The sequence below is a fragment of the Nesoenas mayeri genome, assembly GCF_963082525.1.
Source record: "Nesoenas mayeri genome assembly, chromosome: 2".
Classification (NCBI taxonomy): Eukaryota; Metazoa; Chordata; class Aves; order Columbiformes; family Columbidae; genus Nesoenas; species Nesoenas mayeri.
In genome coordinates this window covers 41795590-41858673 of record NC_137543.1, presented here as the reverse complement: position 1 = coordinate 41858673, position 63084 = coordinate 41795590, and the positions used below count along the sequence as shown (strand labels likewise).

Here is a 63084-nt window from a genome sequence, read left to right as displayed (position 1 = left end):
CCAATGCGAGACTGCATGGGACACATTAGCTGGCTGAGTAGATGCCACAGTGTGGGACTAGCTAGTTTAGCATACAGGGGATTCACTTTGCATGTTTTAAGGCAAAAGATTTCTTCAGGGGGATTTTGATGGAAACCTGCATGAAAGAAACAAAGCAATCTCTTTTTAGGTTGAGCAAGGATATCAGACAGTTTAATTAGATTCTTAACATAAGAAAGAAACAGAGAAAACTTCTGCAAGGGGCTTTAAAAGTCCTTGTTCAGACCAGTTGTTGTCTTCTGCCTTAAAACAAGACAGAAATACCTATATTTAAAAAAAAAAAAAAGGCTGAAAAACTGAATACAGGTTCTTGGTAATAAAAGCCCCAAGTGTCTTGGTAAAATTATCCAAGCAAGATTTTTCTCCTGTATTACTGCCTGGAAGGTAGTAAGAGGCTTGGCTTAATAGTGCTAAAAATGCACCCAAGAGACATGTGTGCATGGGAAACTTCCTACCATAGCAATGGGAAACTTGGAAAGGGAGATTAGAGATGAGAAGTCCTCCTTCTCCTGAATGTTGCACAGGTATAAAATGCATTTGTCCAGTGACTTCAGAAATGAAGCTGGAAAGTAGGAAAGTAAATACTGATATGATATTTTTGCTGCGGGAGAATTTCAGAGCCCTGGTCAAGCACAGAATCGCAGATGAATTTGATGTGAAGATGGTGTTGGAAACCGACTCTCTGGCAAGGTTTTGGGCTGAGTGATGCATATTTTAAACATTTTACATTAATGTTATTCTCATGTGCTCATCTGCACTTCTTTTCACTGGGAAGGGGGGAGACAGCTCAATTTTCTGACAAGAGCCTACCTCTCTCCAGAGGATGCCATGCCAAACTGCCTGGCGGGGTAGCTTCAGCTGCCTTTGCTGCCATCTATCACACCAGGCCAGGCTTCACATCTGTTCTGAAGTTGTAAGTTTTTCCAAGATGGAAAGATTTCTCATTCACTGGAGGCTACACACAAAGCTGAGAACAAAGGGATACTCATACTTAAAGGGTCTTCCCCTCATTTATTTTTAATCGTGTTCTTGTTAAGCGCTGTGAATATAAACTGTACTCCCACGGTCTCACCCAATAAATACGTGAAGCATTTCCCGCTGCTGTGTGACTACTATGTGCTCTCATAGGACTTACATTGTTACTTTATTAACCAAATAGAATAGTTTATAGAGGGCAAGGTCACTGATAATGTCCCAAAACATGGAAGGATAATCTTAAGTACATTACCATCATAAATACTGGAACTGAGTTAATGGATTATTACTGATATTTTGGGCTCCTGCAGTTCATCTCCAAACTATCTCATAGTTTTTAGCAAGTTAATATTATATTAATTTTAAATTTTCTGTCTGTAAAGACTATAGCAGTTCATGTTTTGAATGTGATTAATTTATTAAATTCAAAAGGTCATTTAGATACTGACCTAAACTCAATTTTAAAATCTGTGACTAGTGGGGCTCTAGCAATAGCCCCTATTAGTAGTTCCTCTACATCCTCACTAGCATTGACCCTACTTTATTTCATCTGTTAGCCTAGGGCACCCTTCTGCCATACCAGTGGATGCACCATTAGAGTAAAACAAAGGTACTTTCTCTTCCCTGGGCCGGTGTGAGACAAAAGGCACCATCACCAGCCTCAGCGTAGCCACCCTCTGCAAACCAGCTATTTCACAACTGGTAGTTACATGACAGTAAGAGAGAACATCTGGAGGCTCCTTGAGGCTGAGTGAGCAGCATGATGCAACTCAGGTCTTCCTTATTGCGTGGTTATCCCTACTGATCTTTTTTTTCTCTTGTTTGATAATTTTGTAAGTCTTCCGAGATTCTCCCTTGAAGGTATTTTCTTTTTGTGTTTGTTTGTTCATGTATTTCAAATTCCCGTTTGCCTCTGATATTTGTTTTTGCTTTTTCCTCTGGGAATTTGTTTTTGCTTTGGGCTGTGCTTGCCATCTGTTACATTTGAGTCTACAATCCAAATGCTGTCACCTTTCCCTGTTGGTTTTGATTCCAGCCAACTGTGTTGGTGGAGCAGTGGGAGGGAAGCTGTGTAGTTATGTTACAGATGTGTGGCATTTCTTCACACGTCTGATGTCCTGAGGAATGTCCTAACACTATCCTGATAAAAGCAGGAAAATTAACTCATCTCTCAACTTCTCTGACTGATCTCTGTTTTGTTAGGCACCCCGTGCCATCTTTTGCCCAGAGTTTCACCTCAGGATCTGTTGTGCTGACTTGGAAATCCTTGACTTTTGTGTCCATATTTTAAATTCTAAAGAAAAAACAAACCCCAAATAAGGACACCCTGCCTTAGCTGGGCCATGATGTCCTAGAGCACTCACGACTTCCAAGGAATGCCAATACTTGCCATGTGTTTAAATCTGCTATAGAATAAAGCATACAGCATGACTTAATGATATCCTTTAATGAACATCTCCAAATATCATACCCATGTGAGCAGCATACACAGTCCACTGTATTCTGTATTTGTACAGGAAAAATGAGGTTGAAGCTTAAGTTCTATGCCATGGTAAAAAAGCCAGAAATGGTCTGTTTTGCCTGCTGTGAGAAGCACTGGTGCTCAGGCAGGAGCTGCAGCTCTGCCCTCTCTGCCCCAACCAGGAGCAGTCAGGACATCACTGGCAATTTAGAATAAAAATGCCTCAGGGCCATATCTTTCTTTAAAAATGACATGAACTCCTACATATGACTGGTAACTAATAATTAATCAAGTTTAGCCTTTAGATGGGCTTTTGCTTCTATATCTGATCCATCTCATTTTTAAAGTTAAAATTATCCAACTCTATTCTATTTATGCGGTTAGCAGTTTTTTTACATTTGGGAACATCACTTTATCCCAAACTGCTACTCTGTGCTGGCAAGACATGAGATTTCAGTAACCACAGCTTCTTAAACATCCGAACAGGACAGGATTTCATTAAAGTGGTGTATTATCTAGCGTATAAAATTAATTTACTTTGCCTGTAGAGCACCTCTGTGAGGCTTCATTGCAGAACGAATTAAGAGAGTGAAACTTCTGGTTTTCATTTCCCTGTATGGATTGCTGGAATCAGACATCTTCAGAAAATAAGCAATTGAATGAGGAATGTTCTTTGAAATTTGGGGATCCAAAGACTGCAGTCCTTGGGATTCATTCTCAGTGCTCAGCTGGATTCTGACACGCTGTTTGCTTTTCCTCGTCACGGTAAGGCTTTAAAATGTGGGCTGGGAATCAGAAAACCAAAAAGACCATTTCTGCTCCTGCATGCAGCCCTGTGGAATTGCACAAGGGCAAGTTGTCTGGCGTGAATTTGCAGTTCTCAGCAGTGCATGCCTTGGTTTAGCTGGCGATACAGGCTAATGGTCCCATCCAGTATGGCACATCCCCTCCCTGAGCAGTCACTGTGCTGTACTTCCAACCAGGTATGCCATTCCTCTGGCAATGCATGCAAGTAGGACATGAGAAACCTCAATTTTAAATTTAACTTGTTTCAACATTGTTTTGAACACAGATCTCTTAAAACCTTTTCTTTAATTAAACTTTTCTTGCATAGATAATTCATTTTCACCAGCAGCCTATGCCACAAGATGCTCCTGACTGTGCATAAAACGATATACTCTCTTTCAATTTCTGCCTGAAGCAGAATTAAAATAGGAAGGGAAGCATTTGGCTGCATTTTTATAATCTGGAGTACTTTTTCTTGTGTGTATATGTGCAACATTTTTTGAGATCATAGCTTTCACATTTCCTAAAGGAAGAGGAAGAAAAAACAGAGCAGCCTTAGAGAAAAACAAAAAATCTTGGAAGAACATAAAAGTCTTGTGTTCATTACAGTTTGCCTTGAAGACTTTATCTGACATTTCTCTGAAACCTGAGTTATCAGAAGCAGTAATTTGCTCTGCATTATCTACTACCTCGATTCCAAAGAAATACTAAAGAGGTGCCATTCAAATTCATACAGGAAGCCAGATCTCAAGGGAGATGCTCTGCCTCTTATGAAGGCAGCTGGAGTAAGGGAAAGAAAGAACAGAGGTTTCTAGGCTCAGGATCGATCTGTTGTTTATCTTGCAACTGCCTGGGACAAGTATGCAGACACTGTGCCTGGCTATCAAGGTATAAGTGTTCAGATCACATAGTGTAGCAGGAGCAGGCAGAGCCAGTGAGGAGATACAGCCAGTCAGACACGGTCGAGAGGGTGAGGAATGGAGCTGGGCACTGTCTCCTGCTGCCTTGCCAGAGCGGAGCTGTTATCCATGGCAGGGCAGCGCTCCATGTCCTGGCACGTTCCAGGCCCCACACGTCTGGTTTTTTAAGCAGAGGCCGCAAAGAGGATTTTTCATGCTGGCTTCTTCAGACCACATCAGGCTGCAGGAATAACTGGCTCCCTATGTGCCAGCTTGCATTGCTGCTGTCTCGGATGGTGCACAGCACCAAGCTGAGCTCCTGCTGCAAGCTGTCAAGACGCGGAGGCAGGATTTGGTTTGAGTCCTCAGAGATGCTCAGCTGAAGCGTTCAGAGGAATCGCCTTTACTTCAGCAATGTGGATTTCCTCTTGTGCCAAGGCAGCAGTGCTTTTAAATTCCCCATGCTCTTATTGTTTCTGACATCCAAAACACTGGCTGCAAACTTCTAGCTAATATGGCTGGTGGAAAAACACGAAAAAACATGGGCCAACATGCTAGCGAACCACTTCTTTTCATGCTGGAAACTTCCCTGTGCAAAGATCCTTCCTTCACTTGCCCTTAGGTGCCTGTGGAGGTGATGCAATGTTTGGGTTTTTCCATCCTATGAGTTATGGCATCTGTAAGTGTGAAAGGAGCAGACCTAACTCCAAGAGGTAAGCAAACAGGGCTGCTTTCAGGCTGGCCCAGGCAAACATCTTTAGGGATGAGGCATTTAAAGAAAGTTTTCCTTTCAATTTAAAAAGGGACATAACTACTGCCTGAGCCACAATGAGTCATCTTGCGTTTTGACAGCGTTTCTAACTTAAGATAACCTGCTTTGATAAATTTTAACCTACCTCTGTGCTGGCAGCAGTTGAAATTGGTAACTTTTTATTAGGATGATCGTAATGGGACAGCACTGCTCACTTAGCAAAGGGGAAAAATGTATGCAATAGAAAGGGAAAAAAAAAAAAAAAAGAAAAAGAAAACAGCAGGATCACAAGTTTCCATTCCAGATGAGCTGTTGGGAGAAATAAACTTTTTGATTTTTCTGCTGAAATATAGGGTAAACCCAGCACATGCACAGAACAGTATGGGATCCCAAGACAGGAAGCATGGATCATGTGCGTATGAATTACCTGGAGCCAGTCACGTTTCCTTCATTTATTTAATGCAGCTGCCAACACTTGCTGCACCTCTTAAAATTGCCTTTGCCCCACCCCAGCAGTGGCACATTTATGTTGGGTTGAATCATCACCACCTTCTCCCTATGCAGCCTGCCTGTGTTCAGCCAAACATATTTTCCTCTCCCCATTTGCAAAATAGTAGCTGTTCCCAGCAGCTGAGTATTAAATCTGATTAAATTTGATGGAAGTAGGTCCTCATTCTGTCCCAAAAGAGCTGATACTACAGGCTCATGTGTTTTCCTTTGATGGCCTGTCTCCACTGCCCTCTCTTGTGTGGCACACTGCCTGGAAAGGTGAAGGGACTGTCGAAACAGGACAGCTTGCCGAAAGAATGAAGCTCCCCATATAAAACTTTCAGTCTTTTTCAGGAGGTCCTTCTCTAAAGGTGAAATTGCGCCTTTATATTTGTGTGTATTGATTTCCCCGTTGCCAAACCTGCTACTCTGCTGTGTTTTACTTGGAAGCTCAGTGATGACTGTATTGCAAATACTTGTCGAGCTGTCAATGCTATTCTGGAACCTGAGTGTTTCTGGTATTTGCCCCGATGTGATGATGCTGCTAACATGGATACTGTCTCTTATTTTAGACACTGGAAATGGGAGCCAGTTCCTCAGAGGTGGGCAAATTCCTCGTGGATGAAAATGTTTCCATAGTCTTTGTTCCTACACTTACAGAAAACTGCATTAAAATCAGGAGCCTAAGCTCCAGAAATAATAATTTGTATATTAGCCATGTTTTGCATTAAAATCAGGAGCCTAAGCTCCGGAAATAATAATTTGTATATTAGCCATGTTTTGCTGCATCATTTGAAGGGATTATCTGTTAGAAATCAGCACATCTACAGAAACTACTTGGTTCACCAGCTAATAAAAAATTATTACAATAATAACAAAGCAAGCATGAAAGATAACATCTTTATACTTGTAAAGCTACAGGTGGATTGAATAATAATGGTCTGCCATTTGCCTTGCAATAGCAGCTAAAGGAGGTTCCATGCTCCTGTTTAGACTGAAAAAACAGGGCATCATGCATACGCACACGTATATATATCTATGCTGCTGTGTAAATAAGAATGTGAGACAGTATCTGGTCCCATAGCCATTAGTGTGCAGAAGATGTTAAGAGTTAAGAAGCTAAAGAAAGACAGATTAATGCATTCCAACAGCTGAGATTTTCTGGCTGCCTTTTTAGGTCAGCTCTCAATTCCCATTGCTCCTTGAAGTGTGTTTTTGGGCATTCATGGGTGCTCAGCCACCCACATGCTGAGTTCTCCTGACTCACCCTGTTGCAGATAGCGACAAAAGCCATCCTCCAATTTTAAATGCTTGACAAATTGTACATCCGCTGCCTCATGAGAAGAGCTTTACAAATGCTGCACTGGGCATGGAGTAACCAAAGCAATTTGAAAGTGGTGCGTTCGGCACAACTTCAAATGCTGTGTAAGACCTGGTTGCTGCACCAGAAGGATGGAATGAATTGCATAGTATAGGAGTGTCTGGTGGTTCATTTGTTACAGCTGCTATGCAGCAAGTTTATTGCCTCCCAAAAGTGGTACATGGGGGTACTGCACGTACGACAGAAAAATACCAGAGGGTCTTTATACAAAGCTTTCTCACCTGTTAGAACAGCAGTCCTCCCTTACAACATTCACTCTCTATGGGGATCTTAAAAGCAGTGGTAGGATGTCCACAAAGACCAGAACTTAACCAGTTTAGCTCCTCATCTGTAACTTCTTGTGTGTGGCTACACCTGAGCCAGTCCTAGGCCAAACAAGACATTTTGGGGCACTTGAGGCGCTGACAACAGGGTGGCTGGGCCAGCCTGAGGCTGCCCCTTCCTGTGGCTGCTCTGCAAAGGCAGCCCTGGGTACCATCCCTGCTGCACGGACAACCTGGCACTGCCTCTGCAGCCACCTCATCCCCTGCAAAGGCCAAGCTTTGGCGTGAGTCAGGCCTTGTCTTGAGTAATCCTGGCTGTCACCATGGGTAACAGGGCAGTCTGCAGGAAATAAAGACCTAGACTAGTGATGCAGAGAGGAATTGGGTAGCAAGCATGGCTGCCAGCTTTCTTTCAAGGGGAAACATCAGCCCTCCAGGTGCTATTATCTGATGAGCAAATCTAACACAGAGTTGACTACTAGGTACCCTCCATTAAGGTCTACTGGCTTATCATTTGCTTCAAGGGCTGCTGAGGTCTTCTCCTGAGGCAGCTGCTCCTGAACAAGTGCCCCTGACACTGCTCAACTCAGATGGCAGCTTTGGTCCTGGAAGAGCTTCTGTTCCTCTGCAGCGGTGCCAGTTCTTTGCAAGGAGAAAAAGGAGCCAGAAAGTTTTGTTTCTATAAATGTGAGCCAAGATTGTCTAGAATTAGGATTACAAAACTAGTTTGCCTTTTGGGTGGGCTTGTTTCAGTTGTGGGGCTTGGTTTACATTTTCATTAATACCTTCAGGCACTGAGCCTTATCCCTCAAACTTATTCTCACAAAGTAACATCAAGTTACCAAAAAAGTCTGTATGGAATGTGGAAATCTAAGGCCAAAACCAAAACAAAACAAAAAGCAAACAAGCAAACTAACAAACAAACAAAAAAAAAACCAAAACAAAACAAACCAAAAAAAGAACCAAGCCTTCAACTGCAGTACCAGCTAGTTAAGAAAATTAATCCACTGCATGATGGGCAAAATAAAACTAATCCATTTCAGAAAGGACAGGACACTTTAAAAGATTTGGTGGATCTATCAGGAGAGTTGCTTTTACAGTGTAAGGAGAAATCTGATCATTAAAGAAGTGTCTGAAGAGCTGGCAGCTTCATCACAGTAGCTGAAACAGCCCAGAATTGTTTCTAGGTACCCTTGGCAGACTTCAAAGAGATCAAAAAGAGAACTAACAAATGCTCATTGGGGTCTACATGTCTGTTCTCACTGAAGAAGTGACTGAAGGAAGACTGGAGCTGCTCTGAGTGAGGAGAATACAACAGGATTGCAACAAAATGAAAAACATAACCCAGTCTGGAATACATGAAGCTCAGGACCATCTGCAATTCACTTCAATTCATCTGCCACAAATTCCCTGTAAAGATGACACAAAATTGCAAACTCCTGCCTTCCCTGATATTTGGCATACTCTGTTTCCCATCAAAAGGAATTAGGTAACAATGGTTCTATTTCTTGTCTTTTAGCTTCAAGTTCTTCTCTGAATAATACGACACTCTTCTCTGTGTTTTATTACAATTTGGGCATCTCATGTTTCCAGAGTATGCAGTGGCTTTAGCTAGAAAACAGGAGCGAAAGGTGGTTTGAAGGATCATGCTGTGCTCTCATTACGTTAACCAGCATGGACAGCGGGGAGTGGGGGACTTGTCCTCATGCGATGGCTGCAGCACGAGGCCTCCACAGTGGGGAAAAGAATACTGGGTCTGCCTTATACACACAGCCTGATTGATTCCAAACGGCATCTTACCTTCTTGTAATGTTTCAGACACACACAACCAAGAAGAGTGAGCAAACGCTTTTGTTTTTAAAAAAATTATCCCTACAGTTCAAAAGTTTATTACATTTTTCTGACATGAAGAGATCATTATAACAACTTAAATATGTTTCAGAAAGCAACATACAATATGCACTCATTGTACACTGTGACAAAATACAAGGTAGTGAGTGGTGAATTTGCAAAGGTCTACACAAAATTATTTTAAAAAAGCAGACAAACAAATACTTCAAATAACCCATGATGAGAAAATTAATTTGCTTTGAGACTACCATCCATTTTGGCTAGTCCTGAATTTTTAAAAATATTACAGAAAAACGTTAGTATCATTGATCTGTATTGCAGAAATCTCTGTTGCTGGCAAGGACCTTCATAGAACTAAGAAAGTGACATCAGATCATCTCATGAAGCTTCAGTAGACATGTTTGAAAGGAGTATTTTACTTCACATGTATTTTCTGTGCTACTACACTCATGTAACAATTCCATGCACTTCCACATTTACCTTTGGTACCATAGTTTTTTGGTGCAAAAATAACACACACACACAAATAAAGCAGTCTAGCATCTATGACAGGCTTAACAGGGATTAAGCACCGGGGAGCTAACAACACATTGTCACCAGAGCTGTATCTTTATCTGCAGAGTAATAGGATGAAGCAACATAATGGTCTATTTGTACAGCAAACCCAATACCGGATGAACAACACAATTGTGTCGACAATGCTGATTAACTGCTCTACCTTGCATTTACAGTGATTAATTTCATATGAAAGCTCCCTAATAATAGATGTTCCAACTGAGCTCTGCTATTACACAACAGGACAGGAAATTGGCCAGCAGGAGATTTGGGTCTTGCTGAGAGATAATGGCAAATACCTGGCAGGACTGCTGTCAGTTTATTTCTACTGCTAAATGACATAAACAAAAATGCATATCCTGGTGCTGTCTGTATGGAGAAACCTGCAACATCTTCAGCATATCCAAAGGCCGACCATGCAATCAGCGGTCTAGTCTAACACTTGCTGAAGTTTCCTTTAAACACTTCTGCCTCACTCAAAGTGAACCAAATCAGCTGAAAGGAAGACGGGTCTGTAGCTTTACTTGTGAGAGTCTCTCTCCAGATCTGACTCCTTTTTCAAGGAAATAAAGTAGGTAATCCTTCCCATGCCAAATATGTACAAATAAACCTTACTAGTCAGTATTTGTGACATATTTTCTGTTGTGGGATCTTAAATGTAACTGTAGTGTTACTGCATTGCCTGCTAAGGCCTCCTGCAGCACTGATTACAACTATTAAAAGTTGGACCTTCTTGCTTAGGTGACTTTTGTCCTTTATTCCACTGTTGTCTGAATTATTTTTCCTTCAGTTCATTCCTTCTGGGACTTTGATCCTTCCACCCCTCATTGAGACACTGGGCAAGAAGAGCTTCTCAGAGTTATTACATGCTGCTCAAAACCACTGAGGGTTCAGCAGGGCAGGCCATGGATAATTTCGTTTAGTTCAAACACAACACAAAACTTCAGAAGCCTGTTCCAGTTGTCAATTTTATTTGAAAGGTGTCTTCTATACATTAGTTTATATATAGAAATAAATATGAAAGGTCTATACAAAAATGAAGATTTAAAGAGTACCAATACTGCCCTTCATTTTTTATACTAATCTTCGAATACTTAAAGGGACAAAACTGCATCAAACAGCCCACATACTTAGTAAAATAATTTTACAACATCTCAGATCACAAAGGTCTCTTCATGTATAACAGAGCCTTTTAGACTGAGTTTTCTTTTACATATATGCAACCTCAGCACAAAATATGTTGAGCTGCCTTTGAGAATTTCACAATATAGACTGATGTACATCATCTTCAAGATGGACAGTAAGAACAAAGTCATACTTAAGTTATAATCTGCTGTAGGAATTTGGCATTATCACTTTTAATGACATACTGTGTTAACACAATATTTTTCAAAAACATTCCAATAAATTAAAAAGAAGCCAATCTTGCCTTCAAATAAAACCCAAGTCATTTTAAAAACTTCAGAGTTAGCATTTGCTTTTATGTAACATGGTTCTTTCCCAACTTTAAAAAATATAATTCAACACCACACAAAATGCTTTTGATATAACACCATAAAATAAGTAAACTTTTTGTAAACCATAATTTATAGACTCTTTCCCATAAAGTGATAATTTTCTAACACAGGGTGTTGCCCACATGCACTTATGTAATTACACTAATTTACACTTAAAAGGGCATAAAACAAAGCATGTGCTTAAATGGCGGAAGGAACGAAAGTTAAAGTGAATATAGCTGCTCTTTCAAAAGCTGGGGATTTTTCATTGTTGTGGGTTGTTTATTTGTTTGTTTTTAAGAAAAGGCCACATCCCAACAATAGTGAAAGGAGAGCATGTAATACAGCAAAAGCCTCTTTTTGCCTTTCCTTAAGGAATCTGTCCTCATCCCCAAACTAAAGAGCTCCCAGATGTTAGCTTAAGAACTGCAGATTAAACTTTCTGACAATCAGAAGAAATATTTAAGATATTTCCTATTTGGACAATAAAAGCATAGGCTTTGCTTCAGAAAAAATATAATACTATAATTTACTGTAATTGCACAAAGCCCAATCCAGCGACTCTTTCCTGTTCATTCAATTGTTTTCACTTCAGGAAATTATATGGGATTTCTGTCTCAACCCCAATTTAATAAATTACATAAATAACTAAGTTTGAAGAATACGGACATTCAACAGTTTACATACATAGTAGATTTAAAAGGTATGTGGGAATGTCTATCCTGTTTTTCAAAGGAACTACAATTTTTTAAAGGAGCATTGTACTAATTTTTTCTTCCCCTTCAAAATAAAGCTTTATGAGCTCATGTTACCAAACAGTCCTCTCATTTCCACTTCTTAAAATGTAAATGCTTGGCTCATTCTGTCAAAGGAGAATTTGCACATTCACTGAGAAGTATATGGGACAAGACTCTGCTCAAGGGCAGATATCCAAAATGGCTCAGCTTGGAACAGCAGCTGTGCTGTAGAGTTTGCACCCACTGCATCAGAGTGGTTTCCATAACAAATTTCCTTGGTTCACTGCAGTTCTCTAATCAATTTTCGCTCCTTCAACCTCTTTCTGAGCTCACCCAGTAAAACTAAACACTTTCCATCACAGGTTTTACAGGCATAGCTACAGGTTCTGTAGGTCCCAGCAGGCTGACTGTTTTCCAGCAGCACGAGAGTAATAATCTAAAGAAAGTTTTCATAAATCCTGTATGACGTTAATCTGGAATCTGGCCTGCAAAACTAGTTCCAGTGATGACGATCAAGGCAGAAAGACTCTAGCTCTACAGCAGGTCTGACATTCATATTAAAGCAACCATGGGGTGGGGGGAAGAAAAAAAAAACCAAAAAACCACAAGAGATCATGTACATAAAGTCTTGTAGTGTCACTTTAAAAAACCCAAAAAGAAACAAAAAAATACACATCAAAAATCAATTTCAAGGTAGGAATGTATTTATCGAAAACTAAGCTTTGTACCATTATAAATTATTTAAGTTTGGGTTCCTGAGCTTGATACTGGACAGGGGGAAGGGTGAGGGAAAGTGTCTTATATTTTAAGTTGTACAGTAATATCATTAGGACAGTATTCAAAACCTATTATTAGAAGAATGGACGAGTCACAAATATGACTTTAAGAAAATTGTAACTAAACAGTAGTTTCTTCAGAAGACCTTAATCTTCCTTCCTTTGTTTCTGAAATCGTTCTATTAAAGCTCTAAATATATTTCCTGGTATCTTCTGATGTTTTTCTATTAGAGCTTGGAGTGCTGCTTTTGTCTGTAAGGAAGGAGAAAAGTTTTTGGTCAGATTAAGTCCTCTTTATATTGTTCACACATCAACAAAATTCCAGGACTGCTTTTTATCCTTTTAAAAGTCGCAGAATTACTGCAAGCTCAAAACACTATTTTTCCATATTTAAACCCACAGGATGTGCTTGGGGGACCGCTGTCAAGAAAGAGACTAACAAACTATTAATAGTACCTTTTATCTCTGGAAGCTGTGTTCACAAGCTCTGTTAGTGACACACAAAAGTATCGCTTTTACAAAAGTAAAAGGACAATGTAGTAAATAAATGAAGAGACCTGGATCTATAAAGCATGCCAGTGCCTGCGCGCTCTACTCCAACTCAGAAACTTCTGCCTGTGCCCAGGTTTGCATAAGTAACGCTCTTCCAGTATGCAAGAACTTTGCTCCTACACACACTCAGAAGCAGCCCTGGAAACATGAATGTGTCTCAGTGCATTCGGCTTGTACACAGTAATTATCCCTGCACCCGAGTCCCCTAAAGGAGCTGGTCCCATGAAGCACGCTTAGATCACACCTAAAATACTGCATGTGACAGCAGCATTCACTTTCACTCAAACATACAGCAGGCCAAGAATTAAGAGCAGCCATTCTTATATAAAAGCTTTACGGGGAACATTCAAAACCAGGGCAATATGCAAATGCTATGGCGAGGACATGCCATAACCTTCCCGTGCTGTCTACAGAAGCACAGATGACCAAATTCTTAAGGCCAGGAGCAGAATTGCCTTTGTAAAGCAGTGGTCAGCAAGGGGTAAACTGATTCTTGGTACAAGCTCTCACCATTTGTATGAAATATGTGATTAACTGTTAAGTCCTGGGAGAAGAAGGTTCCTGCCCACATCTCTTCATAGATCTGGTCCTAGGTGTCTCTACAGATCTAAAATTTCTATCAGGTGAAAACTGTGAGCTTCATTTTTTCTATAGGTAATAGGAAAACGCATACTGTGCCATAGCCTGAAACATGGATTAAAATCACTCTAACTAACTAGGATTCTAGGGCATGCACATTCCAGGGGCCTTATCTAGCAGAATTTGCACTTCAGTTAGAAGCAAGTGAGGGTTGGCATAAATGTAAGATGTCAAAGCATGCATGAAATCATTTAAACACACATTCTCTCCTGAAATCCACCAGTTCTGAACCCCTGTCAGACTGAACCTCCAAAAGAAACAATATCAGTCTTCCACAACCAGGACGTAAGATGACGTAGATAAACATTTTAAGACATCATTTTGCAGAGATCTAATCAGAGGGTAAATAGATGAGGAAAGACAACTCAATTGACACCTACATGGTCAAAGAGAAAAATCTCTCTCAAATGAAGTTTTCAGAGTGCTTAAAGTGACCATCTGCAGAGCTTTCAAACATGGCCTTTTCAGCCCTCTCCATCTGACTGCTCCATCACTTAACTGTTTCTCTCTACACTGTGAAATCTATTAATAAACTGAATGAACATGAGGACCCAACAGCCCTTTCTATAAACCACCTGAATTCGAACTACAGGAACATTCAAAACTTAATTTGTTGGGTGAGAAGTTGGAGGAAATAGAAATAGATACACACTATAAAAAGCAGCAAGATGATTTGCCTCAATTTTTTTTGTTGTATGGAATTTCAACACTTTGTGAACACAGATTTGTTATATTTGAAAGCCTTCATTAGTATCTTTCTGAAAAGATCAAGAAAGAGAACGCTGCTTCTGGGTGAAGTGCATATGAGTTTATCAACCCAGAGTAGTCTTATCTGACTGAACTTCTTGAGTCCCTAAAGCAAGTTGTTTCTCAAAGCAAATAAAGGCTGCAGTAGTGCAGCAGACCCAGAATATCTTCAAGGTGTAGTAATAAAAATATAGCAATTAAGAAGGGCATTCAGAGTTAAACAAGTCCAAAGCTTACCATGATTCCACCAACTTCTATAACTAGCTCCAAGGCAGAAATCACTTGACAACAATATTCCTGTGCCTTATATCAGAACAGTTGACGTTTTAAATATATATATGCATATCTATCTTACCTTCGCAGTTAGTTCCTCAGCAGTTATGTTTGGTTCATATGGAATGGGTTCTCCGATAAATGTACGAAGCTTGACTGGAAACCCACCGTAGAAAGGAACTATTGGCAATCTCGTATATTCATACAGTGACCTAAATATTTCTAATGTGAAAAAAATTAGGAGAAAGGGGGAAAGCAGGAGAAAGGGTGATGGGGAGGAGATGAGGGAAAAAAAAAAAGAGAAAGACTGAGATTATTCTGTGAAGTTGTTGTTGTTTGTTGTTTTTTTTTTTCCAGTATGTCTTAAAACTGAAACTGGCTTTGCAATTAATCCATCCCCTGACCCAGATTCTCAAACAAGGTGTCATCTCAAGTGCTATTCTACCCTTGACTTTCATTTCCCAAAAGCTGCATTAACACTAACGTCAGACTTGTTTCCACCCTAACTTGGTGTGAAATCTCTCCTCCAAAGAGTAGTTGCAAAGAGAAGGAAGAAGAGGAGAAAAACCCAGTAGCTGCATCTCTGGAGAGGAAGGGAATGCTACACAATACAGGTTACAGTTTGGCTCATTTTACATAGCGTAAGACACTAATATTGGAAGACTGTTCTGTTCAGTCCTGCTGAGGGCCAGAGGATCAGAAATAGTGTTATCTGCCTATAGGATAGTCATGCTACAACACTGAATTGCTCTTTCAGATCACACACTGGTTGCAGAGAAACAATATGAAAAGAGTGAAAGAAGGTATTCCAATCAGCTCCAAGAGGACACATCATCTTCCACACATGCCACCTTCTAAGCCTCCCACTCAAATGCACCCAGGACAGATTCCTTGCAGAATGGGTGCTCATATTCTCTCTCTCAGTTTTACACAAGAAATTCTTTTAACTGAGGTGTTGGCATAACAAAAACCTCACTGATAAAGGTGTGGAATTTTCTGTACACAATCTATAAGAACAAAGAATATTCTGAAACTACTGAAACTGAAGTAACACCTCCATCAATCAACAGAATTAAATTCCTCTTGCACCTCTGCTGTAAAATACAAGTAACATGAATGATCTGGGCTTAAAGTTCTGCCTGTTTGGGAAGATTCTCCTGAGCACAGCAACAACTAATTGCAGTTTATTTTTGTACAACCTGAAAATTATTTGTACAGCCTGAAAACCTGAATTATTCTGCATGTCTGCACCTGATGCCTTGGCTTTCTCCATGCAATATATAGCTTTCAACTAAAAGGGGAGAGAAACAGAACCATTTTCCCCTGCAGTCTTCTGATGAAGATGATGATGCCATACTTGAGGCAGAACATGTGGCACGGAGGAGACTGTTTAGGCTCTTTGTGCTAGATAGCAAGTTGAAGAATATAAAAAAAGGGGTTTTACACCAGCAGATCTACACCCATCTATTCATATGCTGGCTGGAAGTCCCAAAAAATGAGGAAAGAGAGCAGGCAAATGCAAGGTTTTGTGAGGAACCAGAGGTCTAGTACTGAACAGTAAACCAACCACAGATCAAACATATTTCAAACTACTTGAGGTTCAAGTACAGGTAGAGGTGTAAGATCAGAGCTTTAGGAAGACATTTAGAGAAATTACATGTCAGTTGTAAACCCCTGTTCATTTTGCTTCTTAACATACTGCAGAAAACCTAGAGCTGGCCTAGCAGAATAAGCAGAGAAAAACAGTAAATCTATTTGCCTTTTTCTGGCTCCTTTTTCCTTTCTTCTACTGTTTCTGTGAAGGCACTTTGTTATGTGGAGAGTAACTCTGATAAGCCAATACCACAGCCAATGCTGATATTAAATCCTAATAACATCTCTGAACTCTACTGGAGAGTAAACCTCCAGAAACAAGGCTATGACAAGTCTCCAATTTATGTGGGGATTATTTCTACACAGATAGATAGGCTAAACACATATGGAAAAATAAACTACAAAAAAATAGAAAATATCTTACTTATTCCTCCTAATGTCCTAATGCCTTCTCGAACATTTTGTGTAAACATAGGAATGATGGGCTAGGAGGGAAAAAAAATAATTAAGAATTTAATGAAGATAGCACTATCTAAAAAACTTGTACCTCACTTAAACCATACAAGCAAACTACTTTCAGAAGTGTTTGTCAGACAAGGACTTATAGAGAGCAAAACAAGGATTCATAAGTTCTTCTGCCACCTTCTGCCATGAGGTTTCAGGCTGGAGAACACCATGACATTTCAGTGAGTCACTGTTTCAGCAAATCCATTTTCCCAAAGCAGTGCAGGATTTCAGAACCTACAGAGCATTTGGCCTCCCCTTGTCTAGCAGGGTTTGCACATTTGTGACCTAAGAGGTTTAACCTCTTGCCTAATTTGCAGTTAAACTCAAAGGGTAGAATTCATGGGATTGGGATCTTAAACTCATCTGATACATCTCTGCTATGCCAACTGTATTGCTTCACACATGATGTGTCATATTCAATAGACATATAATTCATTTCTGCTGATGAATATTTGGAATGGTGTTAATATTTCACAGTTTTATTGCTGTTTCTGAACTTGCAAACAGCTGTCACGATTTACAAGAACTGGGAGGAGGTCAACTACTACATGAAGGTTTTTAATGTCATTTTATAGTACGTACTCACTGTACACAGCATCATCAGAAATACAGAACTCTCTATGGGATTTTCAAGCATTCAGATTCTTTCAAAATTTTTAAACAACCATGGAGAAGAGCTAGTAAGTGAAACTTTTCAGATAGGTATCAGGTTGTTTTTTAGGAAAAAAAAAAAAGCCTGTAAATAATCCAATGCAACTATAGAGGATACAAAGAAATGTAGTTGCCCAAACTGGTAGAGATTTTTGCATGTATGAAGTTGGTTTATTTGACAAATATTCTGGCAAACAAACTGCTGAAATGAGACAAGAAGCTGAACGTCCCAGCTTTAGACATATTTTTCTGATGTTTTAGATGTCTTTTTCTTTCCATGCTCATGATTAAAGGTGACTTAAAGTTCATCTTTAATATAAATAAAGATGTTTTCCTCACTTTCCCTTTTCTCCATCATTACTCCTATTCTACTTCATCTCTCAAGGGTCTTTTGGGGAAAAGGATCTGCAAGATCTTCACAGGTGCACAAAGGGAACTTAACATATATTCAATAAAATAAATATAAGTAGTACAACCATAGTTGAATCCCAAGCATGGCTTTTCATATGCTATTACAATACGTTAGTAAAATCTAAATCTGTTGAAAATATCCTATTTAAACTGTGTTATTTCCTCCTGAGAAAAGTGACATACACTTCAAATTGGGTCTTAAAAGTACTCTATTTTTGTACAAATTCCAGAGATTTAACTAGTCTTTCTGAGACAAATACCTGAATATAACACTCTTGGTGTAAGACTTACTTTCAAATTAGGTTTATGTAGACGTAGGGACAGATGCACACATCTTTCAAGTGCAAATATAGAATGAGAGGGACTCTGAAAGCAGGTCCAATTTAAACATATCATACACCTATGCGCCTTTCATGGATGCTCCCATATGAATAATTATAATGATCTGCTGGCTGACCAAGCACAATGTTATATATTAAAACTGAAGAGAAACAGTTCACAGTATTGAAGAGCATCTGCTGCTGCTGCTGTATGCCCTAGACACCCCTCACTACCACAAAAATGCCAATACAGTACATAGCGCCAGTGAATCTATACCGTGCTGGCTCACAGTATATTTCAGCAACAGGGGGAACAGAAATGCTGATGTATGGCAGCTTCCCAACCATTCTGGTCAGAGGTTGAGTCATCACGACCCTGACCAGGTAGGTGTAAAACAGTACAAGCTTCTGATGTAGCTCTGAAATTCATCTCCCGTTCTTTTAAACTGTGGATTTCCCGACAACACTATTCCTAGCTGACTCCAAAGCCTTCTTATGGAAAGGAACAAAAAGAGTCTTGAAATGTAGTTATAAGAGCAAGTAGACCATACTTATGATACTCAGCAATGTAACACCAAATACACGATAATCAAAAAAGTTTTTCCTGGAAGAAAGTACTAATAATTTAGCATTCCTTGCTTCTCTTCTGGGGTCTATCATACTTACCACTTTTGCATCAATGGCCACCTGAGCAAAGCCCTTTCGATTACCCCAGATAATATTATACGTTTCATCACTAAAGAGTGCTTCCCGAACGCCACCTGGGGCAATGGCTAAGAGACAGCCCTTCTTCAGAGCACTGACACATTCTTCTTTTGGTCCATGCATAACTCCATGTGCATCAAGTAATATTTTAAAACCTGTAGGGTAAGATAATAATAATTCAGAAAGTGTTAATTCATACTACCCACACAGAACATAATGGCTAAAACTTACTTGCCTAATAACCTGTAACCCCAAATCAAAGATGTTTCCAGAGGGACTGGAGCATTAAGAGCTGCTTATAAATTCTGGTCTAAGAAGTTGAAGATTTAGGGTTTTCAGTGGCTTTTTGTCATAGTAAAGTCATGTCCTATCTCATAATCAGGACTGAAGCAGAAAAAACTGGCAAGCACTCTGTGCCATCTTTCCTGTGTCCCTCCAAAGGAGTTGTTAAGTCAGCCCCAGGGCACCGTCTCCTTGCCCAAGCTCTATTTTTCAAAGGTAGCACAGTCCTAATAAAGTGCAACAAGAGAAGATACCAGTGAATTGTTGTATTTTTTTGTTTTGTTAACTTGGGCAAACAAAGAGCAGTCTGTGCACAGGAAGGAGAATGGCAAGGAAAATGCAGCATTCTCTGTGATACAGACCACTGCATGAATTGACTCCACAGTTCTGCCTGTGAGTAAGCAAATGGCCTTTCACACAAAGAGGCAGCTGGCAAGCCTAGATTGGGTTTATTCATCTTAGGTTTAAGATTTTTCATTTCCTGAAGTTTTAAACTGTAAAGTTACATGAAGTCCTCATGTCATCTCAAATTTGAAATGTCATACTTACCCTGCTCTTCAAGAAACAGCAGAACATCAAAAATTTGGTTACAAGCATCAAATGGGCATACACCAAATCAATTTATACAATTACTCTAATGTGAAAGAACATAACTAGCATAAAGCTGTGTTTGCAGGAAATCAATCATGTTCACTTGGTTTGATAAATTTCAGATTTATATAGTATTTATGAGTACTGCATACCAAAATGGGAACTTCAGATGACTGAGCAGTACAGCAAAGATTACTTCTCTTTCTTGAACTTTCCCACTGAGGCGAACAACTTTATCAGACATAAAAAAGGACACAGAACTGTTCTAGTCAAGTTTGCCCCTCAATAACAGATCTTCATTTGTTAACCTGAGGTTAAAAATTGAATAGTTGGTACTATGAATACACATTTGTTATATATACACACACACACTGAAGAAGAGTCCAAACACAGTTAAGATGACAGAGATATGTCTTCTCTTACAGCTCACATAAAACTAAGGGCTTGAGAAGGAGGGCACAAGCCAGAATATCATTAGTTTAATCTTAACTAAACTCTGATCTCTAACTAGTCATTGTAGTTGGTGGGAGTATAATTACTCATGATTTATATCTATACACAATCTGGATCTGTCTGTAAACATGATACCAGAACACAAGCTGTGTTACACCTGTCTCACATTCTGCTGTGCCTGTCTCACAGGCTGCAGGTGACACTCACATTCTTCATCTGGTAGCATGTGCACAGAGGACACCTAAAATAGAGTTTTCCTAAAGTAATTTAATTTTTCTCAGGTGTTTTTTTCGTTCTTTTTTTTTGGAGGGGGAGTGGATCTTGAAGAGCTGGTCTTTACAAAGTTTTACACTCCCAAACTAATTAAACCTTTCTGGAATGTAGCTGGTGGGTAGGAAGGTGCCTGTCCCTAAGCCCTTTCTGTCAGTGAGTTCAGGAGAGAGACAAATCGGTCACAAGAAGGGTTGAGCTGAGCAGCAAAAGAGACTCCAAGGAAGCAGAAGCCATGAAGAGAGTTTTCCTTTCTGCATTGGACATGCTGGTGAAGGGGAGGAGGAGGCAAGGCATGTGTGGTAGAGTAACACCATGAGTCTGTCCCATTTAGAGGTCAGAAAAAAATAACAGAATACAGACAGAATACAGGCAAACATTTGTAGAATAGTTGTGGGGTGGGGTTTCAAGTCTTCACAAAAATTTTCAGCCGTATTTCCCCTCTTGACTTTTAGTATAAACCTTATGTTCTGTACATCACAGCCCAGGCAGCAGATCATACATTACTATCAATATCTCTGCTCCAGTAGCAAAGAAGAACCTGGTTCCATTAGAACAGCAGAGAGACAGGACCTAGTGCAGTGGCCCCTTGGGCAACTCTGTGCACAAGGAAAAGGTCATCACGGAGTCAGAAGAAACATCAGGGTAATACTTGGCGGCTGCACGAAAGGAACCAAGAATCTATTTTTCCACTTTAAACAACAGAACAACTCTCAAATTATTTAAACAGAGTTTCTCAGACTTCCAGAGCATTAAAGGATGCTAACTTTTCAAAATACCAAGAAGCCCAAAATTGATCTTATTCCACAGTCCAACCTGGACTCTGCCCTTTGCCCCAGCACACTCTTCTCCTGTTTTCCACAGTATTGTGTCCATACCGATGCTTGAAAACTAAGCAGTAGACAAAGGCATGTTTGACTCCTTGCAGTCTCATGCATCCCATAGGAAGCACAGGAACATTTTACAAACACATTCCAGTTAATTGCCATTAATTCAGGAGAGCAGAGTGCAATGCAAAGTGTACTGTCAATGGCATACTTGCATGGACCTGAAATTCAGATTCATGGGACAAGCTGTTCCTCACAGCTACTCGCTGTAGATTCAACAATCATAAAAACAGACAGATCATTAAATCGTCTAACTGAAACGTGTCTAACAGCCTAAAGACTCTCCAAATCCACCTCCCAATTTCTCCTGCACTGAGCATAACTTTTGGTTACCTAAAAATATCTTCTGAAAAGGCATCCAATTTAATCGGAAGACTTAGTAAAGATCAGGCAGTCTTATCACTACGATAAAATTACAGCAGTCTTTCTAGTTTGATTCACAAGAGAAGCAGCATCTATCTGGGTTGCCAGTCATAGATTATTGTGCAGATTTTGAAACACAATCTAGAACAGCATCTGGGCTCTTTGGGCTTCCCTTCCCTAAATAGCCTTAATTCATTCACAGAACCAGAGAATTATGTAGGTTGGAACGGATCTCTGAAGACCATTCTAGTTCAGCCTCCCACTAAAAGCAGGTCCAACTAGATCAGGTTGCTCAGGGCCTCACCCAGCGGAGTTTTGAAAGTCTCCAGGGATGGAGATTCCCCAACTTGTCTAGACAATCTGTTCAGATGTCTCATCACCCTAATGGTAAAATACCTTTCCACACATCTAATCAAAATTTCCTGTGTCGCAACTTATCTCTATTGCTTCTCTCTCTGTCACTGTGTACCTGTGAGAAGCATCTGACTCCCTCTTCTCTGCACCCTCCTGTTAGGTCACTGAGGACAACAGTAATCTCTTCCCCTCACTTATCTGGTACAGACCAAACAAACCCAGTTCTCTCAAGCTCTCCTCACACATTGTGTGCTCAATCCCCCCATCATCACATGTTCTAGTTTGTCAATGTCTGTCTTGTACTGGAGAATCCAAAACCGGATACCACACTGCGAGATGTGCTTGCACAGATGCCAAGCCAAGGGAATAAAAACCTCTTCACTCAACCTGCTGGCTACACTCATGCTAGAAAAAGCTCAGCTTTTCTTAAACTACAGTTCACCTTCTTTGCTGCATGGACATGCTGCTGACTCTTGTTCAACTTTTTGTCCACTAGAATGCCCAAGTCCTTTCCTGCAGAGCCACTTTCTACCCAGAGTACTGTCGCATGGGATTGCTCCATCACAGATGCACAATTTCACATCTGCTGACCTTCGCGATGTTTCTGCCAGATCAATTCTGTCAAAGGCGCCCTGAATACCAGCTCTAACCTTCAGTCTATCAACTGCTCCCCCAGTTTGGTATCATCAGCAAACTTCCTGTGAGCACACTCCAACCCTCATCCAGGCGTGCAATATAAACCTTAAGCAGTGCTGGTCCCAGTATCGGTCCCCAAGGAATGCCTGTAGACACCAGCTGTTAGCAAGATGTTCTACTGCTGAACCCAGTTCTTCAAGACTAGCCATTCAGCCAGATGTTTCTGCAATGCTACTAAATGATATTTGGAGGACTCAAAAGTATATTAATACTTAGAACCTTATTTTAAAGTAGAAATGGAGAAAAACAAAATGATCTCCCATTTTATAAACAACTGTGCATAAGTATTAAGAGATATAATACAGAATGAAATCTAAATTACAAAATGGGTTATGTTGGTCAGCTATATGCAAAATATTTTATAATCAACTGACAAAACCTAGTCTGTCGGTAAAAGCAGTTGCAGAGGCAAAGCCATGCTGTTATCAGTATGCAAAAGTTCAATTTTCAGGGATTAATGCTGAAATAAAACCATATTGGCAAAAGGACAGTTTTCTGATAAGAATTGTTTCCACTAAAAGCATCAGTACACTACAGAACATATCCATAAATTCGCAAAATGAATTACAAAGTTTTTAGTCACAAATTAAATTTGAGAAAAGAATTGGGCACTGCTGTATTTCACATACAGACCAAAAAAAAAAAAAAAAAATCCCTCATGTAATTAATTTCATCAATCAGCAAAAATCCTGCACTGAACATATTTTTCATTTTCTTCATGCTTCACCTCATGTTTTGCGCAAGCTTGTTGGATTCTTCTACAGGTTTCCTCCAAAAAAGACTCTACTTGGAACAGTCTTCTTCAGGACAGGTTCCACTGCCTACCATACTCAACTGGGTAGGAGATGAAAATACATTGCCTCAGACTAATATTGCCAGCTTTAAGGGCATTGCTTCCAAACAAGTTTATTTCTTAATCAGGTCATACTACTCATTCTGACTATATTAATAATAATAATAATTATAAAAAAAACAGACACCACAAGACACACCAACATCTAATTGAAGTCTCCACTATCACTTAATACAGAGACAACTGTTCCTCTCATGATCTCCTCCTCTGTTTCTAAACACCTTAGAGTCACTGGAAGGTGTTGCCCAGTCAGGAGTATGACCCATCCTTGCACAGGCCAGTCTCATAAATTCATTTTTGTTTGTAAAGAACATGTTAGACACATCTGTAATTCAACACTTTCATTAAGTTTGTCTGAATGCCTGTTCCTAGAGCTGTATTCCCATGGCACAATTTTTATTATTTACACTGTTAAAAAAATAAAATAGAAAAATTAGAGTTCTCAAACTGACTGTTTACAATGAAAGTATGTTACCTGGTACTCCGAAGACAAAATGATCAGCTACTACGTGGCAGTATCTCTTCTTTTGTATAAGCAGTCTAGCCATGAAATAGAGATAGTCAGCAGGAGTAGCTCCATGATAAAACACAATAAGCCCTGGTCCTTCAGGAATATTTCCAGTACCATGAAGCTCATAACCTGTTAGGTGTTAAAGGCATAACAGATGTCAAAGCCTGATACAATTCTATCCCAAAGAAACTAACTCACGGCAAACTGCAAGCTGAAACCACAGCTATTGAGAAGTGGTAAGAGCAAAGTAACTGTTTAAAAGTCAAAAGCTAACTTGCAGCATTTACCAAGTTGCTTTCATAGGAAATAATACTTTCATTTAAAGTAAAAGAGTCACATTTAAAGAAACAACCAAAAACAAAAAAACCCTGAAAACAAAAGACCTAGCCATACTGCCTTGAACTATTGTCCAATTTTTCCTTATTGTTTTCAGTTCACTGTCTTCGAGGCTGCAGAAGTCGTCTAAATCAATCATTCAAGAGAAATCAAAATAAGGATTGAATAGCAGTGGTGAAATACAACTATTTCAAGCTATTATTTACCTTTAAGTTCATTGCGACCGGTAACTGTTTAAGAAGATTTGACAGGACAACATCCAATTACATGTCTCCTTTTACTTCAGGGCATGAGGCTTATCTTTGTTATTTCTCTCACAGTTAAACCTGCTCCATTTTTCCATCAGTAAGTACTAAAACTATTTGGGGCTTTATATGTTTAATTGAAACACATATAAACACACAGAAGTTTTTTACTGAACTTGCGTTTCTACTAAGTTAACAGTGCAGAATATATTTAACACAAAATATGAAAACACATCAGTTTAGAACATATTCAGTTAATATTGAGCATTATTGTTACAGTATCTTGTATTCTTTAAAAAAAAAATAAATAAACAAACAAAATAAACTCATCACCCAAACCCTGTCACTTCTTCCAAAGTTAATCAGGCCAGCCAGTGATAGCCACAATGACACCTACATTTAGCATCTGCAAAATATATGTAAAGTTACAGGTCTCACACACCAGTTTTGCATTTAGGGCTTTTTGGTTGAAGGACTGTCTTTTGTTTTTTGGTTTGTTGTTTTGTTTGTGGGGTTTTTTTCCTGATGCTGTGAGATTTCAGGATGAAGAGTTCTTTCTATGACATATTAACTAATCAAGTAGCAGGAAAAAAAAAATCACAAAACTTGTCATTCTTTAGCAAGAGAAGCATATAGAGAACATGTAACAGCTGGCAGGGCAGAAAAAAGTCACAACTGTCTATGAGGGACTGGATAAGAATCTTTTCTATGCAAATAAAATGTTAGACCTTATAAAAAGAAAAAGTTACTAAGGATAAAAAGAGCAAAGGCCTTAAAAATGGTTTTCTTATGAAAAAAAAAAAGTAAATAGGTTTTTATTGTGAAGTGAGCATTTCAAGCTCTTTGGTATAGCTGTTGATTTTGATCTAGTGTACTTTCCTAGATTTTAAAGTTTCATCTTAGTCTTACAAAGCCTATCTGATAAAGCCGCTGCACCATCTGGTTATCAGTGCCTTGAAAACCCGCTTCTCTTTGACTAGAGAACAAATAGAGATGATTTTCAAGAAGGATTTGTTCTTTATGTAAATTGCTCTTAAACATCTCTTTCTCCTTTAGCTGCATCTCGAATGAATGGTTCTGAAAGAGGCTTAAGATTTCCTTAGAAAGAAAAGCCAAATCATTTATTAAGTCTGTCTTTATAAAAGAAATAATAGTAGAAGGACAAGGAACAGAACCCTTAGTTTTGACATTCTAGTAGAGAAAGTAGTAGTCAAAAATGCATAGATAGAAAATTTTAAAAGTAGGGTTCTGTAACAGTCTGAGGCTCTAAAGTCAATTTGAAGTAGCAACTAGCAAGTGAACTGACACTAAGTGCTCTTTTTAGCCATCATTTGGCATTATATGTAAAAGACTGCTTAAGCACAATCAAATTATGCTAATGTGCTGACATACCAGCTATCAGGGAACTGGCATTTAACTTCCAGTGTTCATATACTGACTCTGAAAAAATATAGTTAATTGATCTAATTTTAAACATAGTAATCATTTCAGGTCCTCCTGAAATAAGGAAACCTAGGAGTAGTTAGAAAAAAAAAGAAAAAAAAAAAGCATATATTCAACGGGATGAAAGATCTCATTTTGTAGCAACAAAGGAATAAAAACATAAGACAAAAAATTATACATCCAAATACATCTGAATGGCTTTTTTTTAACCCAAGTCTACAATGACCAAAGCACCACTGGTAGTCATTGATAAAACCAAAAAAAAAAATGGCCTGAATTTTAGATTTCACACAACAGCAGCAACAATGAGATATACACTGATAATCCTGAAAGGTAAAGCCAAGAATAAGGGCTTCAACAGTTTTTAATGAAAAGTCAGATCTTGCTTACCATGCCATATTCTTCCATGCCCATCCCATAGGGTAGCCACCATCTGCCGTGCACCAGCCCAAAAATCACTGGAATAAGCTTCCCTTAGTTCATTCTTCCTTTTATAAATATGAAGAAGAAGAATGGAAGTGTAGAAGAGGATTACGATAACTCCTGGAAGTAGAAAAACTACTGCGAGTGGAAAAAGCACCCACGAAAGGTAGACTGTGTAACTCAGATAATCTTCAATGTGCTCCACACCAGTCCATTCCCTCAGAATGTAACTCAGGCAGCTTAAGTAGGACACAGGTATTGGTCCAGCAACACAGGATTCATTTTCACCTATCATCTCCTGTTTAATTAAAAAAAAAAAAAAAAAAAAAAGGCAGATGAATAAATCCTCAAAAATAGACCTGCCTACACTGTTTAATCATACAACAAACCTCTCTGATGCATTTTATCCACATATCATTTACCCCACATCCCAGCAACACCTATTAGTGCAATTGCTTAACCTCAGGCGAAGATTTTATCTCATTAAAAACTGTTCAACTTACACAGATCCAGAATATTTATACTGTTACCAATACCAATTTATACTGTATTTTTGATTTTCAGAAAGTTGTACTGTTTAGTCTATTTTACTGTTCTACACAACACACAGTACATTCAAAACCTTCTACCAAGCACTTACAACAGCAGGAAACAGCACAATCTCAAATCCAGTGCTATAAAAAACCCACTGAACACTTCCACTAACCACAAGCACACGATGACGCAGGAAGAAGATGGTCCCAAATAAGCAAGTCTCACTCTCTTGGAGACCTGGACATTCACAGAGAGTGAAATGCCAAGTCCAGGAGCACAACACAGAGAGGCAGCAGAAAGGATGAGGAAAAAAGATCACAAAAAGCTCTCTAAAAGGTTTAACTGCTCTGGCTTTACTGTGTTTACGTGTAAGAATCACCCTTCTCCCATGCCAGCTTCTAAGAAGTTTCAGGGTTAGACCTCTCTGGGCTGATATTTCAGGCCTTCTCTAATTCTGCAACAACACCTTTTTCTTAGCTTTGTACGATTTAGGGGAAAATTCACTATTCACTTCATCTTACAAACATGAGACAACCTGTATGCTTAGCTATCTTAGCTACAGTTCTAGCTCAACATAAATAATACCTCAGGGGAAAAGAACTTATCTTAGTCTAGAAAAGTTTTGGTCAGGACTTGAAGTTAACAGTTACTCAGGACCAAGAAAAAAAAATTTGCAATCACAGTTTAGGCTCGTAGAGGGAAGCAAACTAAGAACAGTGATTTCTGAAAGAATCTACACTAGCGGTTGTTGTGTTTTGGTTTGTTGTTTGTTTGGTTTTTTTTTCTAATTAAAATGTGATTCACAGCATGTATGATTGCTGAGTTCCTATGCCTAGATAGACATATGTCTATCACTCCTTTATTCTTGGTCTGTTTTTGTGAGAAACAAGTGACTGAAATTCAGAAGACAACTTCGTTAATACTACCAGAACCACAGTGACAACAAAAATTATGAAGCAGATCTGGTTTACTCCACATTTGCTGTGGGATGTTCAACCTGTACTAGAGCAGAACTCATTTATTTCCTTGTCTCAGTTTTTCCTCCTATTCTGATAGAGCAAGGATGTTCCTTTTCCTTCTGGTTTGAAATCAGCCTCTACCCACATAGCTGGAGATAACTCCTGTTAACAAGAAAGCTGATCTCGTGATAAGGGCTTTGCTCTGACGATCCATGCCTGTTCCACCAATTCAGGCTTACAACATTTTGCTCCTCAGTATGTTCTTGAGGACAATGTGACGAGCAGCTGATTTATCTTCAGCGATGTATAAGCACGTAGCTTTAGCAATGTGTACTTCACTGATTTCATTCATGTGTGGTTTTGGGTGTGAGTTAGGAGGAAAGGATGGGAGAGAGCAAGTGTGTGGGAGTGCAAGAGAAAGTTCTTTCTCATTCCAGTTGCGAGAGCCGAACTCCAGAACACACAGCAAGTACAAGAAACATGACTTGTGAGACCAAGCAGGATTTAGGAGTAGCACTCAACACTATAGCATTTATCAGTTTGTTATGCCTGGACTTCTCCAGTGGTTCTACCTACTAGGTAAAGAAAAAATATAGAGCATAGGTTATGGCACAGAATCATTTTTCAAAACTCAGAGCTAATTATAAGGCTTTAAAGATTACTTAAAGTTATACTCTTCCACCTATTACATTTTTAATTGTTTATGGCTTTCTCCAAACACAAAATCCTCACCAAGTAGATTTAAAGTCCTGTCTGCACATGTCAGCCTTGCAAAATATTACTCGTCCTTTCACCTGCAATGTTAGAGGTAATACCTTCAATGCAATTATCGCAGTTTTGTAAGTTTACTTGCACATCTATGCACTAACCTGTAACTGAAATTAAAATCCGGTATCTTCTTTGCTGCCAGCCACACAGGCAACATCTAAAGTACTGCCTTCTCTCAGGGACAGTCAAATCTACTCTGAACAACATTTTTTCCTCATTTTAAAGAGAATCACAGAATAATTCATATTGGAAGGACTCATTGGACAGCACTTGTCCAATCTCTCACTAACTAAGGAGTTAGATCAGGTTGCTCAGGGCCATGCCAAGTCCAGTCCGTCACATCTCCACGAAGAGAGATCCCACTGCTTCTCTGGGTCCTTAATCTAGTGCCCGACCACACCTGTGGTGAAAATATTTTTCCTTGTTCTAGTTAGAACTCCCCTTCCTGCAATTTATGCCTGTTGCCTCTTGTCCATTTGCTGAGAAGAATCTAACTTCCCCCCCCTCTTTAACCACCCATTAAGAGCTGTGGTGAGATCCCCTTTAAGCTGTCTCCAGGCGAGACACACACAGCTCCCTCAGCCTCTCCACAGACACCACATGCTCCAGTCACCTCTGCAACCCTTTCAGTTCATCAGTATCTTTTTTGTAACGTGGGGCTCTAAACTGGACTTGTGGTCTCAAAAGTGCTGAAAAGAGGATCATAAACACTTCCTTGATCTAATGGCTATGGCCTTGCTAATGTAACCCAAAATGCAGATAGCCATCTTCACTCATGTTTGACTTACCAGCCACCAGATAAAGGCCTCCCCTGGGCCTTTATCTCCTGTAATTTTGCTTCCCTTTAACAAGTCCATCATTTGTTCTGACCACCTGTCGTTTGTCCACAAATATACTCGGTATCCAAGCCCAAGTGTGGTTTATGTTACTGTCACACTGAACACCTGAGCAAAGGCAATAGCAGTGCAGAATGGAAGACAGATTCTGTCTCCATGATCAAAAAAGCGCAGGATGCTCCACTTTGAATAAAGATCCAACATAGTTCCTATACACTAAAAGCAGAACACTAATAACAGATAACGTCATTTTGGTCTGTTCTAACTTTACAACTGTCTACTCTATGCCTGCCCAGATCAGTTAAAATTACATGACAAGGCACCACTGTCTTCTAGAAACACCAGCAATGTCACTCTGATTAGGACCTCATCCAAGCAAAGAGAGACTATCCTTGCCCTCCTTTCCAGAGGTTTTCTGATCTCTGTCACCATCCAAATCTAAAACCTACAATAGGGTGCAGTACTATTCTTAGCCACCTTACAGGTAGGATCCTTTTATAACATGAGTATGATAAGAACCTCTTATTTTAACCTGCACCATTAACACATTTCCTGTTGTGCAGTTCAAAATAAATATTTTTAATTTAACTTCCTAATAGAGCAGCTTACATGTATTTCCACTCGATGAAAAAGATGCAATTTCTCATTCAACTAATGATAGTGCACACTGACTTAGGCTTATGCTTAAGGCTTTATGCTGACAGTGAAGTGCAAACAAGGCTAACATAGAATTCCTTTCACTGACTTCTGGCATATGAGCCATAAAAGTCCTTAACTACAACAGTGGTCTTCAGCTGTAGTCTGCAGACATGGGGTTAACTGAGGTCCTATTGATCATGCTAGAAAAAACAATTATGAAAAGCAACATATACTGCTGCAAACCATGCACAGCCTGATTGCAGCATGTATATGAAAAGTGTAAGCAGGAGAACATGACAACCAATGATAAGACAAGAGGCAGTGGGTATAAACTGGAACACAGGAGGTTCCATTTAAATTTGAGAGGAAACTTCTTCACGGTGAGGGTGCCGGAACACTGGAACAGGCTGCCCAAGGAGGTTGTGGAGTCTCCTTCTCTGGAGACATTCAAAACTCGCCTGGACACATTCCTGTGTAACCTCATCTAGGTGTTCCTGCTCCGGCAGGGGAACTGGACTAGATGATCTTTTAAGGTCCCTTCCAATCCCTCACATTCTGTGATCATCTATCTCTGAACTAGAAAGACACTGAGGAGCAACAGGTACAACATGCCCCTGACAACAGGAATACACCACTTTCTACTGCATCTGTGAGGTACAGAGAGTTTTTCTACCAGAATTAGCAATGCCACCACAAACACACACACACATGAAATAAAAGCAGAACAGCCGGATACTCCTGCTAATGGCATCTGCAGCTGGAGAGATCCTGGAAGTCAGAGGGTGCTTGTGCCCTGGTTTTGAAACAAGAACTGGCTGCTTCGTGCCCCTGTGACAGCAGGACGGTGGTTCCTCCTGCGGGAGGCTGGAGGGGCATCGAGTTTGTCTTTTCTGACAGGAAGGGCACAACCGCGGCCCGGCAACAACCCGCAACATCCACCCGCCGGCCTCCCGCCACTTTCCGCGCCCCGTCCCGCAAAGTCGGGCCGCAGGTGCGGTGCTGACCGAGGGAAGACACCTCCCGCGACCGGGACTCTGCAGCCCGCCCGGCGGCGCCCGCTCACCTTCCCCTGGCGGCGGCGGCTCCGGCTCCAGCTCCGCGTCCCTGCCGGGGCCTGGTTTTACTTCTCCGTCCGCCGCCCCCGCGGAGGCCGGGTGCCCGCGGGGCGGCCAGGCTAGGGCGGCTCCCTGCGGCGGGAGGGCACGGTGCGGCCGGCGGGCGGGCGCAGAGGAGGCGGCAAGAGGCGCGGAGAGAACGAAGGCGGTGGCAGACGGGCCGGGCTGGGCCGGGCCGGGTGGGGGAACTGCGGGCCGCCGGGGGCGCGCGAGCCGCCCGGACCGCGACCGGCACGCACCGCCCGGCGCTTCCGGCGGGGGAGGAGTGGGCGCCGCCAGGGGGCGCGCGTTCCCCGCGACCGGGCGGGGGCGGGGGCGGGGCCGGGGCCGGAGTCGGGGCGGGACTTACCGGGCGGGACCGGCGGCCGAGGGAGGGGCACCAAGGGCCGCCAGTCTCAGCTGTGCTGCGGCAACGTGTTTCACGGCCGCTCGTCCGCTCCAACTTGCAAGAAGCGGGGTTCCCCTTTTCCAGGTTCCCCCGGGCGGCCGGCAGGCCCGCAGTGTCACGGCGCTCGGGCGCAGGGCACCGGCTCCCGCCCGCGGCTGCTCCTCCGACGCTTCGCGGTTTGGCCGTGGCGCTGTGGGCGCTGTGACGGTTCTGCTGACTGGCCTGGGGGCTTGGGTAGGGTTCCTGGATCTATATAGAAGGAAAAACAAATAAAAATCCATCTAAGGAGTAAGGGGTGTTGCAGTGACAGCCGGCGCGGCTCCGGACACCTGGGCTGCTGCCGCAGGGCTCGCTGCAGCGCTGCCCTGAGCTGCGACCTCAGCTCCAAGTGACACCAACTTGGCCAGAACTGGCTGCAAACTCTTTCGGATCTTTCCCCGTCGTGCTTTTCTGACCGGTTGTCTTTTACATTTGCATCATCTGCCCATCTGACTTTGGTGATGGTTCAGTTGTGTGTTCATATAACTGTATTTGCGCTGTTGTCCAACTAATTTGCTTTTCCAGTGTTGCCAGTAGGATATTTTTCCCCAGTGCAAAAAACTTATTGTTTGAGCTGGATAAACCTAATATGTGAAGAGGTAAGAAACAGAATTTCCTTGTGTCGTTTATATGCCCATTGCTTGTATACCCAAAACGAGTCATGCCGCAAAAGAGTCATGTATACAGCTTACATATTGAGGCAGGCACATTCGTGTTTTCTGGTTTTCAGTTCTCTTTTGTTGGATGATGCAGAGGCTAGAAAATACATGTAGCATGGGAGTGATTTGATCTGCAATTGCTATTCTATTTGTATGAAAAGAAACTCTAGTTTCTACAATAGCAGTTCCTCGTTCTAGTTTCTACAATACTGCCCTAAAAAGAGTAAAAATTTAAGAGGGGACCACTGAAATAATATTATAATAACTGCTCTTTGTTAGAGCAGTATTGTAATGTTTCTGGAAAAAAATAATATCCTTTTTTTCATCAGAAAAATCATTGTCTTGTATGTCATTCAAAACCACTCACATCTCTCAATAATAGTTTTGTCTGTCACCTTGAGATCCCAAAAATACTCTTAAGACAACTATGAGAGAAGATAACTAATAGAAATAAATTTTTATTCCAGCTTCACTTCAGCTAGGCTGCAGATAATACAGGGGTGCTGCTGTAAGCTTAAATACCCCAGGAAATCGTGACCTTTGTTATTACAGCAAGCTGTTAACAGTTGTCAGAGATATGGGAGACCTAGGCTGAAATCCCTGCTTTGAAAGATAATTGGCGCTTCGATTACATATCCACTAAGACTAGTGCTCTATTCTGAGTTGTTGCACGGCATCAGGTATCAGAGAGAATGGAGTTTGAAAGGTTGTGCATATTCACGTGACTTAAGTGCTTTAATTGTTCATAGAATCATTTAGTTTGGAAGAGACCTTTAAGATAATGAAGTCAAGTGCCAAGTCCAGCACTAAACCATGTCCCTAAGCACCCCATCTACAGGTGTTTTAAACACTTACAGAGATGGTAACTCAACCACTTCCCTCGGCAGCCTGTTCCAATGCTTGATAACCCTGTTGGTAAATACATTTTTCTTAATATCCAATCTAAACCTTCCCTGGCACAACTTGAGGCCACTTCCACTTGTCACTTTTTACTTAGGAAAAGAGATCAACATCCTCCATGCTACAACCTCCTTTCAGGTAGCTGTAGACAGTGATAAGGTCTCCCCTCAGCCTCCTTTTCTCCAGGCTGAACAGCCCCAGTTCCCTCAGCCACTCCTCATCAGACTTGTGCTCCACGCCCCTCACCAGCTTTGTTGCTCTTCTTTGGACATGCTCCGTGATGATGCTAATGTGCTTGAAAAATAGGATAGGGTAGTCAGAGACTGATGCTGTCTAGTCCTTCTGCATAGTTCCTGCAATGTAAGAAATGCTTTCAGATTCTACTTACCCTTAATTCTTGCTTCTTCATCCATGTCCATTTTAGTATTGATAGCCCTTTCTTTTAGTTCCTTTTATCACTCAACTTAAGCTCAGGCTTTGAATTTTAGCTTATATTGTTGGAGTGTACTATGTAAGACTTCATTATTTGAATTGCCATTCATGTCCAGGCATATCAGTCAGGATTTTGATTTGCTTTAGTTTGTCATTTCCTATGCATGTTGAGTCTCTGCTGGGAGAAAAATCTTTCTGCCAGTATACAGCAATTATAGTTAAGGTGTTCAAGTAAATATTCCTACATCTTAGGACAGATTTGAGAGTTTTTTCAGGACAAGATTCTTGTCTTTTTACTCCAGGGAAATAACTCACCTGTCTATCCAGCTCCCTTCTTCAGATGTGCAAGAAATATTTGTGGATGAGCAGCATGGGAAGAGGAAGCATTCATTTTAATCCAAGGAGCAGATTTAGTGTTCTAGCAAAAATGGGCAAACATTGTATATATTTCCTTAGATGTCATGTAAAGCTTTAGGATGTTGAGAGGAATGACTATGTAGGTATTAAAAGCACAAGAAGGAAAAATGAGGCACGAAAGATTACCTTTGTGGGTGCTCAAAGTTAACAGACTTGGTTGTATTTAATGGCATATTGGATATATTACACAAAGTTCTCCCACTCCCACCAGTAACAACATCCTACAGCTTGTAAAAACACATTCTGCTTTATAGCAAGTTTCAGTATTCTGCAGGTTGTATTAAGAAGACAATGCTGGTATGTCCACCTTTCCAAACAGGCATTTAGGTTCAATCCATTTGGGGATGGCAGTGTTGCAGTACTGCATTTTTAGGCAAAGCACCAATGATGGTAAGCCTCAGAGTTGCATTACCTAAGCGAGGTCCTGCTCACCGAGAGATCTGGGTGAGTACAGCACATCTGTACTGCAAACACACTACGATGCAGGGATTCTCAGGCTGGGGGCAGCCTCGTCCACTAAACAAGTATTGTATGGTGCAACAGCACATGAAGGTACCAGCTCAGACATAAAACTTCTGTCTACATGTATATGCATAGTGCTGCACTGAACTAAAACTTTTTCTCTCTTTGAAAGACTTTTGCTCTTTCTGTCAGGGCAAAATCTTGGATGTCGCATTCCTGATTTCCAGGGTACCAAACCACTAAGCTGATGTGTTTGTAGGAGTCTAATATCTGGTTTAATGGGATTATTTCTCTTTGTATAGTCTCTCTATAAAAATGGCCAAAGAAGTAGATCATTAACTAAAGTGAGGCAGTTTCTCTTCCAACAATGTCTTGCTTGGGGACCAACAGGGAAGATGCCACTAAGGGGTGGAATCTGGTGGGATAACACCAACTCTAGATGTTCTGCTCTGAGACTGGATTGTCAGCCACTCAAAAGAGAAAATCACAGATCTAGACAACACTTCTGAGGCTCTCCAATGTACGTACACACTTGTTTTAGGAACCAGGCAAATCCTTGCTACATTATTTCCTTTTGGAGAATTTAGCTGTTGCATTGCTATTATACATAAATTTTCTTCTTCAGCCTTTCTGACTTAAGGATATCCTCAAAAACACAGGGGAACCTTCAAGAGGTTAATTGTTTTCTTCTGTCAAATCTGTAGAAACTTGTAAATTAAACTGGTTCAACACCAATTACTAGTCATCATTTCCATAGGATATTGTTTTTTACTGTATGCTGTAAAACCAATGAAATAAACATAAGCATTCTAATCACTTTTACGATGCTTATCAAATCGCTGCAGTAAAGCCTTCCATATGCTGCCTGGGATTGTCTGGTGCTTGCTTATGAGAGTCTGGATGGCAGTCTTGGTCTGAAAAGAGATGAGAAAGTTGCCTTTACAGACCTGCTTATGCAAGGAGGAATGATATGATCACTGACTTCTTATCAGACGTTCAAGAAGTATTGGGAAACTCACACATAAGATCTACTTTAAGGAAAAAAAAAAAATGTCTTTTATATTAACTAGTTGTCCTAACAACACTTTCTTTGAAAAGGAAAGGAATAAAAATACTGATTGCAGTTTGGATAGGCTGAAATTATTGAGATTTACCAAACCTGGGCATTTTAAGTTTGTGTGATCTCCATTCCTGAAGGATTTCACCAAAAGCAGTGGATAAAGCCTGACTAACCTCATCTGATCTCACAGCTGACCTTGCTGGGACCAGGAATGTGGAGTAGGGATCTCCGTCTGTCCTTCCCAATATGAATTCTTCCACAATTGAATCACATACAGAATGCACATAATGAGAGAATTTGTATGTAAATTCTGTTCATTTTTACTTTACATGAGATTCACAAGCTTGCATTTGAATGCAAGCTTGTGAAGAGAATGCATAAACTGTGCTGTATTTCCACTAGGGCTAAGAAATAATCTCCCTTAGTTTTTCCTAATGTATTTAGTAAGGGTAGCTACATACTCCAGTGCTCTACCGCAGGGTGATGGTAGAATATCACTGGGAATATATCAAAAGAGTAGCCAAACCTTTCCTGAACAGATTAATGTCATGACTCCTTTCCAGAGCAGGATTGGATAGAGGTCAGCCAGGCCACTGGTCATCTCAAACCCCATTTAAGTTTGTTTGTTAGTTTTTTAACTATTATGAGCCATGTAAAACCTAACTCTACTCCCACTAAAGAGGATGGTCAAAGGCTTGACTTAATAAAGCAAATCAATATCGTGGGAAATTTCCATTTCAGTTTTGCAGGCACACAAAATACTGTTCCGTCAAAGAACAAGAACATGGGTAACCGTACAGGCAGTCTTAGCACTAACATTGATCCCAGCCTCCTAAACCTGCTAAGACTGAATTCCAGGGCTTGCTGGGCCAGTTCCCTTGTAACAGACCAAACCTGTCTTTCTGGTTTCACTGCTGTGAAGCCCAGAACAATCTGCAGTAGATCCTTAAAAAAAAAGAACAGCTAATCTTGCATCTTTTTGAGGGCAGCAAGGTGTTTTTTTACATCAGTGATTCCTAATAAATATTTTGATGTGTGTATTCCTAGGCCATAACAGATTATTTTCTTTTTGGCACAAAGCCCTCCTTTCATCTTCTATGAAAAGTTTTTAAGAGTGCATTTTCTGTATAGATTAGCATTTTGAAAAATACCTAAACCCTGGATCTATAAACATTTTTATGCTCCTGGGCACCACTGATCTCACCAAGATTTACGTACTTAAAATCTTTTAATATTTTGGATGCAAATTATTTTTTCAACATTTTCCTTTTGACAATGAAACTGAAGCTCTCGTGGAATTTTGTCTTTGGAGCCCTATGTTATTTAGAGAAGATTCTGAAAGGTATTTGTTATATCTGAAATATATTTTCCTAGTTGCTCAAAATGGAACTTAAAACATAGTTTGCATCATTTCAGTTATCAAAGACAAAGGGAGAAACAAAGTGAGCAACCCAAGAAGACAGAGCTCACACATTCTGAAAGGTGAGGGCACCCCAATCAACTATTACTATGTCAATATGTGCTTGTAGGTATCCATAGAGTAATTAATCCTTGACTGTCCATTGCTTTAACAAGCTAGTAAAAATGTATTTGTCTTTATTCAAGCATACAAAAAGTTACTTTTGAGTGCACATATAATAGAGAGGGAAAAAAAGAGGGCTAACTTACCTTTTCAGCTAATTCCTCTGTAGTTATATTTGGATCATAAGGGATTGGCTCCCCAACATACGTGCGAAATTTAACTGGAAGTCCTCCGTACGGAGGGAAAATTGGCAATCGAGTGTTTTCATACAGCTGCCTAAGAAATCCTGAAATAGTTTAAGGGTGGAAACAGTGAGATTATAGTAACAGAAAACATAAGCCAGACTTTAATTCTGATTAATATGGAAGAATTCTTAAAAATACATGCTTATCTGACAGTCGAGAAGAAATTACAGGATTTAGGTAACTGTCCACCAAAACAAAGCTCAATGGACTTAATAGATCACTGAAATAAGGGTGCATTAAAGAATGAAATCACCTAGCACGAAACAGTTATACACAAGCTATTTCTATATTTGAGATACCTCTTACCCACAGGAAGCATGTTAGAGAATCCAAAGTAAGCAGAAGTCTGAAAAGCACAATCTGAGAGAAAAATTAGAGAAATCTGAGAGAAAAGTGGAGAAAACATTCCAAATAATTAAAATATATTTTAAAGTTCTTACTTCTTTCTTTAAGTGTCCTATATCCTTCCCGGACATTCTGAGTATACATCGGAATGATGGGCTAAGGAAACACATTAAAAAATAAAAAAGGGTGGAAATGCTATATCAAGCTTGAATTTATGTTTTAGTGCCTGTTAATGCAGCTGAGAAAATAACTTGGATACAGAGGATAATTATCAGTTAGGCAAAAAACAAGGACTCTTTTTCTAAAAAATAAACTTCAGAATAGAAATCAAATTCCGTTCCTCAGCTCCCACAAACATTGCTGCATTAAAGTTACCATCTGTAAAGAAAATGACTGATATTGTATTAGAGGTTTATGCCTTTCATTTTGAATGTACCTTGCAAAAGTTAACTGAGATTCTAAAAAAAATGACTTGTATGTTAGATATTTATTCCAGTATGGCTGACTGAAACATAAAGTTTTGCAGTTTCTCTGTCTAAAGTTTACATCATGTATGGTGAATAGGAAAGTATTCAGTTCGTGAAGTCTTGCGGAAAGCAAGTAGACATTCACATTTAGCTCGTCTCATATGCTTCTCAAAGGTCTCACTGAAGCGGTAATGTCTGGATAATACTCCACTGGAAAAAAAAAATCTGCCAATCCCTTGGACAAATAAGGCAATTGCATTATTTGACCTGGACTAGAATTGCCTTCTGGAGGGCAGGTCCTTAGGCAGTTACACAACAAGTTCACTGCATTATTGTGGCTAAAAGGAAAGACACTTGAGACACCTGAACTTGAAACAGTCACGTCTCACAGCCTGAGGTAAGATTTCATAGTTTGTAAACAAACTGTGATTGTATCTGTACATACACTGACTTTTCCCCACTCCATTGTTCCTTTTCATTTTTTTTTAAACGGTAGTTTGAGCATGATGTTGGAATTACTTGTCCAGAAGGTAATGAAGGAACAGCTTTTTGCTGTTAAGAATCACTACCACAGAACAGAAACCACAGGATGAGAAAAAAAAACAACCAAGAAAAAGACCTGGCTATAGTCTAACAAAGAACTCAAAGTGATGGAAACCATTTAAAGGCAAAAAACAAAACATTATGGATAACAAAAATATCAAACATACATGAAGTTTTAAACCCTGTAGAATGAGAAAGTATGGGAAATTATCAGAAATAAACCCTTAAAAATATCGGTAACATCTTTTAAAAGCATACAACTACTGGACACTAAAAATACCACATTTAGGTTCAGTTACTAATTGAATACTATATGTCTAGTATTTAAAATGTTTGAAATCTGCCTATCATACAGACAAAACACTTTAGGTTTTAGGAATAGTGCCAGGGAAACATGTATTGGAGTATAAAGAAATCTGGTGACCACAGAAGTCGCTCACATACGATGATCAGCCAATGAAATACAGAGTGGGTACCAGTGTTTGGTCCCTAAGCTGATGCAAATGGGTACACACATAAAAGCTTGTGCCTGTAAAGCAGCATGGTCAGATCTGCAGAAACCCTCAGATGTAGATTTGCTGTGCTGGAACTGAGCTGGATCACACGCAGCCGGCTTGGAAATCACAGCATCACAGGATAGTTGAGGTTGGAAGGGACCTCTGGAGATCATCTAGTCCAAACTCCTTGCACATATATAAGAATTTTACAAACTGTAGTCCCTGTTTATCTTTTGCATCACTAGATTTGAACCATTTTTTTTTGGTACAGATAAAATCCAGGGATATTCCCCATTAGGCTGTCAAACTCCAGCCATAGGCAGATGGTATTTCTGATACTCAGGACCCTGGCATACATAAACTCAACAGACAAATATGTCTCAGAAGTTTGTTGAGTCATAATCTTAAACAGTAACACCCTCCTTTTGTGACCTTAAGTAAGCAGAGTAGTTATATGAGATGAAGTGGAAACCTGCAGGCCAGGACTGAGGCTAAAACTACGTTCCTTGTTTGCTTTTCTTCAACTTTTTCAGTGGAAAAACTGTTGAACTTCCATAGCATTATAAGAAAAATGGGAATATCTATTCATATATAAAGATGTTTTTGTCCTGAAATCCCCATTCAAAGTCATCTGTGGCAGGTTATGAACAAACATATTGTCATTTTGAACACTGTAAACTGTCATATTTGGTTGATGGTTACACTGTGTGTATAATAAATTTAAAATAATTTTTTAAAAAAAGCACTTGTAGTCCTCCCTTGCCTTCATCCAGGATCTGAATAAGTATTAGCAAAACATAGATGAATTGCTACATGATAGAGTAAGTTCTGATAGTTTAGGTGAGTCTACCCCCAATCTTCAGTCAACTTAAAAGACTGGTTTGGCCAGTATCAAAAAGGATGCAGCAAATCCAAACAGAAATAATCAAGTCTGTCCAAAGATGGAAGAATCCAGGTCTTGTAATACTATGGGCCCAACTTTATACAAGCAATGGCATATAAAGGTGATATTGCCCCCTCTACTGGTAAATGCACAGCACTTCTTTTTCTTTTTTTTTTTTTTTTTTTTAATCTAAAGTGTGTCTGATCATAGATTTTCAGAGAAATATCAAAGATGTCCAAAATTCAGTGGAGCCTGCAAGTTAATTACAGTGATTCCCAACATACTGGGATCCAGACAGACTTCCTGATCATAAAAAAAATAATAATAAAAAGAATAATGTGCACAATAATAAGTGATACAAGAGCCAGGAGTGCTGTTGTAAAGATGAGCTCAGGCTAGCAGGTGTCAAAGGAAAAACTATTCTCTCACATCTCCAGGTAACAGATAATCCTACATGGTATCTGTTTTACCAAACATGTTACACTAATTACCACAATAACTTTTCACACCACAGGAACCTTATCATCAATGAATACCTAATTCATTAAATAAAAATTTTTAAAAAGTAATTAAAAAATAAAAACCTGTTGATAGAAGGTACTAGCAATTTAAGGTACTACTATTCAGCTATTTTTATATGCTTCCAAATTACAGAAGACTGGGAGGAGTAAGAGGATTACAATCAAGGATTTTTGTGATATGTTTTGATCAGGGTGGCACTGGGTATTAAGGGAATTCATATTTTTAATTCAATTTTTATTTTAAAAAACCCTTATTACATTGTAGAATTACACTATAAGATTCCAAGTGAAGTGAAAGCATCTGGCAAAAGATTGTTTAAATATTTGAAGAAGCTTGAAATGCAGATATGAAAGCACAATGATTAGAAATCACTCAAGTTATTAAAGTGACACCTCCTTCTGACTGTTCAAGTATATTATTAAATTAATACATAAGAGGAAAGATGGTAAACGAATTAAAAATGCCCGAATGAATTTGACTGGGTTTATCCTACTCATATTCTGATAGTAGTGGTGGTGGTGTAGAGCCCACACAATACATGAAATATTGTGACTAACATTACCAGCCCACACTTTTGAGAAAAAGGACAGGAGAGGGAACAGAAATATATAAAACATGCATTTTAAAAGGCCACATAACAAGACAAATGTAGAGGTAGAAACAAGACTCCCAGCCTAAAATTACTTTATCCATTGGGTAATTGCCTCTAAATTTATTCTAGTGTTTAGTTATCTACCCACAAAATTTCAGTGATAAAGTTATGAAGAAATATTAACTTGAAGCATACATTTTGCAACTCTAGGTACTTTGCTGTAGGAGCTGTACCACAAGAGACCAAAGCAAAGTTTGAGAAGCAACAAATTGAAAGGGGCAAGAAAGAGATAAAACTGCACAAAAAAACCTGAAAGGGGTGGTAAGTAATTCAAGTTTCATGGGAAAAAACTCTCTGTACAGGTTCTCCTATATAGACAGAAAAGGATTGTTTATGTGGAAGGCCAAAGAAGAGCACTGGAACTGATGTATGGATCGAATTATGATTTAGATTTTCTTAATAATGTAAAGAAAAATGATGTTTGTGCAATTCATGAGAAAGCAGCAGGAAGCTCATGGCAGAACAGATGAAACCTGGATATGCACCAGTATTGTCAGACACAAAGAGCACTAAGTATGCAAAGCTTAAATTAAGACAGAAAAGTCATCTCTAGTGGTGATGATGATGAGAAGTGACAGGTAGGAAAAAGACAGGGTTGCTGCTCTTTCAGATCTGTGCCATCCCCAATAAAATTATTGCCCGGAGACTACATCAGAGAAGCAGTCTCACACGTGGAATTACATGGAAGAAGTCAGAGTCAGTGGTAGAAGTTTTTATGTATATATCATCATCCATATGGAAAATATAAAGGAAACTGTGGCCATATGAACATTAGTGGAGTGCAAACCAACAGAAGCACATCTCTGGAGGATGCTGAGGATCTGACATCAACACTGAATGCACTTCAGTACTCAGTTTTTATGAGGAACTAATTCTTGTCCGGTTCAGGTAATCTAACACATTCCATGATGTGAATAAAAGCATGGTAAGTGGGGGAAATGGAAAAAATGCTTGAAAAGCACACACAAACTCAGACACTGATGTAGATGCACCTGGTGTTAGTTGATGCAATCTTTAAAAACCATGAAGAAAAGTAAGGGTAGGAACAAAATCCTGGACTCTCCCAGAATATAAGAGAAGATAAGGAAAATACATTAAAGAGCTGTAAGGAAATGACTGGATTTTTAGAAGTAAGATAAAAATATAAGTCTAGTAGATGAGAAAAAAATAATGAAACCTTACAGCAATATGGAGAAGGACCACAGTGAAGATTCCTGACATACAGTCCAGACGCGAAATTTGATGCCTGCATGATAGAACTGTCAACATGGAACCATAGAGATGGATCCCTTGCAATAGTCAAGAAAAAGCTATACAGCTCCATAAAGTCCTTCCTCCCTATGGATCAATGTGCTTGACAAAAGTGGTGGGGAAAGGAAAATACATCTTTACTCCCAAACCTTTTCTTCTGTCTGGAAGACTTTCCAACAAACACTCCTAAACCGTGTTTTATGATGAAGCATGCATGCAATAAGCATAAACTGGGATTGGTAACATATCATACTCACCACTTTTGCATCTAGAGCAATCTGAGCAAAACCTTTTCGATTTCCCCACATGAGCTGATAACTTTCATCACTGAATAGCGCTTCTCTAACTCCACCTGGTGAGATGGACACCAAGTGTCCATTCTTCAGTGCAATGAGACACTCCTCCCTTGTACCTGGCATCACACGCATCACTTCCAATAATAATTTAAGTCCTGCAATAAGTAAGTAGCAAATACATATTATTATAGCAATACATCACAAATACTGCTTCCCTGTAGGAACAAGATTACAGCTAAATGAAAATCTAATAGCTATATATTTTGACTAAGGCAAATTTGTACAAAGGAAGTAAAACACCTACAGAGTAAATATTGGCAAAATGACAAATACATGACAGTGTTTTTGCCCAAGTGTTATCAAGATGAACACACTTATCAGGAGCATCTCAATAAAGTAATGTCTCTACATACTGTTTTCCATAATTATCAAAGCACCAGCCATGCAACTGAAACTTGTGCATCATAGCGGAAAATCTGAAACAAACATCTATTCCTCCCTCCTTCTTTACAAATATTTTAATACAGAAAGTAATGTCAATTTTCAATACAATAAAGCTTGCTACAAAAATAAATACCTGACAGGCAACTATTTTAGTGCTCTTTTAAAATGTCATGTTTAGCATTTTAAATGTTGAGGTTTAGAGTTGTTAAACTGAGTATTCTGTGGTTAAATTGAGAACTACTTGGATGAAATTGCACTGCTATATGACTTCTAAGATGCATGAATGGCAGAAGCCAGCAGGGCAGTTTCAGCACTGCATGAACAGTTTGGTGAATCTCCTGCCTTTGTTTCCAGAAATGGGTTTTCTCCAAAAGACTGACCGAGAACCATAGAAGCACTCTATGCTTTCTTGTGTTATTTTCACATTTAAAATCTATCAGTTTGGAACTCCCATAGAGATCTTCAACAAATGAGAGTTTCCCCAGTCCTCAAAGTCACTGTTCCAACAGCATGGTTTGAAAAGAAATTGTTTATATCAAGAAATATAAACAAGTACGGACTGCCAGAACTGGTGTCTAGCACTGCAAATTTGACAAAAGGTCTGCAACAGAAGCTTTGGAAGACAGTGGAAAACACAGGGCCACAGCTTGTAATTGAATTATATTTAATCTTATTTAAGACGTCATCTTTGATAGATCCTTCTGTCAAAGACAGATATTGACTTGGTTTAAACCCTTTATGAACCCATATGTATTCCTGTGTTATCCTGCAGCCAGGAATGCCATATCCTTATTAACAGAAATATGATGTATCACATGAATTTATGATCACTTCTTATTCCACTTTTCCAGGTCACACAGAATTTTGTATCCCTCAGTCAGGCAAGACTTCCATCTTATGTACTAGTTGCACAGAAGAAGCCACACCAGGCCTCAGATCATCCTTTTCCTTTTTGTATCTTTATTACTTTGCAGCTTTTCTGAGACAGGGAGATGAGAATTCCACTCAGTATTCAAGATGTGGGCACCATATGCATTTGGAGTACATAATGGTATTTTTCTGTTTCTTCTTTTTCATTATACACCTAAAATTCTGTTTGCCTTTTGGTGATTGCTGAGACTTAAGCTGACATATTCCTAAAGTCACCTAGAAAATTTAAAGACTAATTACATGTTTATGTGTTTAGACTTGTTTTTCTTTCTTTGTGTGCTGCATTATAATACTGAGTTTCATCTACCATGTAATCATCCAGTGATTCAGTATTGGTAGATAATTGTATTCTCTGTGTGGGCTTTTACTGCCTTAAAAAAAAATGGCAAATATAAAGCTTTGTCACCTCACTACTGGTCTAGATTATGATTATTTTGAACAATGTAGGTGCCAGCACTGATTTTTATTGGCATACCTGGTGAATTATCTTCTTCATGAAAATGAGCTGTTTACTCCTACCCTTTATTTCCTACCTTTTAACCAGTTATTCATTCACAAGAAGACTTCTACCATAACTTTAATCCAACAGACTGAGCTTCAGCATATGCTCATGCACAGTCTTTAAAGAACCAGTGTGTAAAGGGCAACATCTCTCTGCAAATGTGGGTAAGTATGGTAGAGCAAGAGAAGGTTTGGGAGAAGTTTCACTCAGTCTATTACTTTTAGCCACATTTTCTACTAATGCAGCAAAGAGGGAGGCCTAATTTCCATTATTTGTGGCCTTTTTTACCAGATGCCTTGTTGGTAGCTTTTTTATAGGTTGACACCATATTTGCCACCTTCTGTTCCTCTAGCATGGACACAATTTGAGCAATCAGTTATGTGCACCTCAGTGGTCCAGAAGCTGCACAACTGAAGTATTGCTTGGTCCTGACAATAGATTACTATATATTTGTAATAAAAATCTGCTACAGACAGTTCGGTTTGAAACAGTAACCTCTCATTTATCCCTAAAAAAGAAGTCTCCTTTGCAAATATTCTGCTAAGCTTTATCGTCCTTTAGGGGTCGTATTAAAAGACAATAATCTCTTGATGACTTCATGCTTCTGATGTGTTTAGTACTACACAGTATTTACTAAGTGTGCCTTTAGCAAATTCTTTCTTGTCAACTGTCTAGAGGTGCCTTAATGTTCTTGCATCAAATTTGCTTGAGTTTATGCTGTTTGTTTTCAGTGTTTGGACACAACTTTCCTTTCTGAAGAATGTCCTTGTACCTTTAGATACCTTATTTTATTCTTTATTATTATAATGGTTTTTAATATAAGTGGTATAAAGATGCCTTTAAAATTTCTCCCTGTTAATCCTTCCGGATGCTCCTTCTTCATGCTTGGTTTTTCTAGAAATGAATTAGGTTTGCTTTTCTGTATGTTCTCCTTTTCACAATGGAATTATTGATTTCTTTCACATTCTATAATATGTGAATGTATTGTGGTGATCAGTATTACAGAGCTCTCTTCAACAGTAAAATCTTCAAAGAAGTTTGGTGTCCTACTCCAGGCTTTGATCAGAAGATAGATTTCATGTCATACCCCACTGGGATGTCTACCCAGTGTAGAGGGCAAGTAGATAATTGATATCCTGACATTTATTGGGGTCTTCTGCACTCGTAGCCCATTCCTGACCAGCCAACACTGGGTCAATAATATAGTCCTATCCTATACTTTCTACTCAGGCATGACATTTCATCCCAAAGGGATTATATAATGTCTGTTTGTCATCTTTGGATGGTCTCCAGTGTTTTTATGACCTTTCACTTAAAAGACAGGATATTCTACCCTGTTTGCCTTCTGTGTCTACCAGCTTTTAGCTTAGAAGTCTAAAAGCAGTCTATTAGTTTAAAAGCTCTCTTGGAAGTGTAGTAAATGTGAATTTCACCAAAACCAGCAACAGGTTGAGTTAATCCAGGATGCTTAAATACAAGAGAACATGGTCTTACCTGGTAAACGAAAGACAAAATGATCAGCTACTGACAGACAAAGTCTATTCTTCCAGAGAAACAGCCTAGACAAAAAGTAAAGATAGTCTACAGGAATAGCTCCATGGTAATACACAAGAATGCCCGGCCCTTCTGGTATGTTCTCCACACCATGAAGCTCATAACCTGTTCGGGATGAAAAGCAACACACTGAAAATTACAGCTGTAAATCATCTGGCAATTTAAAGAAAACTGCATGCTGTTCATTGTTAAATGACTTTCAGAGAGCTGCGAAAGCCTGTGCAGTAGCTTTTAAGAGAATTAAGTTCTGGATGGAACTTCAGGTCAACGGCAAAGAGAAAGCCCCTCAAAACACCACAGATTATCTGTGGACTAATTTGTTCATCAGTTTAATCACCAGATCAGACCTGAACCTGACATTTTCCCTAGTGAAAGGACTAAATTATTTCCCATTAGGAACTTTTCTCAGACCAAAGTACAATAAGCAAACAAACAAAACAAAACAAACAAAAAAACCTGTACTGGTGTGAAACCACTTTATCAGCAGAACAAGGCAAACAAGCAATCAGGATGCTTTCCTGAAATATGAAAATATGAATCTCTATTCTGTGTCAGACTGAATGTAAAGTTTGGGATTTAACATAAGCAATAGTTTCTCTGGTTGAGGTGTTTAAGTCCAAACCAGAATCTGTAAGAATCCTAAAGAGAGGTTCTCTCCACAAGAGTTAAATGTATTCACTTCACCGTGGAAGGGAATTTTCTCACAGACATGGACTTCTGTAATTGCCTTTCCTGGCTCTTCCTACATTTGATGTAGGTTTTAGGTGGAGCCAGCCTAGGAGACTAATGGATATAAAGGCTTGGGAAAACCACAGCTTCTACCAACTAAGAGCCCTGTTCTACCTTGTCCTGCCTTCATCTCCATCCCTGCTGCAGCTCCTATCATGAACTGTTTGGGGAGAAGGATGGGGATGTAGTGGGCAGAGTCCTAGGAAGAGGTGGAGAAGGTTTTGTACTGCAGGATGTTCAAAGATTAATGGGGAAAGCTGTAAGGAGGGATAGCAACAAAGATAACTTCTTATTCTTCATCCTTAGGGCAGCAAAGTCTTGCTGATAGCCTTAAACTACATCTGTAGGAAGAACAAGATCCTAGCATGCAGATGAGGATTTTCCTAGGGAGCAAGGTGTGTTGAAAATATGCAGAGACTGAATGTAATAAAACTGAAAAATCAGGTTACTTTTAAATTCTGCCACAGTACAAACTTAAATGTGGCATCTAATTTTTTCTTTGTCTGTACAGCTCCTAAAATTATTTCCAGTTGTCATAAAACGAAGTAGTTTTTGCCAACTAAAAATACACTAATTACATTTCCAACTAGTTGTTCTGTTTTGATTATTTACTGAGTGGGTTTTAAGCAGCTACTAAGGCAAAAAATAAATCACACAGCTCTCTTGCAGTTATGTTACAAGAACTAACATAAACACTTGCTTCACTCTGATACTGTATACAGAAAAATGCATCTGCCTATCCACTTAAGAGAAATTTACCCCATATAAACTAATTTCTCCCTTTCATTCTGCTTATTCTATGTTGCTATCAGTCTCTGAGGCAGAAACTTTTGGGTTAGGTGCCATACAAAGTATAATAAATGTCATTTATTTGCATCCATTTGGAAGAAATATTAAAAAAAAAAAAAAGGGAGTATTAACTATTTATTGTAATTCAAAGCTTCAGAAGCTTCAGACAAGTAATGTCATACTCACCATGCCATATTCTTGCATATATATCCCAAAAGCGTGCTATAGTTTTCCTTGCACTATCCCAAACATCACTTGAGGGATCTGCTTTTACCTCATTGTTCCTCTGATACATTAAAAGCAAAACATTAGAAAGGTAAATGAAAATGAGGATTGTTAAAGGAACTATAAAAAAAAATAATATTGCACTTATTGTCAGTAAGATGGTGGCCACATGGAAAAGGTATTTCTTCAGGTACTGCACAATAGTCCATTCTTCCAGAACATAGGCAAGGCAGCTTAGGTCAATCATCGGTATCTGTCCTGAAACGCAGGATTCTTTTCTACCTATCATGTCCTGCATGGAGGAGAAAGAAAAAAGAAACACCAGCTCTAATTTGTGTAATCATGGAAGTTTCTCAGTTTAGAAAAAAAAAAGTTTTGGTAGATATACCTGATGCTTATTTTGGTATAGCACAGAATCAAACATTTTGTCTCACTCTGTCATGCTAAGATAGCTGCTGGCAATGTCATCCACTACTGCCTGTAATGAGATTATCCTATGTATTTATGGACCTTTTTTTATACAGCCAGATAATAGGGGCTCCAAGGACAAGGGCTGGAGTCCAAGGAAGCCTCAGGATCCATGCACCATGGCTGACCAGATGATTTCTCTGTATAAGCATGGCTTACTTTACAGAAGCTCAGAAGAGGGTAAGTGATAAGCATTTTCTGCTGTGTTAGCCAAGAAGACTGCTACCGAAGATCTGGGTTCTCCCGATCCTCTGCAGAGTCCAGCCTGGGCTTCTGGTTGCTCTCGGTTTGGCAGCAGCCGGCAGCGAGGGGAACGAATAGCGGAGTGAGCAGCTGAGGAGCCAGCAAGCAAAACTTGGGCAGCCGTGGCTCCTTCCCAAGGCCGGGAGGTGCCTGGGACAGCCTTTGGTACTGCTGATAGCACTGGGAAAAGCTGGTTTTGCCTCTCAACCACACAACCATGCCAACACACCTTTCTTTCAGTTTTTCCAGCCCTGGCAAAGGCCAGGTGGGGTCTGTGGCCCTAGTGATATGTTTGCCACGTGCAGCTCCCTAGTTAGTCTGTTCCTACAGCTGACCCTGCCTGCCTGGCAGCAAGTAGTGGTTTCTCTGCAATGCAGGAGCACCTCAGCACCTCTGGCTGATTGAGCATTAGCCACACTGCAATCAGGTTCAGTAATCTGTAACTGAATACAGCTTTTATTTGCCTCAATCAGGTTAGTACTACTTGTTTAACAAGTAATTTTTTTCTGCTCCAACACCAGAATAAATACCTGCAAGAAACAAATCATAATTTCCACAGTCAGTGCCAAGATCAGTGCCAAGTACAGCAACTCCAGATTTTGCTGACTTTAGTACATGAGCAAATCTGTTAAACACTACCCACTCCTCTCCTGGAGTTGGACTCAGTGATCCTTGTGGGTCACTTCCAACTCAGGACATTCTATGATTCTGTGGTTCTGTTTTTCTTCTTTGGAGCCTCAGTTAGAATATAGGAGTGTACTGGTGTAAAGCACAGGTCCATTCAGAATTATGGATGACAAGGAGTACAGCAAAGAGCAAAACCAAAAAGCAGCGACGAACAAGCACTAGACCCTAACATGCATGAAATGTTAGGGCCATGTCAAGCCCTGCCCATGATTAGCTGTGACAGCTATAAATTGGGTCTTGCACACTCCAGTCAAATCTGTCCTTATCTCAAACCCTTTGAACTCCAAAAAAGGACCATTGTGGTTTAACCCCAGCTGGCAGCTGAGCACCATACAGCCAGTCACTCACCCTCAGTGGTATGTATGGGGGAGAGAATTGAAGGGTAAAAGTGCAAAAACTCATCAGTTGAAATAAAGACAGTTACACAGGTAGAGTACAAGCTGGAAGACCAGTAAACTAGGAGCTCAAAGGAAGCAAACACTGTGTTAAATAATGCTCAGCATGGGACAAACAAACAAAACCAATGTGACTAAGAATCTCATAAGAATTAATATAGAATTGTTTATACCCTAATAACTGGTGCCTGACGAAGATATAGAAAGATCGGGAAATTGCCACCAAAAAGATATTCTAATGATAACATGAAATAAATGAGGACCAGTCTGCATGATTCAAATATTAAAATCTCTGCTTAGAAAATGTTTAAGAAAGATAAAGCTGACAGTGTGGTGCCACCCTATAGAAAAGAAGTTATGAATTGTTTAAAGTTGCTGATAAGGGCAAGGAATACATATCCTCAATGCCTGCAAAACATGCTGTGCTGATAGAACCCAGGAAAAGGCCATGTTAAGGGTTTTCCTCAGGCTACTGAATCAGAAATACTGAGCAGTATTTGGAATAACTCATTCAGCCTGCAACATAGGGTGAAGGAAGTGAGTGGATTTTGCATCATTATGAGGGTTTCAGACTGAGAACACAGAATACTGCAGCCAGTAGCAAAACAGGCTTAAAATTGCAGATAAAATGTCCATACCTGTAGTAGATGTACCAATAGTAACCCTTTGGGGCAGGTGTACCTCTCCCCCCCTCAAAACCACCACACACTTCTAGACTGATGGACCACCATGGTCATGCACACACCCCTTGGTCAACATACAGGGCCCTTGACCAATGAAACACCTCAGTTGAGAGACATTTCTAGACCACTACCATAAACGACCACAAGCTCAGATTCAACTAGGGTATAAATGGAGCCCTCCAGAGACCCCTGTTGAGTTGGTCTTCCTTGGAGCAGCAGGTTTTCAGTTGAAGACTCTCCTCCTTAGATCCAGGACACTGACTAAGGAAACGGAGGACTGAGACACTTTGCATTATTGGTGAGTAATTATATCTTCTGGGTACCCTTGAGAGTTTTTATGAATGAGTAGATGTGCATTTTGAAACATCATGCTAAAGTTTTGGGATCCCTTGAGTCTGAATGGGCTGTGTAGTAATCGAACTCCTAACTGGTATCTGAATCTGTGTTTTATAATATTGTCAGAGTGCTGAATGATTCTGGATAAACCCCATTTCTAGCTGGTTCTCTGCTAAACAATTCTGGCTAGAAGTCTGTTTGGAGCTTATCACCTGCCAAATGGATTTTGGAGGGCTTCTGAGACACCACTATATGATATGGGGATTAATTTGGATCTATTGATAGCTGACAGGAACCTGGTGATCAAGAGATCATATAATCTACCAACATTTTAATCGTAACACATCTAGGTTTCTTCCTGTACCTAACATCCTTCTAAAAAACACCTGAAATTCCCTCTGGCCTCCCAATATTCATTTTTAGTAACTCCAGAAAGCCTAGGGAAAATCCAGAGGACTGGAAGAGATGTGAGATTATTCCAAAGTCCCCAAACACAAGTAACAGCAGACTCAGCAGCTAGATAAATTGCTGGCAAGATTACTGAAAAGCTGGTAAGTGACAAAGGCAACTGATGCCACTCATTTATAATTTTGTGGAAAACAGACCATGTAAACAAATGCACATCCATTCTTGGAGGAAATTAGAGGTTTAATAGCTTGTGCAGGTGTGATGCACATATAGTTTTACTAGGGGCTTGTCAATGAGTCACTCTAAGCTACACGTGAGCTTCTACTTGCTACCCTTCCACCAGCCCCTCACCATGTGTTCTCACCACCAGCCTGGTCTCCTGCTAACAGGATGACTGTGAAATTGCTGGCACAAGCAGTAAACCACTCTTGGGAAGAGCCCAAACTTAAGCTAGACCATTATATTTATGGAAGTATATTACCAATGCCACATGACATTTTGATTAAAAAATAAAGCTCTTTAAAATGGAGCACATATTAAATGAATGATGTCATCAACTGACATGATAAAAAAGTATCCATCAGTGGCGGAATCCCAATCGAATGAGAATTGAGTCTATGTCCTACATTATTCAGCACTTCAGAATTTTCTCCTGATATTAATAGGAAGTTTACAACGATCAGTGTAAACAACATAACATCCCACTAATTCCTATTCCTCTATGCCAATTCATATGTAACACAAATAATTTGCTGCCTGGAAGACCACTACCGTATTTGTTCACAGACTACAGTATAAATGAGCATAGTAACTTATTCATTTCTAATTTTTAGTTCAATGTAGACACTATAACAAAAACAAACAGCTTTAGAAAGAAATGAAAATACTTAAATGTGCAAAAGTATTTTAAAAAAACCCTACAAACTGGGTAAAAACAGTACAGATTTGACTAAGGACATACGAAAGTAGGTGGGCACACATGAAGTAAGTTCACTTTACATGAGTTAGTTGGGTGGGTGGGATACACACTAATTCAACATAATTCCAGTAAAGTCCAAGCCAGAGTGGAGAAAGAATAAATGATTCACCAATTGAGGAAAATCTAGAAGCAGCATGGCTTTTTCTGGTAGGTAGGGTGCTCAACCAGGTTTCAGTTCCTGCTCCCACAGTTCTGTTTTACACTGCCTCCAACACTTCATAAGGAAAGAATGAACCTCTGATCCTGCTTTTTGAATCATAGGATATGAGTCCAATGTGGTAACTGCATCCCTCTGTACTGCCAGCGTAATATCGAAGGACTACAACACGACAGAACTTGTATTTTTGCCATTTTCTACTGGCTAGCTCTCACCAGCCCCTTGCTGAGACCACCAACACAACTTTGAAGCATCCTTTCTATCAAACACCATATAGGGAATTATTACTTAACTATTTGAGTGTCTATTGCAAGGCTATTACTAAAGAAGTGCTTGATTATAGACTGGAAGACAATGCAAAGGTGTTATCACAACATGTTTACTCCTAAGTGCTGAAAATGCAAGAATGTTATCGCAACATATTTACTTGTAACTGCTCTCATTTGCCCCAAGTCTCAAAATTTAAGAACGAAATTTATCTTCTGCTTTTATAAACTATGAGCTGAGAGCAGCTCCCAGGTTCTTCAATATTGAACATCATAAAAGGTTAACAAGCAGGTATAGTGTTTTGTGGAAAAAAAAAAAAAATAAAAATAGATTGTCTATACTTTTGTCATCTAGTGATGGACTTGAAGTGTTACTGTCCTGAGTGGTTTCATTCTTCTTCTGAAGAACAACATCTGTGTTGACACACGAGATGTTTGTTTGGACTCCACCTATAAAGCATATCAAATTCCAGAGTAATAGCTGGATCTACCATGTAAAATTACAGGTCATGTCACAGGGAGACCGAAGTAATGTCTCCCTGCTTAAAGGCGAGCTCCCCTGTCAACAAAAAGCCTCCTGTACTACAAGTCATTCAGATCCAGACCTCTTGCTGAAGGATAAGGATAATGTTATCAACACTACAATCCCAGGGAACAGAAGTGCAACAACAAAGCTTTCACAAGAGACCTATGGCATCAAAATTAAAACCTTATAGCTGGCTTTTAAGCATGACTAAAGAGTGAATAATCTTGGTCTTGGTGCCTATCAGCTTGTTCTTGGCAGTAGGTTTAGCAGAGCACAGTGAGAAGGTGAGTGTAAAGTAGCTGGAGACTCTTCTATAGATAATTTTTTGACATCTGGTTTTCAGTGGAAGGCTCCAGCTTTCTCTTCTGTCAAATTAGACTGCCCTGTTTCACAAAGGAAGTGATCTAACAGTTACAACTCTGCATCTTGCCTTTCAGTGTAAATGAAATTCCAGTTTTACAGTTCCCAGATCTTTTTGTGGCAGTTCCACAGGAAATAACTCTTTTGCTGGTTTCATACTGCCAACACCCACTTTATTTGCGTCCATAAATCCACATATCTTGTACACTGCTATGTTTCTACAGTGTTCCCTGCCTTCAAGGATTAGCAGCACACCCACCTCAAAAGGGTTTATCCCCCCAAAATAGCAATTACAGTGCCCAGCTCTCAGTGGTGATTCCCCCTTTTACACTCACCGAGGGTACCTAGCCTGGATTATTGTTTCCCATTTATGTCTTACGATCTCAGCAAACACAGTTAACCAAATTCCCACTTGGGTTTGATTCACCACGTGGAAATTAGGAACTACCCCTGGGTGGGCATCAGCACACAGCTCAGTTTCCATAAATGGGGCAGGTAATAGCTGGAAGAATCACAGAATAGTCTGGGTTGGAAGGGACCTTCACAGCTCATCTAGTCCAAACCCCTGCAATGAGCAGGGACATCTTCATGCAGATCGGGTTGCTCAGAGCCCTGTCCAACCTGGCCTCCAGGGATGGGGCATCTACCACCTCACTGCACAACCTAGGCCAGTGTTTCACTGCCCTCATTGGAAAAAAATTCTTCCTCATGTCTAGCCTGAATCTCCCCTCCTTTAGTTTAAAACCATTACCCCTTGTCCTATTGCAACAGGCCCTGCTAAAAAGTCTGCCCCATCTTACTTACAGGCCACATTTAAGTACTTAAAGGCTGCAATAAGGTCTTCCAGAAGCCTTTTCTCCTCTAGACTGAACAATCCTAATTCTCCCAGCCTGTCCTCATAGGAGAAGGGAGCATATGAAAAGCAGGATCCATGTTCAGTGGTGGTACCTGTCATGCTCAGCCACAAAATACAGCAAGTGCCCGACACGTAAATTTATCCTTTTTTTGTCATTTAGAAACAACATGAAGGTTTTCAAACGTCATTAACCTGTGAAAACTCGGGGTTTTTCCTCAATTTCTGGTGCTAAGAGGTGGCCAGGAAGGATGGTTGCTCAAGCACACGGTGCTGCAACTGCGCCGTACCCGCTCCGGGAGCCGGTTTCCCGCGGGGGAAAGAGCCTCCGCCACCCTCACCCCCGCACCGGCTCCCCGCGCCCACCACCGGCCTGACGTCCCAGCCACCCCCCGGGGCTGCCCTCCCTCGCCCCCCGGGGCTGCCCGCGCCCCCCGCCCCGCTCACCTGCCCGCGGCGCGGCCGTCAAAGGACCCCGCGGCCGGGGCCCCGTCCCGGATAAACGCGCCGCCACCCCCGCGGCCGGGCCCGGGGAGGCGGGGCTGAGCCCGCCTGCTCCAGTGAGTTCCGCGCCCAAGTCTCCTTTTTTAATTCTTCAACGATAACAATCCTGGCACGGGCGGCGCGGGATGGGGGCGGCGCGGGACAGAGGCGCCGCTTCCCATCGCAGTGGGACGGGGATGAGGGACGAGCGGAGCCTTGGGCGGCATCGCATCCTCAGCGCCCCCCTGAGCTCTCCTCTGCCCCCCGGCTCTCCTCAGCCCCGCCGCGGGGGGGACGCGGGTGAGCGGCCGCTCTTGACGCACCTCCCCGAGGTCTCCCCGTCCGAGGCGGGGGCCGGTACGCCCCTTCCCACCCGCTCGTGGGTGCCGGGGAAGAGTTGTCCGAGAAGAAGCCTGCGAGGAGGTTCTGCCACAGATGGCTGTAGATGGCCACGAAAGTCTGCAGCTTAGCCTGAAGTCCTGAAGCCATGTTTCCTATCCAGCTACTTCGAAATTACGGGCAGTTCAGTCAATATATCCTACAGGTAGATGGGATGTAAAACAGCTGCAGGGAGTGGATTTCAGTGTTTGCAGGACTTCGCACATGGACTCCCCTCACTGGTCATAAGGCAGGAGTACCCGCTCTCTGCCTGGAAGGAAGAAGCCTCCCTGGGACGTGCCTTCCGTCAATCTGTGTGTACCGTTGTTTAAGGAAACTTTAAGACAGCAGCATTGACTACCGAGTTGAGAATGTGCAGTGGTTTTGCAAGGGAAAGAATTTCTTTTAAAAGCTTCGAAGAACTGGGTGTCACACAGACTTGGGGTATAATTAAACAAAGGCAACTAGATCGTGTTATTACAGCTAAAGTAAGGGGAGGAAACCTGAAATGTAGTACCTTTTATGTTGTACCATTCTTTACCCTATGGCTAACATGACAGACATCTTATTTAGACTGATAAGATAAACAGGTACCAAATTTAAATTCAGAAAAGGATCATCTGACCTGCTTAAGACAAACGATAGAATTCTATTGATTTTATTTGATACAGAAAAAGAAATTGAGGGATAACAGTGATTTGCAAATGACAGGAGAGGAACTCAGGTGAACACCATGAAAAATGTGTACATGATGATAGTCAACTTCTTAAGAATGAACACACTTCTGGGAAAGAAATTGGAGTTTGTCCCTTCCAGGATACAACATACTGACTCAGGACTGAAAGAGGTCCTGAAAGAGGGCAGAATTGTTGACCAACTGCTGTTCAGAGTGTGACACTGCTTTAAGAGCGATTCACCCAAACTTGAAAATGCTCAGAGAACAAAGCAAGAATATTCAATAACACTGTAAAGGGGTTTGCAGTGACTGTTCAGTAGGATTAATTCCCAAAGAGGATTCTTCTAACAGCTAGACTCCCCCCAAACTTTCAAGAGTCGTGATTCAGCTGACACAAGCAGATTGGCTTGCCACCTGCTCTTCAGAAGATGCAGAGGACAGCAAGCAGTGCTGTAGTCTGAGCGTCTCCTCTTATATCCCCATTCATCCCAGTTGCAGCCCTTGCATGGCTCCCACAAACTAAAATGCACGGCTGCAGTACATTTCTTACCACACATACATTGTGCTGTAGCTGTGGTTCAGGGGAAATAATCACAAACCTGCAAAAAAGCATCCACCAGCAATGCTTTTCTGGTGGCTTCTGGCTTTTATGGCTCAAGGCAGACTTGTTCAATTACAGGTTTTCTCATCAGGGAAGACATTTAGGAAAAACTTGATATTCTTTGCCTAGCATGAGGCAGCAAAATAATTGGAAAAGTGTTTTTGCTAGTAGAGAGGTCCACAGAATGCAGATAGAAAGTCTTTAAGTGGCAAAAGTGCATTTAGGTTATCAGTGCAGGTAGAAAAGGGGTTGTACATAGCGCTTACTGGTCAATGGCAAATGTAGCTAAAATAAAGTATTTTCGTTTGTTTGCACGTGTTTTGTTTCCTTGTATTTGCATGACGGTATACTATTAAGCAAACGATCTGGATAGAAGTGAAAGAACTAAAACTGCTATTGAAGAACAAACTCCAATTAAATAACAATCATGATAACACAAATATCGAAAAATGTATTAGAATAAAGAGTACTGAATAGCACTGTACGATAAAAAGAGAATTGCATTGCTAGATTTGCTTTTCCTTCTCATTTTTTAAAAAAGTAATCTTGAAGAAAATGAGGATAAGGTTTTTTTCAGAGTATTTTTAGGAATCTGGTATGGGCCTCCAGCAGCACATTTGGGTATGAAGGAGATTTCTAATGATGGTTAAAATGCCTCTAAGGAATTCATGTAATTACATTAAATAAGAACTTAGGCATTTGAAAGGGAGTGGGAAAAGATATTAAAGAGATGCAAAATCTCAACAGTCTGCAACTTTTAGATTAAATAATGGGCAAAAAATTTAGAAAAAAGGTTATGAAAGTGTACAAATAGCTGGTATACAAGGTGTATTATTATGAATATAAAGATTCTACAATAAATGGATCAAAAGGAAGTGATTGATATAATAAACTGTGCCTTGTGAATCAGGAGCATATGTTAAACAGGGAGAGAAAATAACAGTCAAGATTTTCTATGTTCAGATAAAAACAAAAGTACCAACCAATGAAGATGAGATAGAAATAAAAAAATAATAGGGCTGAAAAAGTTTTTTGCTCTAATTTTGAACAAAGGCAATATCTACAGCTTGACAAGAAGGAGCAGGAATTACAAAGCTGGAATGAAAAATCAAGGTTCAGAAATTGTAAGGATAGCATCAGTTAGTTTTCTCAATCTATACATGAACAATGTCTAGCAGATGTAATTGCACGCCCAGTTGTAAGGCAGTTTTAGTAGCTTCATGAAGTTAAAAATACCAGATAATTGAAGAATAGCAAATTTAACACCTGTGTTCGAAAAAGTAAAAACAATCAGGAGTCTCCTATATTCTGCTCTGCACAGCACGTTCCAGACCAATATGTGTTAAGAAAATAGCAGTTTGAGATGGGGAGAAATGGTAAATTCATGTTTCATTTTCTAATTTTAAATCCTGCCAATGGGATGAAGCTACAGAAGGCATAAGTATAACCTTAGGGTTTCTCTGACAAGAATTCTTGGTAAGATTAGTTAAGTGTTACAGATAGCGTAGAAGGCATTACTGAGTTTTCTTGGAAATATTTTATTCAAATCTATTTCCTTCTTGTTTATACAGGTTAATTTAGACTGAAACAAGAACAGAACGGAGTCCAAAGGATGACAGATATGCAGGAGCTTTTTTAAGAGAATAAGACAGTTGCATGTGACTTTTTTTAACTTACCAAAATGAAACTTCAAAAAGGATATGCCTGTTGCTGTTAAATAGTTTTGAGGTAAAAGAGGGGAAAAGTAAGTTAAAGGTCAGTCAGAGCACAGAATAAAGGAGTGTTAATACCCACTCTATAGATTTAGCAGGTTTTATATTCAGATAAGATTTCTAGCAAGAAAAAAAAAAAAAAAGGGGTTCTAAATCTGTTTATGAGACAAGACAGTTCCTATCACTATTTGGAAGCTGAAATAAATAGGCTACAGAAAATGGTGGACCTAGTCTGGCGTTGCTTGCCCTACACTGCAGGTAAGTTTTGCTAAAAGCTGGCTCCATTTCACCAGGAACAGTTCCAGCAGAACATGGAATGATTGATCCTGATCCAGTCAGAGGCCAGTCACAGGCCCTGTTCCCCAGGGCTCAGTATTGGGGACAGGTCTCTTTAATCTCTTTATCAGTGATCTGGAGGAAGGGATCACATGTACCCTCAGTAAGTCTGCAGACAACATCAATTGGGTGGGAGTGTTGATCTGCTGGAGGGTAGGAAGGCCATACAGAGGGATCTGGACCAGTTGGATCGATGGGCTGAGGCCAGTTGTATGAGATTCAACAAGGCCCAAGTGCCAGGTCCTGTGCTTGGGTCACAACAACCCCAGGCAGCGCTACAAACTTGGGAAGAGTGGCTGGAAAGTTGCCTGGTGGAAAAGGATCTGGGGATGCTGGTCTACAGCTGGCTGAACAGGAGCCAACAGTGTGCCGAGGTGGCCAAGAAGGCCAACAGCATCCTGGATTGTATCAGAAATAGTGTGGCCAGCAGGACTAGGGCAGTGATCGTTCCACTGTACTCAGCACTGGTGAGGTCCCACCTTGAATCCTGTGTTCAGTTTTGAGCCCGTCACTACAGGAAAGACTTTGAGGTGCTGGAGAGAGTTCAGAGAAGGGCAATGAAGCTGGTGAGGGGTCTGGAGCAAAAGTCTGATGAGGAGAAGGTGAAAGATCTGGGTCTGTTTAGCCTAGAGAAAAGGAGGCTGAGGGAAGACCTTATTGTTCTTTACAACTACCTGAAAGAAGGTTGTATCATGGAGGGTGTTGGTCTCTTCTCCTAAGTAGTAAGTGATGGGACAAGAAGAAATGACCAGGGGAGGTTTAGATTGGATAATAAAAATAATTTCTTTACTGCAAGGGTTGTCAGGCATTGGAACAGGCTTCCCAGGGAAGTGGTTTAGTCACCATTCCTGGAAATGAGGTGTAGATGAGGTGCTTAGGGATATGGAATAGTGGTGGACTTGGTCATGTTAAGTTAATGGTTGTACTTTAATGGTCTTAAAGGTCATTGCTGACCTGAAGGAAAAATGGAAAATCACTTTACATTAAGATTTTGTGGTCTAAAAATGGACTCGGTTCCTTTGTCTTAGAGTAGAAGCTGTTGACCTGATCAACAACACAGCATGCTCACTCGTAGCTCCAAGAAGAACTCCTTGATGCAGATGCAATACTCTGTGTAAGCCATCCCTCTTACATAGGCAAGACCATGAGAACCAAGGCTGCTTTATTACTCAGGTCTCCCCATTTCTTTTTCATATCCTTAATCTCATTATTCTTCGTTTTCGTAGCTGTCAGTGTAGGGCAGCTCCAGATTCAGCATCTAACTACTTGTAGGGACAATGATTCTCAGCCCGCAAGGCTGGAGACCTTCTAATCACTACAGCTGGAGTTTGTCACTTGACAGAATTGTAACCCTTCATTATACAATAGTTTTTCATCCTGCATTTTTGTCATGCATACTTTATTAATGATTTTCAGCAGACCATTTTCTGATAGCAGAGGTGTGACAAGTCATCAGGAATTTTTGGATCTCTTCCAATTTCTACAGAAGCACAATCTCTAGCAGGTATTTTTCTCTCTCTTCTCTCTATCTCTCAATATTTTGCAAGTGTTCTCTGCATTCTTTTCCAATATATCTCAAGTCTAATGTTGTTCATGTAAGTTTACTTCCCTCCCTCTCTTTTTCTTATCTATTTTCAGCCCGCATTATTCTGGTTCCCCATTCCTTTTTCCCAGCACAAGTTCTTAACCTGAGATTCTCTCCTTTCACATCTCTCTGTTCTCAACATTAATCTATCTCACTTGAACAACACCCACCTTGTCTCCATCACCTTGGTTTCTAGTTTCTTCACCCAGTTTATCACAATGTCACTAGTGAAAGCTTCCTATTCTGATCAGGTTGACCCTTCCCAGCACCACTGATCCAAAACTCTTATGACTTTCCCCAGTCTCATTACCTGGAAATGCCACTGTCCATTCCCAGTGTCCACACCACAAGTCCTTTAAAAAAAGACTGCTTCCCAGCCTTCTTACCCATCTTCATATCTGTAAAATCCCAAAGATGTTTCACAACCCCCACCCTTCCTTCCCACCATCTCCTTGCACTTCTCTCTCACTCCAGTCTCCTGGAATTCAGCAGTTGTCATAGAATTTCTTTACCTGCACTTATAGCTATGAGCAATTTTTGCACCTAGAGGTAGGGGAAATAGGATGCGATGCTCTGCTTAGTTGTGGTTCAATCAATACTATATATTGTGAGAAACTGTAGTATACAGAGAGGACAGAGTCTTTGCAGATACCTGGATATTAAAAGATGACACTTTTTGAACATAAGCACGCTGTATTTTTTATGTTTCATGCTAGGTCAGCCTAGATGCAGGTCAGAAATATATCTGGTGATTTCTTTCCATTCACTCCAGTTTCATGGTGGACTGTTTAGCCTTTGTATCAATGGCTGAAAGCTCAATAAGCAGTTGGTAAAATCAACCAAGAGTTGTGTATAGCTTGTAGGATAGAAATATTTAAAATTTTGCCTCTAGACAGTGACAATTGTGTCACAACCTGCTGTCAGAAAGTTTAGAGAAGAGGAAGGAAAAAACTACTTGTCTAGAATACACATAGTTTCAGATTGTTTTTCAGTATTTATACACTTTTTTCCTGGGTTGCAACAGTGATATACTGGTATCTCAGCAAAACCACACATAAATATTTTCTCTGATAACTCAGCATCGTTCTGGGCAGCATAAACCAAGCCCAGTGCTGGAGTGAGCAGTTAAAATACCAGTGATGACCATAAGTGTACATCTTTTAGCAGGAGTGAAGTGTATTTAATGTACTTGCCCTGTGGTAATGTTACTGACAGACACCTGTGCAAATTACATGCCTATTAACTATTATATGCATTGGAATACATAGTTATTTTCTAAACTCACGTACCTACACACACAGTAAAATATGGCCTTCTCCCATTAGACACTTTCCTTTACATAGGGTTGTACAGCTCATACCAGGGCTGGTCTCCACTTCAGAGCAGGCTAATTGATGGTCCCATTGCTCCTGAAAAATTTTGCACCACTTCAAGCATTATAAACCATATTCACTATCAAATCCCAAAATAAACATTGTAACATGGTTCAGGTCCTGATTGTCAAGAGGCTAGGTGGCCTTGCTCTAGTTATTGCTTTAGTTATATGCTGTAATAATAGCATTCTTTCTATTGCAAGCAGTTGAGTGGGTGTATATATGTAGCAATTGCTTAAGTGGGTAGAATTTGCACAGATTAAAATGAAGTAGATGAGCTGTAATACCAAGTGTGGGTGACAGGCCTCCTTTATACACCCTTTCAATTTGCCCACACGAGATGCACGCACCAAAGCAGCCTTCTAAAGGGCTGAAGGGGGAGCATGGTTTTTGCTGAACAGATCTGTCTAGGATGCTTTATGCTTTGGGAATTTAAGAGAAAAGTGCTTAATAAGGCATTGTTTTGGTTTTTGGACTTTCTTTCCCTGACATCTTCTTGTGTATCTTGTGTACTTCTTGTGTACTATCAAGTTATTTTCATTTGGACATTTATGAAAATGTAACTTCAAATACTCTGCTTAAATTAAAAAAAATATGTTTTCTTCTGCATCATTAGGAAAAGGCTGTAAGAATTATAATCTTGACTAAACCACAGCAGATAGACAAGGTTAAAGCCTGTTTTGAGTTTTTTGAGATTCTGAACTTTAGAGAACACACTGCTTTTCATAGAGCAATATATTTAAAGACAAATGAGAAAACAGTGTAGCTTCATTTCAGATTGCAGGAGTGTTTCATTCTTAAACAAAACCAGAAAACTCAGGCAGGAATGTAACAAATGTCACTTTCATGTTGATGAGAAGTCAGAAGCTGTAGTCAAGTTTCTTACCAGGGCAGTTTTTCTTATGATGTAAAGTAAAACAGATTAATGCCTGCATAACATGCTTGGTTCAGTGTCACTAAGACATTTGAAGCATTTGTTCAGTAAGCCACCCTTTCACATGGATAATGGCAAAACATTTGGACTGTTTTATATTTTCATGTGTTTGAGACAAGATTTACTGACACGGGTAGGCGAGACTTTTTTGTCTCTAGTCCTGGTAACAGGAAGATGGGAATTCAACCACACCTGATGGACTTAACGACAGAAGGGCAGAGATAATGATCTCTGGGATCATTCCACAGAAAAAAATGTTACCCAATTCTTCTATTCAAGGAAGTAGAGGGACAACCCTCTTATGGGAAGAGCAGGACTGGAAGGGACCAGGTCACCTCAAGAGGTGATCAGGTCCATGCCCTTGCTTAAGGCAGTGCCTCCTATGTCTGTGTCTTCATAGATGTTTGTCTGTATCGGTTTAAAAAAAAATCTGGTGATAGAGATTACCCCACAACACTACAAGATTACTATTATTA

General features: G+C 40.1%; 2 protein-coding genes across 3 annotated transcripts; both read right to left on the bottom strand.

The window, feature by feature from the left end:
* Positions 1-10370: 10370 nt before the first annotated feature.
* On the bottom strand, positions 10371-31490 carry LOC308037108 (DGAT1/2-independent enzyme synthesizing storage lipids-like). 2 transcript variants are annotated; one of them, XM_080338620.1, is made up of 7 exons: positions 31365-31490; positions 26533-26863; positions 24083-24247; positions 18820-19013; positions 16689-16749; positions 14754-14893; positions 10371-12712 (listed from the first exon to the last, which is right to left on the bottom strand). In XM_080338620.1, exons 2-7 carry the CDS (start codon positions 26858-26860, stop codon positions 12608-12610), a joined length of 993 nt encoding a protein of 330 aa, XP_080194746.1. In that variant the 5' UTR covers positions 26861-26863; positions 31365-31490; the 3' UTR covers positions 10371-12607. The 2 variants fall into 2 exon arrangements, with proteins under 2 accessions (XP_080194746.1, XP_080194745.1); XM_080338619.1 differs by lacking the exon at positions 31365-31490 and having other exon boundaries at positions 26533-27259.
* A 4032-nt stretch (positions 31491-35522) lies between these two features.
* Positions 35523-48467, bottom strand: LOC308037109 (DGAT1/2-independent enzyme synthesizing storage lipids-like; the record flags this gene model as incomplete). Its single annotated transcript, XM_080338621.1, has 6 exons — positions 35523-35627; positions 37442-37581; positions 37981-38041; positions 42958-43151; positions 46367-46531; positions 48131-48467. 6 exons carry the CDS (start codon positions 48465-48467, stop codon positions 35523-35525), a joined length of 1002 nt encoding a protein of 333 aa, XP_080194747.1.
* Between the last annotated feature and the right edge of the window lie 14617 nt (positions 48468-63084).

Bases quoted from the DNA above. Each gene is read 5' to 3' on its own strand.
- LOC308037108 (XM_080338620.1), bottom strand. From the start codon at position 26,860: ATGATAGGTGAAAATGAATCCTGTGTTGCTGGACCAATACCTGTGTCC. The intron at 24,248-26,532 runs GTAAGCAAGATC...AACACCTAACAG, and splicing joins GCATGGAAGAATATGGCATG to GTTATGAGCTTCATGGTACT. The intron at 19,014-24,082 runs GTAACATACTTT...CTTACCCTACAG, and splicing joins TTTTGTCTTCGGAGTACCAG to GTTTTAAAATATTACTTGAT.